Here is a 66,151-nt window from a genome sequence, read left to right as displayed (position 1 = left end):
TATTGTTCTGTCCCTGAGAAGAGTCACATTAAATTCTGCTTCTTGCAAAGCGCTGGGGATGGGGTGGTTGGTTGGCTAATCACAGCTCAGCCTCAGAGGGGTGTCACAGCTTCAGCCAGGACTTTCTAGTCCAGAGCCCGAATGTCTGATGCCAGAATTGACAGCAAATCTCCCAACTCCCTGCCTTTGCTGGGTGACCAGTGGTCTGCCACCTTTTCAAGTGGGATGACATGAAATATATTGCAACATGAAGAAAAAGTAGGTATTGTTAAATTTTACAGAGGCACAGAGAACACGCTGTCTGTGCCTTTCTTTTATCTCAGGTCAGAAGAAACAAACCCAGCAAGGAAAATCTAAAATAAATATTTTTTAATATTTAACTAAGCTTATCAAGAATAGTGGTTCTGGTAAGCAATAAGGTGCCCGTCTAATATTGCGTGTTGTTATTACATAATCCCTACTACTTTATCATATAAATGGAAAAGATAAATGGAAAATATGAAGCTATATGTAAATATAAAATATATTTTGATTACATAAAATAAAAATAAACACACTAAAATTGATATAAATGGAAAATACATTTTTACATAAATATAAGATAAAAATTAATATAAAGGTTAAGTAAAAATAAAAAAAAATTAATTGCAAGATACAAGTGTGACCATTTATGTGGAGAAAAGCTATTTATATTCTATTACTGAATACTTTCTGAAAATCTGATTATGTATGCATTTGCCATGTAAGGGGTGTGAATTCTGACTTATGTTCATCAAGAGCCAAAAAGAAAGAGAATTGTTTATTATTGTTGGTCAATAACTGCACAAGTGGCAGGGAATTCTGAGGTTTTTTTGACAGGCCACTCTAAAAAATGTGTTGCACTACTTTTGGTCAAAATCATGTATTTAGAAATACTTATGCATTTTTCATTGCTGATGTGAGTGATTATATAGAATATATATATAGAATTCAAATTTATATATATAATTAAAAGATATGTTTAGTAAACATTTGAAAAAAGTTTTTGCTATGGCAAAAATGAGCTCAAAATGCTGCCAGAAAAATTCAGGCTGAAAGCAGGACAAGATGAGCAGCCTGGAGCTCTTCACCAACTTGATAGCAAACTGGAGAGCTTTTAATTTTTTAGCATCAGCATTTTCCCAGTGTTCTGCTGCAGCAGAAAATTATCAGCTGCTCCAACAGGTCTTTTAAATTATTAATTCAGTGTACTGTTTTCTTTGCAAAGTAACACAATTAGAGTACACAAAGTTTTGATTTTAGATATCTTGTTTTCCATAGTGGAACGTAGCCAGAAAGATCCCTTTGCCTTGAGTAGGGCAGAGCTGATTATGTTCTGCTACATACACTGAAATAGTCTAAATCACAGTGAATTATTTGATATCAAATGTGTGAGGCTGAAGAACTCAATTCTTCAGTTCCCTGAGCATGATGAATTTCCTTCTGCCATTGGCAAAGGCTTTTGGCAGATCCAGAGACACCTCCATGAATTTTTCAGTGTCTGTGGTGGTCACTGCAGTGAGCACTGTTTGCAGGGAACTGTGGGGGATGTTCCATGAGTTTACTGCTGAGTCAGACGTTTTGAAATGTGTGATCCAGCAATTGCACAAGAAGCCTTTATTCTAAAATAAGTATTTTTTAAAGGAACACTGACTGAAATTCTCAACGAAATGGAGCTATGGCTATAATTTTAAAGAAAGCATGGTAAGTGACAGCAGTGGCCTTTAAAGCAGCAGGCTGGCTGTGAAGTACTTGGTGGAAACAGGTTTTACTAAGTCTCTAGCTGTGCTTCTGGGAGCAGCACAGAACTACTCCCAGTAGTGAACCAGTGACCAGCTGCATTTTGTAGTCCTGCTGAGAACAGCGTGTCAATATTTGTATAAACAGTTTGTCCTTGTTGTTTAACTGAGGGAAAAAAAAAAAATTGTGCAGTTTCCAACTGTGTCTAAATTTGAGCCTTCCTGCATCTTGAAGAGTAATCACATTTTTAAGTTAAGTAAGCAGGAAGTGGCTTCTAATCACAGAGCAATCAGGGGAAGGACCTGTGTTCTACTAATGTGCCTGGGGTTTGCTGAGCCCTAGCTGCAGGAAATGCAGGGATAGCAGGATAACTGCTCCTCTGAAGCGCTATATGTGAGACCATGTGACAGAAAGAATAAACTAAAAATAACCTAAACCCCCTTATATCCACCTTTAGTGTAATACATTTCTCAAATTCACTGTTCCATTTAGTTACAGAGAATGAGGGAGAAAACAGAAACAACCGAGTGCTCTGTGTCTCTGTTCATTACATATACATGAGCATGTTAAGGATAATTAAATAGCTTCTGCTGCTTTTGCAGCTCCATCCTGGAAGCAGCCCCACTGATATTCTTGTTCCTTAACTGTTAAGGGCACAAAAGGATATTCCACACCCATACAGAGAAGATTTGGAAGAAATTCCCTGGAGTGAGAGGAATGATATAGTGGAGCAGTAATTAAAAAGTCCAGACCAGGCTTCCATTTTTTCTACTTTAGAAAAGCACTGCTGTTTTCCTTCTGTATCTTTTCAGACTTTGCTTTCCTGGCTTGGATTTTTTTGTTTTCATTACAGATCACAGGAATTCTCCTTTTATTTTTTATTTTATTTTTATTTCTTTATTTTGTGTAAGACTGCTTTCAAAGGTTACAATGAAATGACAAAGCATAAGAACCACATAAGAAAGCATCTAAAAACCCCATAACAAAAATATATCCCTTCCCACAAGCTTTTTGTTCCCCTAAAAAAATCCATATTCCCCCCACTTCCAAAGAGAAAACCAAATCTTTCAATGTCTTTTTTGATCCATTTGGTCTGGGTCTTTAGTAGGGAAAGTTGTGCAAATGACAAAAACTCAGTGAGAAGAGAGAAGCTGCTGGTTGTGCTGGACAGAGGACTCTGGACAGCAAAAGGCTGAGTGGCTGCTGGTCAGAGGGAGTGTGACACACATCTTGGCACTTTGCAGAGAGCAGCAGCTCCACTAGGCACCATTCTGGAAACCAAGAGGTCAACGTCCCACACAGGTAACAGAAAACCAAATCTGGGAAGTCCACTTACAGCTGGAAATGGGATTGGGGGTTTGGTGTTTTGAAATGGGATTTTTGGGGGTTTGTTGTTTTTTTTTTTCACCAAATCATAGCATCATACAATTGCAGATACAGTGCAGAAGAAGAAAAATTCATAGGCATCTAATGAAGTAATTAAATTCAAATTGGTAACTAAAAGGGGTTAAAAAGTGTAATCTTTCACTCTCCAATATTTGTTACTTATAAAGAAGGTTTCAAAACTTCAGTCCAGTGAGAATTAAAAGACTAAATTCAGGAATTATTACCTGAAACATGAAAATTAAAATGTTCCTAAACAGTCAATTCAAAAGAAGACATTATAACAAGCTTACCTGTCAATAGTTACAATATCATCAAAGTTACAGAATTATTTTGAAAACAAACACAAATATACATTTTTCATTCAAAAAAAAGCAGACTGATAAGAAATTAAATTCTCACAGAAAGTATCTGAGTTTTCCAGGAACTCCTAATTGCTTCACTGGCTTTCTTGGTACAAATCTATGCAAATAAATCAGAAGTGAGCTGATATTAAGTATTAGCCTGTGTTAGTTTAAATCCAGTTTCTATACAACTAGAACATTAAAGCTTGCTAGAATTTGTACATATACATCATTTAAACACAGTTCATTGATTTATTTTATCATTTTTATGATGTTTGTAGTAACATAATGCAGCAGTTCCTCAAAATAAAAACATCAGGACAACTATGTAAAATCCATGTAGCTTCTCTCAAAAATACTTAAAGACTTAAACATGAAATTCTATTGCTAGCAGAAGTTATAGCCACTGCTTAGGTGAAGAAGTAGTATGAAAAATTAAGATGAGAACCATTTGAAATCATGACTTTCACAAAGCATCTCAAAAAGTACATAAAAATATTCACTATGTCAACTAGAAAATACTAATAAGAAGGAACAGCCAGAGATGTTTTTTAGTCCATTAAAGGAAATTCCCTCAATATATTTCTTTTTAGAGAGCAATCTCCAACAGTTGTGCATAACAGGCAAAAGAATTTTAGAAGCAGTATTCACTGATAAAGAGAATCACCAGCAAGGCTACAGATAATCATCTGTGGGAAGTGGAATTCCTTGACTTTGTTTACAGCCTCCAAGAATCAAGGTCAGTTTGTAAAATGTATTCAACATTTACAAAGGTTTTTAAGCATTTCTGAAAATGTGGATGGATGCCAGCCATGAATGAATGGCTATGGACACCAGCCATGTCCGTGACAGTGGCCATGACTACATTACTCAGACTTAATAAAACCCACTTAAGTTTTAAAAGAGTGAGATGGAAGTGTATTCTGACTGAAAAATGTGCAGTGGTGTTTTGTTTCAGTGACAGCAATGATCCATCAACACAGGACATAAATTTTGCTGTGAAAAAGGGGCCTTCTGACCATTCCTGGGTACCAACTTCTGCAGTCAGAAGCATGTGCTTGTGCTCAAGGGCAAACACCAATAAACTTTTTATTTTCTCTCTGCTAATCCTTACACCCCTTTCTTACAAAAAATAAAAATCAAACTCAGCTTTGGACCCAAAGGTTCAATAAGATAAAAAGAGTAAAAACTAAAAAAAAGTTGTTGAAAAATGGGGGGGGAAATGAAAGGAAAGATAATTTACACAGACAAGAAAGGAGGTGTCTTGACATTTTAGAAGCCAGCTACTCAAAACAGGTGTAGCAGGAACAAGTTCTAGGCAGGGATTCCACAGTACAAAATGTTCCAAAGGGAGCAACACAATGGTTTGTAGTTTTTATAGAAATACCTGATGAGTTTCCCAAAAGGAAACTCTCAACAGATTGGACTAATACCAGTAAACCTTGACATAAAGAAGGCTAAATCACCTCAAATGGAGACTTGTCTTACCAGAAATATGTTGTACTTGAGATAAACTGACGATAGCTTGAGAAGCTACCCACAGCCATTTCTGTAGATGTTGTTCTCAGAAACCAGATTACCTCGTTCTTCTCTCTAACAGGCAGAGCCAGAAATCACCCTTCAGTCGTACAGGGTATTAACTCACTCCTATTGATGATTGATTTGCCCATGGGCAATGGAGGCAGCTGCTTAGAAAAGCCAACAGAGAAAAAAAAACCCAAACATCTTCTCCCCTGCCATGGTTTATGGTGACTGCAGCTTTACAATGCTGTTTTGTTTCTCTCTGGTGAGTGGGCTGGTGTGTAGTGCTGGGGAGAGGGGCAGGAGGAGCTCCCTCGGACACCATCCTTTATTTCCCTGTCTCCTGGGAGTGAGCAGTAGCAGCAAGCCCAGCTTGACCCATTTTCCCACCACCTTCCTCTTCCTTCCTTCTAGGGGGAGCTGCTCAGCCCCAGACAACCTCTTGTGCCAGGTCTATTTCTTGGAGTAGCAAAATTCAGAATTAATTCCAAGGCTTGCTCTGTCTTATGTTCAAGGGGTGGGAATTTCTGTGCCAGGTAAAGCTAAAATCTAGGAAAACATTGAGAGACAACTTGAAGGAAAAATGTGACTCCAGAACAAATAAAGATTAATCCTATGGTTCCATTTTATTTCCTATGAAATGCTTTATAGAACATAGAAAAGGGAAGATGCAGCACAACATGATATGAGGACAGTGTAATCTTATTTTCTCTGAAATCTCCCCTAGAGGATTCCATTACACTTACCTGTCTAAGGGTAGCTTCAGATTTTTCATTTAATTTCAGGTTTCCATTAGAGGACATAACTAATCTTTTCTCTGGGAGACTACTTCTAAAACTCACCCTAACATAAAACTTTGTTTATAAATACATTTATTATTGATGTGCTTTTGTGTGTCTGTTTCAGTACTTTTCCAAACAAGTGAAAAAACGTGGCTTGAGGATTTCACTAGTTCCTTCCCAGTTTGCATACAGAATTTGCTTTCCCATCTCTTTCTATCTTTTTATGAACTGTGTGATTTTAATTTAACAGTATTTTTATTTTAGAGCCTCAGCCATACATGTTATAAATTCTGGTAAAATTCTGATTTCACCCTTAGAAAAACACTAACAAACACCCTTTTTGGTTTTGCTTCAAATCTCACATCTAAGGCAAAAAAACTCTAAGAGGCAAAATGGGGAATGAAAAAGGGTTTGTAGGAGAAAGAGAGAGAGACAAACTTTATCATCTTGGGGATGGGGGCTATATTGGTGGGCCGTGGCTTGAGGTGTGGTCATATATTTATGTCATAATAATAAACTCTGGAAGTCCTTAAGAGGACCTGCATGATGTATCCTGACAAGAATTTAGTCATGTATCACCTTTATCTTCATGATTATCCCTGACTGGGAGGGCCCCACACTGAGTTCCTCTGAACAAACCACCAGGGAGGATGTGGAGAACCCATAACCAGAACGATGAGAAAATCCCAAATTCTTCTGCTGCTGCTGCTGCTGCACTGGGGCTTTCTAGTGGAACACATGCTGCAGAGATTGCTTCTCCTGTTCTGGCTGCCTAACAAACTTTGATTTTTTATCTGGAATTTATTGTTTGTCTGAGGTCCTGTGGAATACAAAATAAGAACTTAATACATTTCTTAGTATTCTTTTTTCAATATCTAGTATGAGTTTACTCTAAACTCCTTGAATTCCTCAACAGCATCAGCTGGCAGAGGGATAATTCTTCTGTGACTGAAGATAGGGTTTCTAGACTGCCAGCACATCATGTAATTTGGCTTACATTTTTAGAATTTTCTCTGTCTGAACACAGATAAACACCAAAACCACAGGATGAGACTGAGCTTGAGTCTATGTTAACCACATATTTTTGCTGGTTACTTGAATGTTCAGATCATTTGAATGGGTATGAATAATGGTCCAGCAGAAGAGGGATGGGACTGCTGTGATTTGTGTAACTGAGATAAACAGGAGGTGGCCAGAACTCTGTTATCCATTCATGGGTACTGTAATCTAAAATTCTTATATTTCCTTGTGCTCCTTCTTCTTAAGGGAAACTCACATAAGTGGGGCAGCTGAGGGACTCACAGCCTGCAGAGGGTGGACTGATTAATTCTCTATCTTTTTTCCTTTAACACTGCTCTTCAGCTTCATAAGCACCAGGTCCCCCATTTCAGATCCAGTATCAGTACAGGGCTTCAGGAAGTCCCCTGTCCAGTCCTGCTTTATCTTTGGATCTCACCACTTCCTGGTGTAACACCATGAAATTAAGGGAGAGAAGATGAGGAAAATATGTAGAAAAAAGAAGCAATACGTACAAAATTAGAACAAAGTGATATGTGCATTACTGCTGCATCTAAGCATTCATGAAGAAACAATACAACAAAAGGTTCTGGTTTGAGGCAGAATGGAAAAGATGAACAGCAATATACTTTATAAACACTGCCTGTGGAATTATTGAAAGCTTTTGTAGAAGGAAGGCATGCATTAATGCTTGTAAATGTCCTGGTGATCAGTTAGTTGCCATCAATGTTAAGGAGTCAGTTCCTATGTTCCCTGAGTTACTAGGGTCCCTGACACACATCACTATCCATTCTTTTATTCCTGGTGTTACCATAGCACTTAAATGCATCAAGTGGGTATCAGGCCTTTTTCTGTGTCCAGCTGAGCAGAAATGCAGCACAAGCCTGGACTTCCAATAACTGGAAAATATAGTGCTCAACTATGAATATAATTTCCAACTGGATAACAAGACATAGGGCTTCCCTGAAATCTTGTTTGAACAGATCCACTCTTGCAAAACTCCCTCTGCAGGCTCTTTGTAATTATCAATCAGTGAAACAATAAAAGATGGAGGGGAAGGAAGATCAGGAACAATATAATGAGCACACCTCCCTAAATATGAGGAGGTTTCAGCCCAAGACCTTTGTTTTCTATCACCACCTAAGCAATGTTCTAGTTTTTATTAAATGCTCAACAAAAGAAGGAAACAGGTAGTAGTTAAAGTAGCTTAAAGTAGTTAAACAATTCTCTTAATAGCTGTTTTCAAGTCTTGAATACATCCTTAATAAACCAAAACATTTTAGGAATTTCTGAAGTAAAGATCCATTCATATCTCCTAAGGTAATAAGACTTCCACAGACTTATATGCTCCTATTGTGAAAAACACACAAGATAAGTTTCAGATCACCAATTTTGGTGCCAATGAGAAACCTGAAGAACAATTAAGAATTTGGGGAAGAATTAAGAGAATTTCAGTATTCACTGTCGAGCTTGATGTGACCCTGAATGTGGTCAGGTTCAGATTTATATTTTATGCCATAAGGTCCTTCAAATAATCTTCATCAGAGCAGCCACAGATATTTCCACTTATCTCTCATCCTCAATCAGACTTTAAAAGATGAGTTTAACTCTCCAAAAAGAGGGGAGAACATCCTTATTCTGGTTTAACCAGTTGTCAAGTACTAGATATAAAGAAAAAATATGTATTTTCTTGAGTGCCTATCCACTACAGAGAACTGAACCACTAGACTACAGAGACATCTTACTTTATGACCTCCTTCTTAGCATTTTCTCTTGTTGGTAGAAAAGTCTGAGCTAAATTTCACACTCAACACCTCTTTGGAGAGTTCAGGCAGTCTCCTGGAGGCTCCTACCACTGATTGCAGCAGGAACCTTGCTGACCAGCTTGAGCACTCTGACTCACCTCACAGGCCCAGGTCAGCCCTACCACATATTGGGGTGGTTAATCCATAATGTCAGAGTCATTTTGAATGGCCATTTTGAATCTGGGTGAAATCAGCAGCTGCAAACTGAGGTAACTAGGAATTCCTCAGTTAATCTGGACTAAATTCTGTGCAGCTTTTCCTTTCTTATCTTTTTTTTTTTTTTTTTTTTTTTTTTTAATACTGTTTTGTTTACTCAGGACTCCCCTTTGAGTCCTGGAATCCTGTGAAAAGCAAGGAATGACCATGTATTTGGAGGCTCTAGAAAAAAGCCCTCAGCCTAAACAAAGCTTCTCAAATCCTTGTAATTTTCTTTAAAGTAAATAAATAGGGGTGCTCTAATCTGGCCTACATTAAGGCATATGTTACAATATTTCAGTGTATCGTTCAGGAAGGAAAGAGAAACAATCACGAGGATCTTTGTAGATAGCCAAAAAGACTATTTGAGGAAGAAGTCACTGAGCTAGCTAAATTTTGTAAAGGCACACTAGGATTCATGTGAATTAAAAGAGAAATGAAATGTAATAGTACCTAGGACTTCAAAAACTTCAAAAGTTGCATTCTGTCTCTCTGCATTAAATATGCTGGATTTAGTTTGCCATGACACTGTCTGATACATGACTATTGTGGTTATGATTTCCATAAACTTCACATATAACATCTTACAGTGCTATACTTCCACTACAGTTAGAAAGTTTTCAGAAGATCTAATAGAAACATTTCTTGTCTTAAATTATGACCTTTTTTTTTTTCTAACCTGCGCATTTGATTTCCATTCTCTTGAAAATGCTTGTTTGGTATTTTTAGGCTATTTGAACACTTCTGCATTTCATTTCCTTGTTAGTTTATCTTCCAAACTTAAAAAAATCAGTGCTATTTTTTATTTTCACTGTGACCATTATTTTCATAAACTCATTATTTTCTAATGTCCAATGCAACTTGTCTTTGATTTGTTACCTAAACACCATAATCCCCTTGCATATTCTTTATCAATTAATAATGGAAAAACATATCTAAGCTGTCAAAACTATTACAAATAAAATAAATTTATGGTCATACATTCAGATTGCATATATTACACTAGATAAACACTTAAAAAAAAAAAAAATCAGTGTATTTCTTGCAAAAGTTAGATCATAAGAGGTCAGTTGCCCATTACATTCAGCTGGTGTTTATTTACAAAGTGGAAATGTGAATGTACATAAAATTTTTGTCTAGAATGTGCCTGTATTTTCAATCAGAAAATGTGCAACAAGGAGAAAGAAGACTTTTACCTCCATTATGAGCTTCTGCACTTAGCTCTAAGAGGCTTCTCTAAGGATATGATGAAACCAAGCACCTTCCCTTGTGTTATGAAACTCTGCTTATATTTCAGCCATGTACTGTTATTTCTGGGTAGAACTCTCCTTGACGATGTTAACTTGGATATTATCAGCTATAATTCCTTTCAGGTATGCCTGTTATGACAGATCTGTAACTCTAAGACAGGCATCATATTCAGAAGGTGTCTGTATATCCACTTTTTTCTTGCCCTTAGTATATTTGAAGAAATGAGGCTTTTTTGCTCCTCCTAAAGCCTTATCTCTTTTTTTTTTTTTCCCATAAGATTTCTATGTACACTCACACAGACTCAAAGCAATTCAGAACTCAGCCTGTAGTGAAACAGAGGTTTTTCTATAGTGGATCATAATTCAGTGTAGTCAGATACACAGTAACCAATTTTTTTATTGCTTGGGCAGTTCATTTATATTTATTTTTCTGCTAGAGAAAACAGTTTTGTTTTATTTCTGTTGGTCTGTCTTTTTGAGGTTGGGTATTTTTTGTTTTGTTTTGTTTTGTTTTCATTTTGAAACACATGAGTTCTGAACAAATGTTTTATTATTCAGACTGCAAGATAAGAACAGGTAGAATTTATCCCAGAGATGGATTCCATTCCTAGTTACCAACATCTGACATAAATCTGTCCTTGTAAAAATGACATTTAGATGAATGGTTAAACTATACAATTAATCTGGTAAAGGGAAATTAAATGTGTTATTTGACTTGAGGAATAGGGAAAAAATCCAACCACCCTACACACAAAAGATCTCTTGTCAACACAAAGATGAATGTAGCTGTCAACACAGGGACATTCCCTGTCCCCCATTGCCCTTAATCACCATTTCAGTTTGTATTCATAGATCAACCACTGGAGTATTTTAACAAAATATGTAATTTTATCAATAAAATTGCTGTATCATTTCATTTCTGTTACAACATGTTGGAAATTATCACTGGCTTTGGCCATTGTACAACTTTCTGTCTTTTTTCCAAACATTTTTTTTGGAGTACTCATGAATTTTTCCCAGCAGGTCCTGGAGTTTATCAGGATGTCTCTGGTGTGGCAGCCACCATCCACTGAGGGCAGCCTCCAGTAACCTCTGCAGGAAACTGCCACTAACAAGTCAGACGTGTCCAGGAACTGAAGTCTGAAAAAGCTTCTAACTTGGAAAACAGTGTTGTCCTAAACTGGGAAGCTGACCTTTGTCTCTTGGAGTCATTCTGGACATTGCTGACATTGTCAGCTGTCCAACAGCTTTGAGAAAATCAGTTCATCCATAGCTTCTGCACCAGCTACTTGCATGGGAGAAGGACACTATTAAAATTCTCCCTGGAGAGCTGCTGAATTTAGAACAGTGAAAAAAACCAGGATGATGCTGAGGAAAAGGATTTTCTTCTAGTGAGAAAAATGCTCAGAAGAACTTTTGTGACAGTGTAAGTGAGACAAAAAGGTTTTAGTCTTCTTGCTGAAGGCTTTTGGCAGCAAAAGATGAGACCTCTGCACTGCATACTTCAAACATGAGAGAAAACTGAACTGTCTATTATTTTTTATTGTCTATAAAAATGTCTGAAGGTGACTTCAAGTGTAAGCTTGTACACTATAGGAATCTGCAGACAGTTGCAACTCATGTCAAAATATACATTTCAAGATGGTAACAGCAGTGACAGAATAGTTTTATTAACCATTAATGATTTTAAATATTTATAAATAAAGAGTATGCATAACATAAAAGCAAGCAATAAAATAGTATATATACACAAAAACTGCAAAATCTCTCTTTTATCAGTAAGTTACACACTTGGCATGGAAATTGGTATGTTAGTCCCTGGCCTGCTTCAAGCATAAAACAGTATGTTTTGGATAAAGGGCTAGGGTGAAAAGGAAGAGAGAATGGAAGGATGAATTAAAGAAAGAAAGAGAGAAGGCAATTTACATTTTGTTATTGAATAATTTATGTTAATCTCATACATGTGTGTATTTTCCATGTAAGGGGTGTGAATTCTATTTAATGTTCATCAAAAACCAAAAAAGATAATTGGTTTATTATTGTCTGTCAATAAGTACACGTGTTAGGGAATTCTGAGATTTGCTTGACAGGATACTCTGTGTGCAGTATTTTTGTTCAAAATCATGTATTTAGAAATATTTACAACACATTTTTCATTATTGAAGTGAATAAGTAAACATATATAGAATTCAAATTTAGGTACACCTTTTCTGAGCTGAGGCGATTTACAGTTTATATGACACACATATAAACCTCCCACAGTGCAGACCAAGGCCAGTTTGCCTTGTTCTGACACTTTTTACCTGGGAGAAGAGACCAACCTCCACCTGTTTACAGCCTCCTTTCAGGCAGTTGTAGAGAGTGATAATGTCCCACTTGAGCCTCCTTTTCTCCAGAATAATCGTCCCCAGCTCCATCAGCTGCTCCTCAGTAGACTTGTGCCCCAGACCCTTCCCCAGCTCTGTTGCCCTTCTTTGGCAAGGCAATTTTACAGTTTACCCTTACTTACTGTGTCGGAGCGTATTTCCCAAGATGATGACACAGGGAGGATGCTGAGCACGTGGCTGATCAGAGCCTTGAGCAAAAAATGCTGCTTCTGGATACAGGCAGGCCAATAATTTCAACAGATTACCAGGGAGCACATCGCTGCCTGTTCTCTTTGAACATAGGACTTTCCAGGTGTTAACCTTGAGGACTCTCCACAAGCCAGAGAAGAATAATAAGCTGGTGGGAAATGCAGGAAGAGGCTGCTCTGCTCTTCGCTTGATAGTACTTAGGGTTTCAGCAGGAGTGGAAGGGAGCTGCCAGATGCCCACAGAACACTGAAGGACCACTTTGTTGAATAAGTTTTGTGTTCCTGAGTCACATGGGTATTGCCCACACACAGGGATTGGGATAGATGGTGCTGTAAAATAAGCAGGATGCTGCAGCCATCTAACAGAAGTGCCATGTCAGCTCCAGAACATGTGACTCACACCTATAGGAGCTGAGAACAATTATCACAGTCCAGCTCAGGTCTATTAATAAACTGTCACTCTTCAAACCAAGCGGGTTGTAAGCAATCTGCCTTTAGTTGTGCCAATATTGTCTGGCCAAGTGTATGAAATGTTCAGGGGATATCATAAGCACATCAAATTCTTTTTTGGGACTGTCCTGAGACATACAAGCACAGAGAATCCAGTTCCAGGAAAATTGCCAGGCACACTTGAGTTTACTAATACAGCTGATGCCCATAAATTCAACATATAACTGAGGGCGGGGGGAAAATACTGAGTAAGAAGGCATTTTTCTTTTTGTCACATGCCACAAGATATTCCATGAGAGCAGGTGATATGGAAAAGCAGTGTGCATGGCTGAACCATGTCTGTAAGGAGCAGTTTAACTGCAGAGTGGAAATCTGAACAGAGTATGGGATTGGATACATGCGTCTGTGTGTATGTTTGTTTGATCACAAACACAGGAGTCCAGCCCTGCAGCATCTGTGCTTCAGAGAGATTTAAGAAGTGAGCAGATACAAATGAAATATAAGACCCAAGCAGAGCACCACACTGAAGCACGAGCTGTGACTGCTTAGCCAGCAGGACCGTAGCAGGTTTGTGAGCTGGAATCACACAGGGCAGGGCCTGGCATCCGACCAGCAGCTCAGCCCACAGAGCTCAGCCCACTGAGCTGACTTTTCATCAGGGTGACTCTGGAGAGGCAGAGGGCACGCAGATAAATAGTCTGACAGAGCTGTGTGAAATATCAGTAACACAGCTTGCCAGCTGCACAGCACGTTAAAATAAGAGACAGGCACTGCAGTGACTTCTGAAGAAAATGTCACCCTGCATCCCATGAAAGTGCTACCACAACAGATTTAGTAATAAATACAAAAAGACAACATCAATTTCCAGAATAAACAAAACATTTCAGACATTGAACACTACAACATGGAGTAACTCAAGTTATCCTACAGAGTGTCTTAAACACCTGCAGCCTTATCTTGCAGAATCTGTAATGAGAAAATTACTCAAACAAGCAAATATGAAACAGATATTGTACAAAAAACTGGCAGATTCTGCTCTGCATTTCAGTTAGAGGAAGGCTTAAATAGAGCTAACTTTGAGACATGAAAGAAAGGGAAGAAATTAAAGAGACATTTTCACAAAACATCTGTAACTGCCAAGAAAACAAGATCTCAAAAGACTAGAACTAAGAGCATTTAGAGAATAAAACAGGAGAGATATTTAATTCTGGAAAAGATTGTCTGATTTTGAGAAGCAAAAAACATCATCCCTGAAGGCATAGACTAATATGCTGACTGAAGGTATGGTAGTGTTCCCCATCTCAACATGTCATTTTATAATTACCCAATTATATTTCTTTTTGACCCTTTGTTGAAGGCGTAGACCCACTCCTGTCTGTGATTTCTTAAGGAACAACACTTAGACACTACTGGCATTCACAAAATGTCTGACTAGTCTTGTAGGCCCTTCCCTTTCCTTTGCACTGAAGTCCTGACCTCAACTCTTATGAGACCTGAGTTTTCATTCTTCCCATCAATTTATTGAATGTGGGTGGAGTTCTTAACATATGTACTTAGGATCTTCCTTCCCAAATACCCAGGGGGCCTGATCTGTGCTCAATCCATTCAGGAGAGTAAGAAAAACATTTTGTTTTTGTTTTTCCTTCCCTATCTAAGAACGGAACATTTTGGGGTGGAGGCCAGCCTAGCTCAGGAAGAAATGTTCAGCTGTTTAAGATTTCTCTGAGGGCAGTGGGAGCTGAGAAGAATGAGATAATTTCCCTTTTCCCTTGAATTCTTCGCAGGACAATGCATATTTTTCTAGGGGAAGTGTCAGCTAGAGTTGTATTAATTAGAACACTGCTTCACAACTAGAATGGAAGAATACAAAAAACATCCCCAAAGAGTTAAAATTCCCAATATTACCTTCATATGCTGCATGGTTTGGGATGAGGTATACCATGTCACCATCTCACAGTACTGCAGGATACCTGCAAGAGAGAAAACACTTCAGGTATTCAGCTAAAGACCTTAAAAAGTTAGGGAGATCTGACCATGGAGGAAGGCAATGTATAGGACTAAATCAGAGGCTAAAATAGTTACAAACCACAACGATAGTAAGAGTCAACTTTTCTTCTCTGAAGAAATAACTTTTCTTTCAGAAGTTACACTGAGCAAGATAAAGAGTTGAAGAGTTTTCCCAGGATTATTTCAATATTATAGATATTACCTTACCACATTTAGGTGCCATGCTTTATCCTTTTAAATATTTAACATAGGGTTACAATTATATTAATCTTTAAAAAATATTAAAATAATTTAAATTTGTTTAAAAAATCCTCTCTAAAAACCTATCAAATTAAGGATCTTATTTAGTTATTATGTCCTGGAATGTGAATGAAAGAACAAATATAACACAGCAGATGTCAGTCAGCTTCCATAAGTATGTAATATAAGAATCCATGCTAAATAAAACAGATTGAAGTGCGTTAGCTCAGTAGCAGAATAAGCTCTTCTACAGTTGTTTCTACAGGTATTGTTGAAATATGACAACAGCTCTTATGAAAATCTGGTGGACACCTTCCACACAGAATAGTTGATATCCTGGAAATCACTCCAATCTCCGAAACTACACACTTGCATCCTTGTCAGCATTTAGAAATCATATCTTATCCAGCCACTACACAGCTGTGTCGGTACAGAGCTGCATGGATTCTGATGAGGGGATTGAAATCACAAGTTTTTTAGCTGGGAAAAGTCTGCCAAATAAAAGATAAGGAATGTAAATCTGCTGGGAAAATATGTCTTTATTTTTTTCCATAATTTGTATTGCATGTTTGTTTGACAATAAAAGCAAAGGTTAAAATATTTGTTATTTAAAAGATTCTACAAGTCAAATCAGAATTGTGTTTGCATTTACTCTTTATTAATTTCTGGCTATCAAGGAACAATGGGACTTGATGAGTCAATATATGGCTCTACAGGGAATTGGAATTGTTCAGAGTGGGATGTTGACAAAATATTTCCTCATTGTTTTAAGCTCTTTTTTTTTTTTTTAATGTACTTTTTGACTGTTCACCTTGTACTAGAAAATTAATTCTTTCATCAGAGACAGCAGGCATCACCCATTTTCCCATTAAGATTCCCTTTTTCTTTTTTTCCCTTTTTCTCCCCTTTCTGAACATACCAGGTGTATCTCTTACAGGAGTAAGCAGGAGAGAGTCTTGGACAATCCAGTGGGAAGTACATGAGTTCAAAGATCTGAAACCATTTTATAATGCACTAACTCCTGGCCTTTCTTTTCCATTTTCTTGTGTGAATCAGCAATAAACCACAAGAAAAATTAAACTTACCATAGCAGAGAGATCATTTGTTAATCTTTGTAGAAAGGTCAGGCCTGAAATATTTGCTGTTCTAATGTGAGAAGTCAGGGGAAGTTGCCAAGCTCAGTGCAGCTCTGTCAAACACTTCCCAAGCATCCTGTAAGCACAGACTGGAATATTGGTTCAAGAGACACTGAAGGGTTTGGGCTTTTATAGCTTTGCACTGGATGTTGTTTTTTTTCCCACAGGTCAGCCAAATATATATATCAAGTTTCAGACTTTTGGAATGACCAGTTCTTAATCTGCACACGGCAGCTCAGCCACACGTCTACTGTCAAAAATTGGTGTAGGACTCCTGATAACACAGGCAGTGTTTCAGCTGATGTACTGGCAAACTTGTCAGAGCTCAGTGGCTCTTACCTGGACCAACCTCAGCCAGTCAGTCCCCACTAGTGCTCAGTAACTTTTTTCTCACACAGTGTTGCATTCCGTTGAATCAGCATAAGCTGCAATTACAGAATGAAGGATAATGAGTGTACTGAAGCCACAGCAGCTCACCTATGTCATAGTGGGACTAAGATTTTCACAGAAAGGGAAAAGTATTTCTGCTTATATCAATACTTGAGGAAAAATGTTTGATAGGATTGAAAATGTAAGAACTCTTTATTGTTTTAAAAACATTTTCTTTAGACATCTGTAATGTTGTTTCTATCCTTTTTTTTTTTCACCTCTGTGAGCAGTAGAAATGAATGACCATTCCTTTTACCTTTCTCATAGAACTAAATGGCTTTGCAAATTTTGCAGTATCATCTCTGTACTAAGATAGAGCTAAGAGCCAAGATTTTCTTTTTTTTCTATTGCTATTTGGTAAGGTTTCCTAGAGAGAAGATGACAAATTGGGTGGTGAGGGGCTGAAATGACACAAAAATCTTAGATTTCACTTAGATTTTCATATTTATATCCTGTGCTGAAAAGGGAAACAGAAAGCTTAGGAAGAGGCAGAACAAATAAAAAAAAATATCAGGTCCTATGTTTTTGTTTATATTGAGGGTAAAAAAAAGAACTAAAACAAAGGCCTTGGTGGCCCAAATATATATTTTAAGCCCAATATATTTATAAAGCCCAAGCTTTATAAATTAAAGCTAAGGTAAAGCTAGTTGAAATTTCTCTAAGAAAACAAAAGAACTAGTTTTGTTAGGAGGGACTTCCTGTGGTCTCTAGTCTAACCCTCAGCTCTAAGTAGAAATAAATGCAAACCTAAAGTTTCCCAGGGCTTTTCATTGCTGAATTATGAGGCTTCCTCTGGGTCCATCTTACATTCCTGTGCAAAGCTGCCAGGAGGGTGTCAATGCAGCCTGAGCAGGGGACACAGCACAGCCCTGCCTGGGGACACCACCTCAGCTCCACAAACATTCTGACCCCGTGACTGGGGCCCAGTGCCAGAGATAAGGCTCAGAACAGGTCTCCAAAGCTAAAATATCTGTCACTGAGCAGGTATCGCTGCACATTGGAAATTACTAAAGTCTGGATGGGTTTGTCAATGTTTCAGTGGGTCTTTTTCCCACAGAAATGTTGCCAGTGGGAGGCACATTGCAAGAAATTCAGTAGCCAGACAAAAGAGATGAACAGTTTCCTCTGCTTGTAAAAGGCATTGTACTGTAGATTTTTCAAGCTTCCTTTATTTAGAAGCATACAGAAGGATTTGTATTAAAAGTTCCTAAATTTAGAGAAATCTATTCTTTCTAAAACTTCATCCTTTTTCATCCATGTCATTCCACTAAATTTTATCAGGGGAAAGGCAAAACATTCATTTTAGTGAAAAAGTGGAAAATATTAACAAATTCCAGTCTGAAAAATTATAAATTCAAAGTCCTAAAGTAAGAGACAAAATTTAAAAGGTATGACTTTCCTTAGCTATTCCTCTTTCTGTGGCTAGGACATATTTAGTACTTTCAGATGAAATTGAAAATGAAAGCCTAAGTTACTTGAGAATTCTGTTACCAGGAGAATCTATATAATTTGCCAAAAAAATCCCAGACCGGTAAAACTTCAATACAAAATAAAAATTTGCAACTGGAATCTGAAATGCCCTATCCAAGTATTTTGAAGAGATTTTGAAACAACCTTTCAGGCAGTCTGAGAGCTGGTACAGCTGCAGAATGCTTTAGTGAACGCTCTATATTTAATCAGCACCACCTAGAGTGAATCACCAGAAACAACTCCAGCCCCAAAACCTATATTCTTTACAAAGCATAACTTCATTTCAAAGGAGCATTTTCCAGACTTACCTTCAAAGATTTCCATACCAAATTAAGGTGGTTGAAACAATAGAAGAGAAGCAAGGTGAGACCATATTTTTATTATTGCTCCTAGAAGAGCTCAAGAAAAGATATTAAAAAACATTTTAGAATCAACTGAACCCTGTAAGGCATTCTCTATTGGTTCTGGCTTAATAATCATCGGCAGAAATTTTCTCAATCAAAACATTGTTAGTGATGATGAGGAGGAAGAGGATGTCTAAAGCAAAATCCTGTTTACTCTCTAAAGAAATAGAAATATTGTTGTGGGGCTTTTTTCAGTAAACTATTAAGAGTTTGAAGGTAGAGCTGAGTAAATAAAATGGATAATATAGACACTGCATGTTTATGGAATAATAGATTTTATCTTTATTTATGCACATTCTCTTTATCTGCTTGATTTAGACATCTACTTACTTAAAGCCAATTCCTGTACATAGCCATAATAACAGAGAATGTTAGGAAACTTATATTTTGGGATGGACATTGATTTTCTGTTATTTTCCATCTAGGAAAAATTATCTATATGAAGATTCATTTACACCTATCCAGTGAACTGAATTGTTTACCTTTACCCTCTTCCTGTTTGATACCACAAAAATTAAATGCAAAATTAATAGGGTTGTACTAGTAAATGTGTAGAACAACTCAGTAGTGAATTGGGCCTGTAATTTGGAGATGATGTTCATCTCCAGGATTTGTGATATCAGTTAATATTTAGTTCTGTTGGTTTTCAGAAATGCTTACTTCTCAACCCCCCTGAAATCCATAGGAACACTGTAGTTGCCTACAGTTCTGATAAACAGACACCTGGCCCTGATATCACACTTCCAAAGTTGCTTATTTTCATTTTTTAAACAAATCAGTTACTACTATGGCTGTGTAAATATCTTATGATGGCCTGTTTTAAACAATAAACAAAGTAGGAATATAAGCTTAACAAAACAGAGAATATCCTTGCATTGTGAATACATATGCAAAAATTGAGGCATTAACAAGCACTGATTGTTCATTTTGGTGCAAGGAGACCGAAAGCTGCATGGCTTAGTGTGCTGCTGGCTGAAGAACGTGCTGACAAGACACAGCTTTGTGTGTTCACTGCACTGGGGTCGAAAATCAGTCCTGAGAAGTCAGCCAGTGCTGAAGGGGATGAGCACAGCAAAGGACCTGTCTTTTGTCAGAAGACAGCTCTCTCCAGCACCAGTAGCTCAGAGCTCATGAGTGCACTGGTGACATTTGTTCTGGTGATATTTGTTCTGCTCACTCTCACCTTCCCCAGGCAGTAGCAGTTGCCTTCCTGTTGCATCTGGGCTCCACACTGCTGTGGGGAGGTTTCTTTCCACTGGGATGGGATGAGCTTGCCCCTGGCCCTCTTCCTCATCTCTCTTCTGACCTAAAAATACTTCTAACATTAATCAAAACAACCTGCATGCTTATTTTACCCTTAAACATTATTTTCATGCTGAACCTTATATATTTACATACTGTGAAGTTAGAGCTTTATTAACTAGTATTAGTGAATGATTGTAGAATTGTAATGTAATTTCATGTTGGTGCTTTTTACATAACCAGAAGAACTTCACCTTATGAAGTGAGCCAGTATAAGTCTAGAATGAATAATAGTCTTTCACACTGGTGAGATTTATTTAATTTAAATCCTTAATCTGAAGAGAAAGGGCAAAAAAAAGTATTTTTTATCTTTTAATTCTGGCAGTAATTGTATACTTTTTCCACTGCCACACTATTACAGTAGATATATTTTCTCAATATACTGCTGACACCACGTGCCAAGTGATATTTTCATCATATCACATAAAACATTTCTGTAATACTATGAAGAAACTGAAACTGAAAATTAAATGAAATGAAAATATTTCTGCACTATGAAGAAACTAATTGAAAATATAACATCCATGGGGAGAATCTGGCCTGTGCCCTTTTTTTAAGAAAAGGTGTGGTGCTTTCAGCCAAAACTGATAATTGCTAATAAAATAATTTTTAAAAATGGCTAAGATTATGATATTAATGAAGGAATGTCTGTGCAAAATTATTACAAATTACTGTAAGGTGTCCTTTACCATTCCAAGAAAATAAATATACTTGCCATAATATGAAAATGCAGCAAACATTCCACATGCTAGTTAATAAATCAAAAATAATAAATCAAAATAATTCAAATTCTGTCATTTGAAAATATAGGATACATATATTTAGAGCTATGAGCACTGAGAAAGATAAAAAATTAAAAATGGAAGTGCTGGGGTTTTTGCTTCAGGGCATGCATAATGCTACACAAGCTGAAAATTTTACTCTATAGTTATTTACAATCCTGTTTCAAGACGTTTTGCACATTTTTCTGGAGAGTGTGAAGCAAAACCTCCCTGAACCAGAAGAGGGATCTATGCATACCTTGGTTTGCTCTTGAATGGGTAACTCCAGTTGTATGACATCACAGCACTTCTTTTTTGTGTTCCTATGTAAATGCCTGCCTACAGCATCTCCAGGTCATGTGGCAGGTGAAAAAGGACCATTTGATTTGAAGGCTGACCAGAGAGGTCGAACAGAATTTTAAAATTTTCTTTAAGCACTGATGGTTGTCCTCCTGAATTAAAGCTGATAAGAAGTAAATCAGCTGCATAAAGAGAATTTTTACTGTCTCAAGATGGGCAGTGGAGCCAGTTCAGAGAGCAAGGAGTCGGCCAGGAGATCCAGAGAACTGGAAAAGAAACTCCAGGAAGATGCAGAGAGGGAAGCCAGGACAGTCAAACTGCTGCTGTTGGGTAAATAGAATAAAAATTGCTCATAATGCTTTTCCATTGAGGGATTGTTTTTCCTCTGGAATTACATTTCAGTACAGTGAATTTCTCAGCTCTCACTAATTTATTTGAAGAATATTCTGTAATATATGTTTAAAATATTTTCTGGTTGTGGCCACTCATGAAGACACAAGGAATAGGCTGGAAATGGCCATGTTGCTGCATGTATTAAATTTTAAATGTTATAAATCCTTGACTTCGAATATATTTGAGAAATGAGAACTTGCATTTAGAATAAATGTCATGTTACAAACTTACACAGAACATAGCAGACATCTCTTTTTTTCATGGATCTACATGCATTAATTTGCAGGCGGATTAAGTCAGATAAGTGGTAAAAAATCCACACGTGTCACAAGATATTGATATTGTTTGTCTTGCAAAGTGTTTCATTCCATTTTTTAAGGACACAGAAAGTGATTTAGAATGGCTTTTTTGATGTATAATGGAGAGTGGAATGAAAAGTACTCAGATGAATAGAGATAATATTCTCAAAAACTACTACTTCTAATCCCCACTGTGATCAATTTATTAGAAGACAGAGGCTATAATTACAAAAGAAAAGACATTCTTTTTCTTGACACAGCTTTATTCTTGTCTTTTTATTCCCATGGTGCTCTGTAGCTTACAAGGAATATCCAAGAGCACATTAACACCACCATTGTCTTAATATTTTTCTTCTAACAACCTCTTGTAAAAGTTAACAGCGTTTCTCCCAATGAATAGAAAAACAGTCTTTAATCATTAGAGTGTTTCTCTTTTTGCCTTGTAACTGCAGTTCTTGCAAATGCTTTTAAACTGATGTTTATTCAGACAACTAGATCCTTTATCTAAAGTAAATCAACTCTGGTTTTTTTGTGTCTTATGAAAAAGGTCTATTTATACCTGTTAAAAATCAAACAATTATCATTCAAAATAAATAAGGGAAGAACAAGCAGGTTTCTCAAATAATAATAGGAAAACAGCAGTTTTTGGTACTCTTTATGTACCATCAGTATTTGGATGGTACAAAGCTTTTCAGTCTGATTAAGAATACAGATTTTCTGTGCCACAGTAATATAAAATATTGCTCTTAATGAGGAAAGTTTAAGTTGGTCAAAAAACCCCAGAACAATCTTTTAATTTAAAATTCCATAAATTTAAAATAATTTATATATAGTTTTACAAAAAGAAATTGGGACACTGTGTTAGAACCAGGATCTATCTAATTCAGCATTCTGTCTTTGACCTTATCCAACCTTATCCATGAGGAAAAAGTAAGAAATCCTTTAAGAGGAATGTATAGGACAAAGAGGAATTTTCCAGATAAAGAAGAATTTATAGAAGTTAAGCTGTTTTATCTTCAAGGTTTTATGCCCTTACAGTATTACTGAAAGCTGGTTTACAGCAGGACACCAAGTAAATTGGTGAATTTACTGAACATATGTATGTATTTAGTATTAAGGAATTTAGTTTTAAATGTTTCCTATATAATCAGTCTTCTTCTGACACTATTAATATACCTGAGATACTTTTAGTAAAATACTTTGAAATTCAATGCAAGCTACATGAAAAAGACTTCTATTATGTTTCTTTCCAACCTTAACATATTTCAGTTTCATTAGCTATGGAAGCACTCTTTTCATGAGACAAGGTGGTCGTTTGGATCTGAAATACTTCTTTATAGATTTTTACAGTATCTTCCATTACTCACGTCACACATGATAAAAATTCAAATTTGTCAGTGGATAATGTTTCGGAAGGCTTTTTTTTTCTTCTGAACAGGTCAGAAACTCTTCCTAAAACACATAATGAAGAGACAAAAAAAAAAATTAAAAAAATATTAATAACCTAAATTTTCTTGTTCTTAAAAAAATGAGAAGTGAATAAACTGTGTATCTGGAGCCTTTTGCACCACAAGAGTGAAAGTGTCTCTCAAACATCTGGAACCAGAGATGCTGAAGCAATGTGCAGAGGGGGCACAATATCATGTCTTCCACAGGGGCTGTGTGAAAGGGCCAGATAGGAAAGGATTAAATCTACCATGTTCTGATTTGTACCTGTTATCTTTCCACACCTCTGAGATGATATCAGAAATTACACAAATTTTAGACTTCATAAATCAAGGGCAGCTCTACTCAAGCCAGCCTAGTGCTACATAGTCCTAGCTTTCTCTTCAGTCAGACTTTATGTTGCCTTTATACTTCAGACCAGATATCATCATTTCTTTTTGCAATGGGCAGGTTGGTAGAAAATACTAAGAAAAAAATTGAGATGTATATCATAAGCTTTTTAGTGTAATCACTTTTTTTTCCTTACACCTAAAATGTGAAAAAATGTATTCTGACTCTTTTCTGAGAGGAATATTTAAAATATAGTGTGTTGTCTTTACAGCCTCCACTAGATCCCTTTACAAAAAAATAGAAATTGTATTCAGAAGAAAAGACACCATGTTTGTTTGTGTCAAGTTCTGTGACCCAGGCAGACACACTATGATTTAAAGCTTGTATGGGTGAGGAGAGAAATTATGTCACTTTCTGACGTTCCTCACAAGCTGGCCAGCAGCCAAGAGCATAAAGTGCTCTGTGCTGGGTGTTCCCATGCTATCAAAGCTATCCCATCCCCCAACATGTCCAAGAATCTGGTCTCTGCATATTTATACTTGAAAAAGATCAGGTTGTTTTATGGGTCTGGAACAAATTCCAAGGTGATTGTGTTCCATTGCATCAGGGCTGTACCTGGCCTGCCATATCACATGTAGTTTGTATGCCTGGCAGGATGTCAGCTTTCAATTTATAGGTGTGCAAAGTGCAGTGCACATTCTAAATACAGCCAAAATAGCTGATGCTCACAGTGATGTTTCACAGAAATAAGAACTTAGGTTCAGTCTAAACAATCATTAACATTTTAACTTATTTATTTTCAAAGTATTACTCCATGTCTCATTATCTGCAATGGCCACAGAACTGGTCATCCTCATCTCACTTTACTCCTTTTTGGGGCAAAACTCACACAATTTAATTTAAACATCTGCTTCAGGGGAGCAGAAATTTGAGCTGTTTGATTTAGTCTTTGTAACAAATATTTCTCTCCACTGACTATGAAAGGTCTCTGGTACATAGTCTGAATGTGGAAATTTATAGTATAGATACATAACACCAGTTAAATTAATGAGTTACTGTAGTACAGGAGCTTAACTTCCTGTTCTGGAAACAGGCTTTGGGCACAAAGACAGCCCAATAATCCCATTGTTGGGAATATACTGATTTTCTTTTTTGGAGGGTGGGGCAATATTTAAAGACTTTGTTTTCTCAAGAGGGTTGTATCTTAGAATTTTTTTTCTCAAGTTTCTTTCTCTTATAGACTTAGTTTGTTGAGTCTCATAAGATGACCAGGAAGATATGATTTCCATTCCAGTTCACAACATCCAGAGCTCTGAATGGCACAGACAAACCTCAGGGAGGGGTGGGAAGCATTTTCTAATTTTATTTGAATATTTTCTTCTGCTTTTTGCTGATTTATGTCATTGTCAGTGGGTTTTCTGACAGGTTTTAAACAAAGTATTCAGCAGGGTTTTTTTATTTCCTTATGTTTAATTCTGGAAAATTTTCAAAACTAAACATTTCCTTCCACAGGAATAATAACTATAAAGCGATAATAATTCTTTATCTGAGACACAAAAGAACTTTAATATATAAGAATTTCTGAGCAGATGCTAATTTTGAAAGCTAATACTCTCCACAACTATTCAAAGAAATTCTGCTTAGAAAAACAAAAATGTCAAATCACAGCTGAGGGGTTGGGTTCTGTTTCCACTTGAATTTGTGAGATTCTCACTGGGTTTCAAGACACCTCTGGGTTTTTTCCTATTTCTTCTCTGTCTACATGACTCCTAGAGCTGGAGGGAGATCTGTGTCAAGCTTCTGGGGGACAGCTCCTTTGCAGCCTTGCTGTATGACCACTCCTCCTCAGCCTGCTCTTCAGTCCCAGGATGCCCAGAACCACAGTAGGCTTGGCACAGGGTGGGATGCAGTTCTGGAATACCCAAAGCAAGGAGAGATGCAGGTCACAGCCAGCCAGAGCTCAGCACCTCACTGAAGGTGAATGTGGCGTGCCCTGTGGCATGGTGGAGGTGATCTTTGGGAAGAAATGTCAATGTTTCTGGCAGTGGGGACATCTTTCACCTCCCAGGAACTGTGCCGGAGTTTCAGGCACTGACTGAGACTCTTGTGCCAGTGTTCTCTGTGCAGTTACCCATGTTAAGGAAATAAAGACAGAAATGAGAAGTAAATTTAAGTTAAGATTTAAGATCTTAAATATGTGAAATATAAAATATGGCAATGACTTATTATCACTAGTACCTGTCTGCTGGAGCTATAAATCATCACAGCTGACAGAGTTTTTTAAAACTCAGTTTAATTAAGTCCTTTCTGAGCTTCAGAACAAGACTGTTTCTCCTAAGATTTTGTCTATGATACAGAAAATCTGGGCTTAAGGAAGATGCCTTCAGCTCCCTGTGTAGTCGCACCAGGTCTTCTGTGATGCACTTTTGCCACTATTTCTGCAAGAAGAAATCCACTGCAGCAGGTGGAAATACATCCCTATCCCTGGTCTTCTGCACCAGGGACTGGCCAAAGGAGGAGGGTACATGGTGAAGGGAAGGAATAAAAAGTTAGGTGCAAAGAAAATTAATCCTGACACACTTCCTGGGGTAAAAATGCTGCTACAACTAAGATGATACTCCATGGTGAAGCAAAAGTCTGAAAGTTGTTATCTGTTGTTTAGATAAAAGCATTATTGGATTGAAAATTAAAGACAAACAGAGGCAGAAAAATGCATCCAAAATATATAAATTCTGCCTCTCACTCTATTTTAACACCATCTTTCAGATCTGGAAGAGAAGTTAATTTCTATATTATGTTTCCTGGCATCTTTCCATGAAGCGAATGTATGAATTCTCAGTACAGGCTTCCCTACAAAAAGTGTAGCAAACACTACTCTGCTGACAGGCCTTTACTAAGTTCTTCAGAAGGTCACTGAAAGGATAATAAATGATCTACAACAAATTTGCATTTTTTCCAAACTGTGACAGATGGCAGCATCAGCCCATTTTGCATGGGCTTGTTTTTCTCTCACACTTTCTACCATTCACATCATGGGTTTCCGAAAATGCTTTGAGTATGGTTTGCTGTCTTTTGTGATTCATTTGAGTAAATTAATCCCTTTCATTTGAATACTGTTACCTTTACAAAATCTGTTTTAAAAGGAATCAATTTGTTCCAATTACTGAGAAGAACTTGTTTAAAAAACTTAGGCCTTGGATTTTGGTTTTGTCAAAAGTATTTGACACCATACCATGAGGAAAACAGCAATCTACAAGGAGAAAAGCAGTGATTAATCTTTTTGTACTTCAGCAGAGCTTTTGATACTTTCTCTCACAAGATCCTTCTAGATAAAGTAACGCACAGCTGGAGTTACACAGTGGATGAGCAATGGGCTCACGGGTCAGGCACAAAGGTCACAGTGAATGGGGGGACACCAGGCTGGGGACCTGTCACTGCTGGGGTTCCACCGGCCTCCATCCTCAGCCTGGTTCAGGACTCAAAGGAAGTGCATGAAGTTGTGTCAGGGGAACTTTAGACTGGATATTGGGAAAAGTTTCTTCACCCAGAGGGTGGCTGGGCACCAGAACAAGCTCCCCAGAGAAGTGGTCACAGCACCAGCCTGACAGAGTTCAAGAAGTGTTCGGACAATGCTCTCAGGCACAGGGTATGAGTCTGGGGGTGTCTTGTGAGGACCAGCACATTCTCTGATGCTATGAATCTTGTCCCATGGATTCCCAAAGTTAAATCCTCTCTTCAGGTGCTTTCAAAATCCATCTCTTCTTTGGCAGCTCTTGCCAACCCTCATCACTCTCATTGACTGAAGATGATAGTCACTGGTGTTGGTTTGCAGTGGAGACACTTTGATTTATGATTACTCACTTTCCATGAGATAAAAGGCCTAATTAGTAGTACATAATCTGGCCAAACCTATGGCCTGGTTTCTTCAACTGGCTGTGTAAACAAATGTCTGCACCTCCTCAGCAGCCGTGGGGTTTTCCTGCATAATCATTCCCAGGGTGGAGCTGGCCCACTGCTCTGCAGGTTTCCCATTTTCAGCCACAATACTTCATGGCAGAAAACAGTGTGGCAGAAGAACTGATGCAAAAAAACAGTGTCAAGACTTTTGCTCATCTGCTGCCTTTGCATCATGAGCTAGATCACATGTAAGTCTTTACACTCTGGTTTTCCAGTTGGTCATGGAAGCTGGCTGAAGGGCATGGAGCTGGTTTACTTGGCTTACAGGTCATAATACACATTAAAGGAGCAGCTATAAATCAGGTAATAAATGGGACACTATCAGAGCCTGTACTTTGTTCATGTTTTCCTGCCCATCTGCCAGAGATGAAAGCAAAATATCCATATTTTATTTACTTGCTAATTAAAAATTCTGTAATTTTCTTTAATTGACTAAACATTCACTTCAAGTGTCCCTTTCCTTTTCAATATTAATACTTTTACCTAGACTTTGTTCTTTTTAAATCCAAATGGACATTTGAGAGCGTTTATACTTAGTACAATGAGAAACTAAGACATTCATACTTCTCTTCATAGATAGAAAATTCTGTGTTCCAGAGAGTTATTTTTAATACTTGCTTCTTATTCATCTATCAATCATATCTTCTCAACATTCCCCTTTCTGCAGGTGCTGGAGAGTCAGGAAAGAGCACTATTGTAAAGCAAATGAAGTAAGTATCTGAAAATGCATATCAACTGTTGAATTTGGTATTTGTAGTATAAGCTGTCTAGCTAAAGTCTTATTACAATGTTTATGCTTATTTGAATAAAATGCAAAGAAACATCATTCAAATCAAGTTTCCATTCAAACATAATATAAAGAAAATTACAAAATGTCTGAGGCACACAGGTGGATTGGTAGTCAAATCTGACTGACCAAATCATGCACTGGTCCCATGCACGGAGACGAGAATCTGCTTCCTTGGCTTTGGTGGGAATGCTGCAGTGGGAGTGAGCTGGTGTGAGACAAGCAGTGCTGGCTGATCCACCTGGCACACCCTGTCTCCAGCAGATGCCAATGGAGGATGTTTGCAGAAGACCATCAGAGCAGCCAAGCCAACACACTTGTGCTGGATACCCTGGCAGTATCTGATGATCTGTGGCTTGGGAACCATCCTGAAACCAAGACAGCACCACTCTGTGTCTATAGCAGCCCTCAGTTAATCCATGTCTATCCCTGGATCTTGAACCAATGCAAACAACATCCACAGCATTCTACAGCAAGTAGTTCCACAGTTAAATTACACTTGCTGTGAATCATCTCTCCTATTAATTTCATTTGACTTCACTGTATTTCAAGAGCAAGTATTAAAATATTCACATTTTACCATAGAACAGAGAAGGTTTTCTTCCTGTTTTTTTGGGGGGATGGGGTTATTTTGGTGGTGTTGGTTGTTTTCTTGGTTGGTTGGTTGTTTTTTTTCCCCAAATTGGCCTCTATAGATCATTCTTGGTCTCCAGAGCTCCTGCTGAGGTTAAAAAGGTATCCCACAGGCCAGGGGAGAATATGTTTAGCTGCCTGCAGAATGAGCAGCTGCTACCCATGATGCAATGGGTAGGGACTGATGTAAGAACTCCTGTTAGTAAGAACATTATCAACACAAAAAGTCTTTATACATTAATCAACCTGGAAAAAAAAAACAAACAAAAGAGGCTGTACAAGTTCATATGCAGAAATCTCTGTTCGAATTTGGACCGATTATCTGGTTATAGAGATACTGTGAGTGCATCATAAATCCACTGCAAGAATACTTGTGGTTGTTTGCTCAAAGTGTATAAGGTGTCTCACAGATTGAAGTCAGGAGCTTCACTTGCCTTGGAAGAGGAAGGTCAAATCTCTCTGCCTGTGTGTGCTGATTTACATTTTAGTTTGATAGTATTTTCATATCTAGTAAAGCAGGTTACAACTAAATTCATACATGTTTTTTTGTTTTAAAGGCTACCAAAATGCTAATTATGTATCTGGTTTAAATTAATAATCCACCAAAGTTCAAGGAACCATACTTATACTGATAGCAAAAGTCCTCCTTTACTGCACAACCTGATAAAATATTGTTGTTGTGTTTAGTCTTATTTTCATAAAGATGTCCAGGCCTGTTTCCTAAACATGTCCAAAACCAGAAAAAGTACACAGGGATTGCAGCTGTTTATATTTGATCACACTTTGTAAGCATCAATCTCTTCCGGTGTAAAAAATCAAGCAGCCTGCAATGGGTAATACTATTCTGAGCTTAAGTTCCCCTCCTATTTATTATCTTCACCAATGCATTTTAAAGAGTTAAGTAAAAAATATTATGTCATAAGAACAATTTCAACTATTTAAGCAACTCATAATACAGCAGATTCAGAACTATCCACCAAATACTTTTTTTTCCAGTTAAATAGTAGATAAATTTATTTCTGGTTTGAGTTCCATCCTGGAGACTCTCCCTACTCAGCAAACCAGTGAGGTGTATTGTGCTCGAAGCTTCCCCAAGCAGGAGCAGATTAAAGTTCTTCTTCTGAAATGAGAACTCTAAGAAGGCTGATAAGCTTTAACAGCATGGAGGAGGGAGAGAACACTGCAGAGATGAGAGTTATATTTAAAGACTTTTGCATTTATGAGCTGTCAAATTGATCACAAATATGAATTATTTTACAGGAAAATTGTTCACAAAAATTGTATTTTTTCGTATAAAATGTCATCTTTCTGTCACAAACAAGGACATTTCAAACGGATTTTTTTAGTTAAAACCCACAATATCAGTTAATTTTTTTCAATGAAGCACAACATTTTCTAAAGAATACTGATAAATGCTTACAAAAGAAATAATTTTGCTGAAAATACCATTTCCAGAAAAATCATAATAATTTTATGACTAATAACATATTTTTCTAATTAATAAATCACATTTTTTCAGTCTCAATCAAAGTTATATCCTTCCAATAAGCTTTAGAAAATATCTTCTGAAACTCACAATATAGATATGCTGCAAGGCCCTTGCAGCATAAAAAGATGAGGATGGTTATGAGAGTTACTAAAAAAAAAAAATCTCTGAAGCTCTGTGCTTCTAACTGCATAATTTCCAATGTGCAATCTAAGTTTTTTAAAACCAAGTTGTGTATCTCTGTGCTGTGCTCTTATTTAGCAGTATGAAGTTTCTACAAATACTTCAGTGAATGAAAAGCAGGAAGCAAAATATTTGGTAACTCATCGTGCCTGTTGAGATTGAATCAAAGGCACCTATCTGATGATAGCCCTGCTTTTGTGAATAAAAGCCTCAGAAGATTGCATCCATAAAATGGAGGGTCTCTGCTCCATGAGCTCCTCTTTTTTCTTTCTCCCAAGTTCAACAGGACTCCTTTGAATCTTGCAGAATTTGTTTGAATTCATGATGAAAACAGCATTCAGAAAAAAAACCAATGAAGCTTCAAAGGAGTGTTCATAGAGTTGTCTGATCTAGAAGTGATTGGGAAAACATTTTAGAGAGCCTTTTTTTTCCTACAGATGTTATTCCTACAGAATGCAACTTCTGAGTTTTCTGACATCCATAATTAAACAGATGTTAAGACACATCTGGGTTTTGTGTGAGTGTATGTGAGAGTATTATTTTTTTTACAGGGCTGACTTGGCCACTTAGGTAACTCTGTCCAGAGTGTATCTCAAGCAAGATTGGGTAAAACACCAAACCCCAAAGCCCAGAAATTCTGTATTTAATAGCCTTCATCTCTGACCAGATGAGGTGAGGAAGAATAGAGCCTTGGTTCCAGCAGCCAAAGCAGTTTGGTGTCTGTTCATTGAGAGCACACCAAGCCAAAGTCAGTGAAGATTTCATCAGATTTTCAGAACTCATGGAAAAAGATCCCTCCAAGCCGTGATATAATCTGTACACTGATTTGGAGAATTTTAACCACATGCCATTCTCCAGTCAAGGAGGATTATGAAATTCTAATTCCTCTGTCAGAATTAGATTACTGAAAGTGATTACTAAGGCTCTTTACCCTCTGGAGTAAAATGCATGTCTCCAAAGCCTGGAGATAATAAGACATTGCTATAACTGGAAGATGCACAAAGAAATACTAACATTTCTTTTTCTTGTTTTTTTGATAAGTGCCTCCCAGTGTTGAAACATTTTTTCCAATATTTTTTCTATCTAGGTAAGATTCTGGATAAAAATCAGAATGACTGAACAAACAATGACAGCCCATAACTAATATTGTTGTTAATAGTGAAACTACAGATCTAGGTATGGAAATGTATCTTGCCCTATATCTCCAGAGATAGGCCTGGTCCCTGCTCTAGACTAATACTTTGTTTTAGATTATTCCCCAAGGGGAAAAACCAGCATCTATCCACTCAGACTGGGTGCAGAGAGTTAACCTCACATAGACAAAAACTGCTCTTTTCCTGTTCTAGCAGAACAGGCAGATCAACCATTGAAAAACGCTTTTCCAAGGGCCATATGGATTCAGTTCTTTCTCACACTGACCACAAAAGCACCTGACCTAACTTTTCATTACTTTTTTTCTTTGTTTTTTCTTTTTTATTTTTAAAGTATCCCAAAAGCTTTGTGATGTTTATTTTTTCACCAGGATCATCCATAAAGATGGTTTCACCTACGAGGAACGCATGGAGTTCAGACCTATTGTTTACAGTAATGCAGTGCAGTCTATCCTGGCTATTGTGAAAGCAATGACTAAGTTAGGAATCAGTTACGAAAATCCTGCTAGAACTGTGAGTATTGACACCTTTTTTCTTGAAATAGGCATTAGAACACTTTTTTTTTTTGGTAATATAATAGTAGAGACTAGTAGAACAAAGAGGATCCGATATTTTCTTTATGACTGTTGAAACTGAGTACCATGTGAGTAACATGTGACAAAATGTCCTCCGTTATTTTCTCAAAACTGATGCCTGAGGTCTAACCTTTGCATATACTCACATTTTGATTGCTACAAAAGAAATGTTCAAGTTGAAAAGACATTTTAAAAAAGCAGAAAAAGGAAAAAAAACAAACAAAAAACAAGGAACATTTTCTTAGCTGCTTAGACACTTATTGCTATTGGGAAATGTAAAAAATATTTTCCTCTTATGACCAAACCTTGGGGTTCAGCCTTGTAAGAAAAGGTCATGTAGACATGTTGGGAGCATTTCAATGTGTCATTGCTCCAGGAGCAGAGACTTCCCTGCTGTGTGGACACAGTACTGGCACTCTGGCACCACAGGGGAGTGGAGCCCAACATTCCTGACACTGTCAATAATCCTCTGCACAAGCACGTGGAGGCAAAGCCACAGGAAGAAGACCTGTCATCTTCCAATCACACTGAATTTTCAAGGACAGAAATAAAGGAAAATCTTTTCTTCTCCATGCTTAATTCTCTTCTACATAAGAAAATCTATAGATTCTCTTAAATCTAATGACTTAGTCTGTTAGCCTGTAATTCAGATCTTGCTGAGAATTTCTCAAATGCCTGTCAGAATATCAGTTGATTCCAGTTTTGGCAAATTCTGCCTAATCCCTAGAGGTTTATCTTGGAGGGAATAACATCTGCTTATCTAAAAGAGCTTTACTTGTTCCAGAAGTCTACATTTCATTCCAACGACATGTGGTACTTTGACCTAAAATATGATAAACAAAATCTTCAGAGGTTACTAAAGCTCATACTGTCATTTGTCAAAATAGAAATTAAATATTTTCTATGAATGCAAGTCATTCAAACAATTGTAACAAGGCCCAAAAGCAGCACACACAAAACAGGACAATATTAATGTGCTGTACTGCATAAGGAGCCATCAACCACCCTGCATGGCCCAAGCCATGGCTACAGCTGGACCTTGCAGCCCTGGCCACAAATCCTGCCTGCCTCAGCCCATGATATCTACTACGTGGTGCAGACTCTGCCACCTGTTACTGAGATATGTCCTGTGGCCCAGTATTTCATCCTCTTTTCTCAACCCTGACAAATTTTCTGAGATATCTGTACAGGTTCACTCTATGCCAGATTCATAGGCACCCTTTTGAAGGGACTTCACAGCATGGAGAATGTGTTAAATAGCCCAGTCCATTTCTTAGCATTATCTGCAACCAAATGCATAAAATACAGCTTTTGTAAGTTTATCATTTATACCACAGTCAGCTCATTCTTGCTGTCTTTGCAGATTAGGTTCTAGGAACACAGTTGAATACAGCTGTACAGAACATTTGCAATGCCTGTCTTCTTTTCCCCCAGAATGACAGAAGAGCAACCTGGATGTGATTTTTGGAGAAAATAGAAATTTTGGTCACATTTATTTGAATTGCCAGTAAAAACTGTCTTTTCTTCCAAAACCCTCCAAAATCTTAGCTTACATAAAATCATAAACCTTTGGTAAGCTTGAGCTGTTTTTATATTAAGCTTTGATTTCAGCCGGACTTTGTTCTTGCTGTGTGTTCTGGTCCAGATTTAGATGTTCAAAGTCATCTAATTCAAGGACTGGGATTATCTTGGTCCCAAAAGCAATGTACTTATCCACGTTCCAGGTCTGCCTGCAAATACATCTCACTGGTACAGAAAAGGCCTTAGCACTTAATTTACAGAACATCTGTTCTGGGGAGCGAGGTAATTATTTCTTTCTAAAACATCATTCCAATCTATTTTTGAAAATCATCTGAAGTCTTTGTAAATGCCAGAGAGAAAAAAAAAAGCATTGTACAAATCAGGTTTATGATAAATCCAATCTGCTGCTATCTTCCTTTATTACGTAAGCACCCAAATCCACGCTTTCTCCCTTCTGCATAATAATCAATGAACATTTACCCTCTACACCTAGAGACTCTGAACTCAATGCTTCTCATTGTAGGCCATGCAACCTACAGCCTAGTAGGTGGATAGCTGTAATCATTCCGTGATATGTCATATCTTGAAGCAGAGAACATTCCAACTCTTATCTTGCAGCTGAGCAAGTGTGCACCCTGGAGACAAATGCGGGCACACACGAGAGCGTGACTCGCTTCTGCTGATCCCAGCACTGCAGGAGGGCATGGGGGTGGAAATGGAGCTGCTGCTGTTTGATGTAGAAGGGCAATTATCCTGCTGTCCTCCTCCCTTGTTCCACTGAAGGCAATTTTCTAGTGGTTATTTCCCCAGTTTTTGGGTTTTTTCTCCGTGCCTACTCAATTTCTCCTTTTTCTTTTTTTTTTTTCTCCATGCCTACTCAATTTCTCTTCCAGAAAAAAACTGAATGTTCAATTTTTGATCTGTCTCTGACTTTTATAAAGTTTCCATAAACTGCAGTTCCTCTTGAGACATAAAGATATAGAACATTCCTAAAATAAATTTGTTAAAAATTTTTGTGAACATGCTTCCTGGTTTTGAATAAAACATACTCCCTGCCAAAACAGAGTCTCTCAGAATCCATTTATACTTTTGCAACTATTGACTGTAAGTCACTTGAGTTGTCTACTTCTATGACTAGGAAGGAATTATGTTTTATAATTATCCCTTGCTGTGGCAGTGTAACAAATGACTATTTTAATCATGCTTTTTATTTACAGTAAGTGACTATATTAATAATGCTCTTAATTTACAGTAAATTCCTAAGCTGCTGTTAACTCCTGAAAATAAATATTTTTTTAATGAAATAGATTATTTAAAATATTTTTATTTGACTATGAAAGGAAGAAATTACAGAATAATATATTCAAAATATTTGGGATTTTATTCTGTACAGGTTTCTTCTTCCCCACATATGGGAAATGCATTCACTAATCATATTCACTTTGTCACATCTCTTATTGGGGTCTAAAGAATTTTTTTCTTACCAACACATTCAAAAACACTTTTAAATATAGATTTCTGCATTGATATAATTATAATGCATTTTAAATTTAAATGTAAAAAGTTTAAAAAACTTTTAAACTTAATTTTTGATACCCTATTACTCTCTCTTGATATAAAAGCCTTCTATCCAAGCTGGACTATTTGTGGATACTTATGGCAAGATGAAACTGAGCCAAAACAAAACAGTAAAAAGATGAAAACTGTGTATCACAATTTCAGCCTAACCTTGGCACTACCTAAAGGGAAGCGAGCTTGGAAAAGGATGTTTACATGTATAGGCCAGTACAGCAACCAGGAAAAAAAACCAGTGAAAATGAGAATTTTCGCCCTTGCAACTCATTATAAACCAAGCACATCTTCAAGGAGGTGAAGGGGCACAGCACGCTTGCACAATATTTACTGAAATTTCTCTTTAGGAAGACGAGAGGAAGCTGTGTTCCATGGCAACAACTCTGGAGGATGGCAGCATGTCTTCTGAACTGGTTGAGCTCATCAAACAACTGTGGCGTGACGGGGGGACGCAGGCCTGCTTCGCCAGGGCGGCCGAGTACCAGCTCAGCGACTCGGCAGCCTAGTAGGTGACACCAGCTGCTGCACAGCTGGCTGCTGCACAGCTGGCTCCTGAACAGCTGGATGCTGCACAGCTGGCTGCTGCACAGCTGGCTGCTGCTGCCACAATGACTGCCCCCACACAGAATGGCCTGCGAAAAACATTGCTCATTAACCTGAAAAAACAAGGGGATTGCTAAGGTTTATAATATAACAGAAATGGTTAATGGGAGGAAACAAGTGAAAACAAGGTTTCAGAAACAATTTGTTTCAGTAAGTTTTTGGTGAAAAACTTACAGAATGGTAAAACTTTACAAATAGTAAACAACAAAAAAAAAAGTATATTTTCCCTCTGTGTATTTCTAGGATTGACAAAATGAGGGAAAGGTGACTTGAAGCAGCTTAGGTTTTATCTAGGGTGATACTTTGTATATGTTGCAAGATGCTAAGTATAAATCCAGCAGAAACTATACAAACTTTCCTCTAAACTAACCCGGCTGTATGCACAGGTGTTCCCTGGACCATTCCCCCTCATCTGAACCAGTCTCCAGCCTGACAGCCCCAGCTCCCTCTCTGAGCCCTGGGGGCTGCCAGACACATAAGCAGGGGGCTGACTAGGGCTGCTCAACCCTACAAAGGATCACCATCCAGCTGGGGCACATCTCACCTCAGGTGTAGCCAGTGACTTTAGACTTTTCAGGAGTCCCTGGCCTGTTCCTGCAGCTGTTCCTGCAGGCTGCAGTCCAGCTGCCTTCTCACTCAGCTCATAGTCGGCCATGAAGGGAGGTGTCACTGGGTCAGAGTCTTCCAAGAGTGCTCCAGCCTGTCCAGACCAGGGGCAGAGGTTTGTTCCAGCCGAGATCCATCTTCTGAGACCTGGAGGTGGAGGTTTTCCCACTCCTGGAGCTCCTCCTACAGCCTGAGGACACCTGCAGGGTGCAGCTTTCCGAGGTGTTGGGTGTCCCCTTCTGCAGGCAGGAAAAGAAAGGCATGGCTGAATGCTGGGATTCAGGAGGCAACCTGAAGGCATCCGTAGTTCAGTAATTGTAGATATAGTGCAGGGAATATGCAGAAAAAATATTAAAAATTCTTCATCACTTTATATCTTCTAAACAAGAATGAAGACCTTTTGTAAGAGCCCTAAACAAAGAAAATGCTGCCTATGTTGATTTGTGCCTGATTTGACAGTATTTTATAGCAGCTTTGTATTTTTATAAGAATGGTACAGAGAAATTTTTTTCTAATGTACCCCTTCTGACAGGCTCCACTGCCTTACCCACTAAAAGCCCATAACAAGCTAGTCATAACAAGTAAAAGGAAAACTGCCTCTTAAATTAAAAAAAAAACCAAAACAAAACAAACAAAAAAACCAACTAAACACTGTTTATCAGTTAACATTCTTTTGTGTAGACTCTGCCTGGCAAATAAGGTTTTCTTGTCTACAAAGTAGATAGAAGAACCTGAATTAATTTCCTTTCAGTGTTACTGTTTGTGTCCTGTTGTAACTTGCAATATGTTTCAATATTTAAGGGAATTAATATAAATCGTATTTGTAGTTATTATTTCTTTCTAGACTTACATTAAAAACAACTACAGTGATGTTTTTCATCTGCTTGAACATTTCTGCTAATTTCTTGAAAATCCTGCTTCTCTGTCTTCATCTTTTGATACCTGATGCTTCTGAAATTTGGCTCTGAACCATTAAAATCAACTTAATATTTGCCCTTGCTGCTGAGTTTCTAATGATAAGTTCAAGGTCAACTACAGTCAATCAACCATCTAATGCTGCAGTTAAATTTCTTTTAAACCCACAACCCTGTTTCTCAGCAGCTGTGAATCAAATCCTACAAAGGCTATTGATTAATACTGTGTAAACTGGCTTTTTGAGGTTATCTTCTCTGGGATATTTCACTGTTAATTCATGCTAATGAAGTTTCATCACTGCTTTTCCTTTGTGTGCTTTAACTGAAAAAAAAATTGGCATGCATGAATAATAGAAAAATTTCCTCTTTGTCAAACTTGGCTGGAATTTCTCTCTTAAACTCACTTGTAACTAATTCTGTTTTAAAATGGAATGATGGCTGTGGAAGGGGCAAGGTTGGGATTATAAATTGTGACTTTATATGTCATTGTACAGCTACCAGTACTACATGGTGCATTTTGCTAGCTCAATCATTTTCCTCTTGGGACAGGAGTCCTGTCACCTCCTCCAAGCCAAGGAAAGACCAGCATTTACCGACCTACCAGTTTCCATTCTCTCCTTTCCCAGTGCTGGTCTGCAGTCTCTCCTTGGAGCTGCCTACGGCTCTAGGGAGAGACTGAAATTGCCTCCTACTCCTTTAACTAGATAACTGACTTGGTCTAATTTTTTCTGCAATTACAGCTCTCTGTGTTCAATTGAATTTAGGCATTTGTGGCTAAGAACTATCAGAATTTTATTTTATATTCAAGTGTTTATTTTAGTGCTTACATGCTTTACAGACAACAAAACGCCTTTTGTTTCTGCCTTCCACAAAGGTGAGCTGAGCTTGCCTCAGGCCCCCTATTCAGAGAAACAGAGATATATAGCTTCTTTTTTTCTTTTCCCAACAGATTGTTTCCTGGCCTCAAATAATGGGAAACATTGAATTACTCAGATCAGGTTCAACATCCCTTGCAGACTGGATGAAGTTTGTTTGACTTAAAATAAGAAATCCCACTTCCAGACATTACTTGGAAATATCCAAGTGAAAGATTCAAGCTTTTTTAATTTTTATTTTCTTTCCTTTTATTATTCTATTTTTTTATTTTTTTTAATTAACTCTGAAACTACCACACAGATCTATCAAATATTGCACACAAAGATGATGATCTTTGAGGTTTCTTTTGGAAGATTCTGGTTAAACTGAGCAGCAGAACTGAGCAGCGCAGACTTAGTGTAGAGAGGAAAAAAGAAGGCATGGAGCCTAACAGACATTAGAGACATAGTGTTTTGTTTGTCAGAGACATGAGACTACAAATAGGAAGGTGCCAACTGGACACTGAAAATGCTCCAGCTGTTGTGTGGTTTCTTGCTTTGGTCTTTGTTTAAATATTTGTGGCTAAAATGCAGGAAGTTACTCAGGCATCACCTTTTCTTCTCCTTTTGTCAGCTCAAAACCCCTCTACACAGATTCCCAGACCAGCCAGTAGGATTCAGAGGTTCTGCCCAGTCATTTAAAGAAAGTTGTCTGCCCCTAGAAGAGACAGAAGTGTTGGACAAAAACATGTTTCAAAGATCTGGTTTGGGTTCTCATATTATGCAGATTTTGTCTCTGTATACCAGAAGTAAAAGCAGATAATCCAGTTTTTCAAGGTCTCATCAGAACACTAACCCAGGGGATCCTCAGCTTTATTGAAGCTTTTGGTGTTTACTAAAAAATATATATTTTTTTAAAATCACCATGTACCTTGTTGTTGTAAATTGAGAGATCTACAGGGAAAACAGCATTCAAAGTGAATTCCTCCAAAATACTATTCCTTCCCTTTCACTTAGGAAGGAAAATACTGTTGCAACCAGTCTGACAGGCTGAGGTGATTCCTTATGCATCTGTTTCTGCAGGATGCTTCTGATTCTTCCCCTGAGGTAGCAATTCCCACTCGCTGAGAGAAAAATGGTCAAAACCACTTTGGTGACAAGGTGGTTTTCAAGCATCCCTAAGGAAAATAAGGATTTTCCTTTGCTGCAATTCTCAGAAAGATCTTTTATTATGTGCAATTGAATTACACTTCTATGTACCAGAAAAAAAAAAATAAAAGCTCTGAATTGTGGAACTCAGTTGAACAAAAACCAAAGTACTGTATTTAAATGTGTAATTTGCATAATGTATTTAAAAGTGCCTCAGTGTGGAGTGATTATGTAATGGACATTTCACTTTTTGAATTCACCAACCACCATTTCTTTCTTATTCTCCCTAGTTACCTCGATGATTTGGATAGGTTGGCAATGCCAGACTATGTCCCTACTGAGCAAGATGTCCTGCACTCCCGAGTACAGACCACTGGGATTATAGAGACTCAGTTTTCTTTCAAGGATTTAAACTTCAGGTATGAATGCCATATTTTGCAGTCTTCTTGGGGTTTATCTTTCTAAAGTATTTTCTTTCACAGGTATTGATTTATTATCACCTTATTGACACAGGTGATATCATTGTGATATCATTGAATCTAGTTTAATTTAACAGTTTTACACAACTGAAAAAAGAAAGAGGTTTTATCATCTCATCAGTACTCCAACTTTGAGCATATAATGGACCATTATAAACAGGTCACAGAATACTAGGTTCTAAAAGGACATTTTTACATATGTAAATGTCTAAAAAGCTTTAGCTATATCCTGCCATTTGAGTAATTGTGACATTTATGAAATTTGCTTACTTAAATATCCTTAAGAGCATGCAAAAAACATTTGATGTCTACCAATTTACATGCACTCTCAACCTTTCACTCTTCTTTTGAGAGTGGAAATAACTGCTTTTAGCACTGGAATGCACTACAGTTGGCTAAAAAAAAAAAAAAAAATCTGTCCCATGAGAAATTTCAGCATTATCAAGCATGTCTTCATGCTCATTTAAGATGATAACCAAAAGGTTGAGAAAAAAATTTTGAAAATAATGCCTCTGAGAAATTTGACTGAATGTTTTTCACTTCCAGATATTCAAGATCTAGTTATGCTTGGTGAACCAATTAAAAACATCTAATTGCACATGAAAACAGTTTGAATGAATTATTATCATTTCAGAGTTCTATAATGCTTTTCTCTGTGGACTGAAATCCATTTAATTCTTAATTTAAAGGCTGGGGCACATATTGAGGAATGCAGTCTAGACAAGAAACTGCCTGTAGAGACAGACAGATTTATAAAGCATGAGGATTATAACTTTTACATTTTTCATTTGGCTTCTTTCTTTCTCCTCATGTGCCAATTAAGCATTCCCCAAACCATCTATGCTACCACGCAGATGCTTTAACACAACAGAGACTACACATACAAAATGAGATTCTGAGGTAGATGTCTTACAAATAACTTATTATCATCTATCAATATTCTGGTCATTCATGAAAATTCATGAGTTTCCAGCAAATGATACAGTGCAATTTCATCTACATCATCTTATTTTTCTCTGATTAACATATTTCCAGACAGCTTTGAACACTGGAAACTTGAATGCCTTCACTTACAGTCATAGTTCATGAAAGAAATAAATTCAGGGTGAAGAAAGAAACCACCAGAGGGAAATCATCATTGACATGGATGCCATCAGTCCTGATATGAGAATATCAGCATTAGTGTTTGGGTCTAGCTGAAATGCAGCACAACTGGGAATTTAGTTACTTGAGTGTCTGCAAAAAAGAGGAACACTCTTAATGACATCACAAACACAAACCTGCTGTTTTCACCCTCTCTGCTGTGCATCACAGTAATGTTATGTGAGCAAATTCATTGGTGGCTTTAGGTAGTTGAGTAATATCAGGTAAAATCTCTACAAAGGAGTCTGAGGGGTTTGAGCTGCTGAAGTGGTACAGAATTATAAATCCATGTTAACCAGCCAGGTACTACTACTTTGCATTGCCATAGCAAAGCAAAACATCAGGAGGATCCTGATGTGTCTGCACCAAGTTTGGTAAATACCATAGAAACATCTCAAATGAGAGGAGCACTTACACATTTAGAGTGAGTTTTGGCTGATGCACTGATGGGGCATCAGGTCACAAGCCACGCATGGATACAAGAAGCCCATGAACAGATGCCTCATTTACTAAACACTTGTCCCTTTACTGAATTGAATGAGACAGAAAATATTTTGTATCTGTGCAGTAAAAGGCTAAATCCCAGTACCGCTCCAGGGAACTGAATTACAGTTGCACAGAAAACATCGATTTTTATTTGCTCCTTGTTTAGTGGTTACTTTGTTGGTTTAGTGCAATTTAGCTTCTATGTGCTTTTCAATTTATTTCAATAATGTTGACTTAGAACATATTTAAATGTTTTTTCAGGAAAGATCTGATCTATGATCTATGGTATGTCATCTTCTAGTGTCCTTTCTATTGGTGTGCTAGGAAGAGTTTGACTGAAATCAGTCAAGCTTTATTTCAATCTTCAGGCCTCTGTGTGTACCACTGAATGAGTTTATAGCTAACTCTGTATCTTCAGCTAAGCTTTTCAAGAGAAATTCTGGGAAAATATAGAGATTTCTAGACTAACTTTGACTATCTTAGTAAAATAAGATAATCTAATTTTCTATCATTTATGGAGGGACTTTGGTTTTACATGTGCAAGTGTTAAGTTCTGGGCTGAGAGGAGAGAAGCAAACTAAGGTTAGAAGAAGAAAATCTGCCCATTAACATTACCTCTGGCCTTGGTCTTGTCCTTTTTAACTGACTTCTCATGAACATTCAAAGAGCCATAAGCTAAAAGGTCAAAGGAAGTGAATACTCCTTCACATGATTATTTATACTGAAACAAAACTTTTCTGAAGATTAAATTTTGAAGTTTTAATTTTTTTTTTCCTGCCATAACCCTCATTTCAGTTATACACCACAAATCAAGAAAGGCATGTAATTATAGGAGACTTTTGAGTACTAATCAGAGACAAAAGTCAAGACACTTTATTTGTGTTGACCCCACTCCTCAGCAGACCTTCTGAGCTCAGTGAAGATATGCTTGAAAGAATGCCATTACTATTATCAAAATCTTTTTCCACAACAATTTCCCCATTTCCAAAATAATTCACTTTTATAGACACCCAATAAAAAAAGAGATGAAATGTACCAGAAAAAAAAAATACTACTCTTCAGATGAAGAAACACTATGAGCATTGGAAAGGGTTTCATTTTTTTCTTAGAAGGATGAAAAATTACAAAAAATTAACCTTTTTTAAACATCAACTGCACTGCTGATGGTGAAGGAAACAAAGGATTAAGATACTGCAAAAAACAATGTTTCAGTAACAAATTATTCTTATTCTGTTTACTACTGACATGATTTTTTCTTACTGAATCCCATTGTATTTGTTGCTATAAGAGTTGTTGAGTTGTGTTTAATTTTCAGATACTGCAGCATCCAGAGATCTAATGCATATTCTTGAAGGAAGGGGTAACCATTAGTTTTTACGGTACTAAGTTCAACAACCAGCAACAAAGGGAAAAGTCATCATGCACACTAGGAAACAGAAAAACTAAGGGCAGGATAAATTTGATTTTTGTTTTATTTTTTTCCCTGCTTTCTATTGCACTTAAAAAATCTTCAAGTTTAGCACCTTTTGTTTCAGAAGAACAGTGAAAAGGAAGCCCTAGCCCTTGTCACTGAAGAACTGCAAATCCAAGTGTGAGTTTTGGGAGCCAGGGCTAAGGGCCCTAACTAGTTCCCAGCTAGGTGTGCCCAGCTGGCTTTGGATCCCACAGAGAGTCCATAGAAAGTTCATGTGACACTACCCAAAGGCAGTAGCAATTCCTGGCAAAGATGGAAGGAAATTATTGCAGAGAAGGAGAGCCCTACAATTCCCACTGTACAAAGGAAGGGATTCCTGCTCTCCAGGAACTGCTGCTTAAGAGCAGCTGATGAGATGGACAGGGAAGAGACCCTCCAAAGGTGTGATGCAGGCTGTGTGGTGAGCTCAGTGATCACTCCAGGGCAGTGAGCAGATGGCAACATCTATTCATGAACAACCAGGGGTCAATGTGTGACTGGCCTTCAGCTGAATGTCTTATGGTCAATATGTCAGTTCACTGCAAGCAAAACCATGAATTGGTAAATGACACCGAGCTTGAGGGTCTGCTGTCAATGTCTCAGAACTCTGCCCTAAATAAATCCTAGCCTGCAAGTCTTAGTCCTTCACTGAGCCCCACTTCCTCAACACAAAGTGCCACATCAAAGTACTATCAATCCTAAATGCAGGTATTTAAGCCTTTTTATTTCATTTTATACCCACTAAAAAACCATGAGCAACAAAGCACTCCTTGACCTCTTGGGGTAGAAACAGACCAATATTTGGGAAAACTGGGTATTTTTCATCTCCATTTGAACTCTGTGCATTAAAAACGTGACTACATCCTTATTAGTGCTTTACACTGTACATATGTTACTTTTTCTGCAAAGGATGTTTGATGTGGGTGGACAACGATCAGAGAGGAAAAAGTGGATTCACTGCTTTGAAGGAGTTACTTGCATCATATTCTGTGCTGCACTCAGTGCCTATGACATGGTTCTGGTGGAAGATAAAGAAGTGGTGAGTCAGAACAGACAAAAAGCCCTTTTTGCTTCTAAGTTTTAATGTACTCTTTGATGGTACATTCCCATTCTCTGATAACCATTTAAAGGCTTTTACACTGTATTGGTTCTTTCCAGTAAAGAACATTGCAGTAAAATGACATATGGGGATGAGATTTGTCAGTCTTATGTTTATCTTTTGCACCTCAACAGAACAGAATGCATGAAAGCCTTCATCTGTTCAACAGCATCTGCAACCATAAGTGCTTTGCAGCCACTTCCATTGTGCTGTTCCTAAACAAAAAAGACCTCTTTCAAGAGAAAATAACAAAAGTTCACCTGAATATCTGCTTTCCTGAGTATAATGGTAAGTTTGGAGTGTCTGGGAGAAAGCACATTTAGATGTTTAGTGTAGTCCATGCATTAAAGACCGAGACTTTGACTCAGGTCATCAATATATAAGCTTTTAAATATTAAGCCTCTTATCCAAGCATCTTCTCATGAAAGAATGGTATGAGACAGACATGGCCAGAATTCAACTCATCTCATATGCAAGAGAATATGTGTCAGAAATTGCAAGAGAAAAACTAGTTTGGATAAAAAATTTTCACACCTAATGCATGAAGTTAATTAAAATAGAAAGAAAAAAAAAAAAAGGTAGAAAATATTTCTTGTCTCTTTGCAGTTGTGAGGACCTGCCAGTCAAAATGTGTCTTCTTTTGCTTTTACTTTTCTTTCCACCAGGACAAAACACGTTTGAAGATGCTGCAAATTACATCAAGAAACAATTTCTAGACTTGAACATAAGGAAACAAGATAAAGAGATATATTGTCACTTGACCTGTGCCACAGACACCCAGAATGTCAAATTTGTTTTTGATGCAGTCACAGACATAATAATCAAAGAAAATCTGAAAGACTGTGGGCTTTTCTAACCATTAATTCCCTTGCTAAGAGCTTCACTCCACTTTCCTCTCTTCATCTGATGTGCTGGCTGAAATAAAAAAGCCCCTCTAGGTAAGAATCAATATCAGTTAGACACCCATTAGCATCATTACCATTGGCTGTACCATTAATTGGGTACAGCTTAAGCATTGCAGAGCAACACAGACCTTCCAGATACAAGAAGATTAAAAAAATTGTTCCTGCTCTACAAAGATGACAGCTGCTGATAAATCCTATTGGAATCAAAGTTGCATTCCTACTTAAATCAATATCATAGACTCATAGAATTCTTTGGTTTGGAAGAGACCCTAAAGAACATCTAGTTCCATCCCTGATGCCATAGGCAGCAAAATCTTCCACTAGAGCAGGCAATCAGCACTTCTCAGGAAACTGGGGACACCTCAGTATCCTGAGTCTTCTAGTGATAGGATGAAAAAAGTTAATACATAACAGACAACTGACTTATTTGTAATTGAAGCCTAAAGAAAACTATACCTTTACACAGTATCAATACATAATTTACATTCTGTTTTGTATTTATGTTACACAAACAACTGAAAGTGACATGCCATTTATTCAACAAAAGCAAACCTCCCCATAGTTAGATGGTGGATGATGAAGAGCAGTGCAAATCTGAATGTTTAATTATACTGTTTTGCTAGGAGAGCTAAGGGACATATGCATAAAAACTGCACACATAAAAAATTGACAAAATTCCCAGTCTGAGAAAAATTAAACACAGTAAGATGGAGGCAAGTTTTGTAAATCCCTAAGGAGAAAAAAAATTAAAAATTATAATGACTGTTAGTTTCTGCCTAAGTCACAAAGGCAAGCTGAAACATTTTTGGTTTATAATTAAATATGACACTTTCTTAAAATGTGATTAATAATACTGCTACTCAGGAGGAATGGTAGCAGTAACTTCTACCACTGCAGAGCAGATGTAAACCCACAGTTCTCATGGCAAAAGCACATCCTTGGGACTCTGGCACAGAGCACCTTTCTCTACACAAAGATCTTGCTAATGCAGAGCTGCTCTCCCTTAACTCCTGTTGGTTCATTATGACTAACTACAGGAAATATTTGACTATTTTAAATAGAATGGGACTTTTTCCTGGTTTCAGCTGGGATAGAGTTAATTTTCTTCCGAGTAGCTGCCACAGTGTTGAGTGTTGCATTTAGTGCAAGAATAATGATAGCACATTGATGGTTTAGTTTTTGCTCAGTAGCACTGATCCTGCATCCAAGACTTTTCAGCATCTCATGCTCTGCCAGTGAGAGATGCCACAAGATGCATGCATGGACACGAGGACAGCTGACCTGAACTGGCCAGAGGGACATTCCATAGCACAGAACATCATGCCCAGGAAAGTGACTGGGGGTGATTGGCCAGGAGGGTTTGATGGTGCTCAGGGACAGACAGGGAATGGGTTAGCAGGTAGTGAGCAGCCACACTGAGCATCCCTTGGTTTTCTTAGATTTTATTCCTCTCTCTCTTTATCACTCTCCTTATTATTATTATTGTTACTATTATTGCTATTATTATTATTATTATATTTTACTTTCAGTTATTAAACTGTTCTAGTATCAACCCACAGACTTTACCTTTTCCTCATTCTCTTCTCCATCTCAATGCAGGTTTTGGTGTGTGTGTGAGCAAGCAGCTGTGTGGTACTTATTTGCCAGCTGAAGTTAGAGCATGACAGAGTTCTAAAAATATTCAACTGAAATTTGAAATTTGGCCTTGAAATAACACCTACTTTTAAAACAGAATCCTTGATAAAGGGTTTCTTTCTGCCTTTGTCTTTTTTATTTTTTAATATATTTCAACCTAATTTTCACCATAAACTCCCTGTGTTTTAGTTAATTTAATTAGAGCAGGGAACTTGGCCACTGAACAGCAGCATCCTGCAAGCTGTCTGCATGAGCAGGGCAATCAGGGTCTGTAGGTCTCCCAAAAGAAGTGGGATGTGAAGAGCCAAAATACATTTTGCATTGCTGGGATTTCTGCTGCAGCCTCATTTGTAGTGCTTCACTTGATTAATTCCTTGTTTGTAAGTAATGCATTTCCAGTGGTAAGGATTCTGGATTCATTTCCAGTAATAAATCTAATTTGAAATGAATAATTTGAACTATGGTGACATCAACATTAATTCCTGATCCCTTGATAGCATAATAAAAGCCAAGGTCTCTAAGAAAAAATCCATGAATAAATATATCTCAAACATATTCTTCATCAAAAGCCTGAGAAATCAAACAGTTTTTACACCACAGCCTCAAAGCTCATACAGGTAAGACTGCTCAGATTGGGTTTCCAGCTCATGTGGACGAGGTTTGGGAGGCCTAAGCGTGCCCCGTGACAGAAGTGAGCTTTCAGCTCGTGATCCTCCGAGAGAAGAGGCTGCAGGCAGTGTCACCAGGACCCCAGGGCACTGAGGAACACGCTGGGGGAGCAGCACAGGTCGGAGTGCTCGGGATCTCCTGCAGCCCAGCCAGCTCTGTGACCCCGTGACACCACAGTGAGCTGGGCTGGGATGGGTGCCTGCACCCAGTGCTGTGTGCAGCAGTGCTGCAGGCACCTCACCCTGTGCCTGTATCCCAAACAATGCCATTCCAGGGGCTGCTGCTGTCACCCACAGCCCCAGGCCAGGCAGGAGCAGCAGCCAAGACATTCCCAGGAGTGCAGGCTTGCGGTGCCTCTAATTCCTTCCTCCAGATACACAGAGGGAGGCAGGGCCCAAGGGTGGCAGCTCTTACTGCATGGGGTGAAACCCAGCTCACCTGCACCTGCTTGGGCTGAGCTGCCCCAGAGACCAAGTAGGATCACTTCCCTCTCAATCCTGGCTAATCCTTTAAGGTCATTAAGTATTTCTGAACGTACCTTGTGGAGTCACTGAGCTCCTGGATTCAGACACCCACCCGTGGTCAGCAGGGCCAAACCTGCACTGGCACCTGCACTGAAACCTGACCCTGCACAGCCCTGCAGCAACCTGAACTCGGCCTGAATTCCCTGGAAGGGCCAAAAAGTGAGGGGTGAGGAGGATCATGGTGAACAGGCTGTAGTGGAGGACAGGAAGAGTGAAGACTGTGATATCTGCCATGTGAGTTTAGTACATGGTGACTTTTTATCCTTTTTTTGCTATGTACACACTTTGTGGTTGAAAAGAATTTTTCACAAAGAAAACAAATTTTTGAGATTAGATGGAACATGAAACATGACTTCCAGAGAAAAGATAGCCAGAGGTTTCTGAAATTTTTCCCAGGAATTTGTCTGCCCTAGAAATAATAGAAGCCATTCCAATGCTAAACCTAACTGCAATTTTTGCCTTAGCTAGGAACTAAGTTGATCCCACAAGCTGAGAATGATGAAGAAAAGGTGTCTCCAACAGTGTGAAACCTGCTCTATGCACTACAGCTGTACTGGGGACCAAGTGGCCAGAAAGGCCACTCAAGAAACATCAAAGGTTTACTTTTCCTCACTGAGGATTACAAGATTCTCTACATTAGCCCTAAGAGAATACTGATGAGGAAAGGTCATGCTCATTCTCAACTCTGAGTCAGCCACTTATCCTAACAGATGGAGTTAAAATCTCTTCAGTCCATTCCTTCATCCACTGGGACATTTAAATCTGATTAATGTGAAAGAAAGTGGCAAGACACTCAGGTACCATACCCTTCTTACAATGTGTGCCTATGTGATGCATTACATGTTCTGAAACCACTTTCTGTAACATCACAGAAAACCTGCCATAAATACAGACCCTTTTCTGTAACATTTTAAAAACATAGGAATGGCGCATAAATCACAAGACAATGACACTCTGAGGATGAACATTGTGAAAGCTTCTTATCCTTGCTACAACCCATTAAAAACAAATCACAAATTCTGAAGTAGCACATATAAGGATCCTCTGAGGCCTAAGATCAAAGGGCACTTACATGCTGAACATGCATTTATCAAACCTGTTAGCTCTGTTTACCCTTGAGTGAAAATCCTGTCCACACAGGAGCAGGGAACTGTAAAATGAAAATATTCAGCTACAAGAGGCATTCACAAGAGATCTTACTCAAAAGCTACTAACCTACAACTTTCTACCTAGCAGGACTGTTCAGTGGGTGGTTTTGTGATAGCAAGATGTTTAGGGAGGAATGAGATAGACTGATACTCTATTTAGTTTATGAGGGCAAAGAACACAGTAAACCTGAGGATATTTTTGCAAATTTTACAAGTTGTGTATGTTGATTGAGGCTGTGGTAAAGAGCTGCAGCTTAAGGGGACATCATGTTCATTCCAGTTAGAAGTAGAAATTTGCTAAAAGGAAGCCTTAAGTGAGTTTTTTCCCCTGTAAAATGGGCAGTTATTTGGCTTGCAAGATACACCCACCATATAGATGTCACGATACTGAGTTTTGGTCAGAATTGAATGTTAGTGGATTGTTCTGCATAACATCAACAACATGGTGTACTATAGGTGATACAATTCCTCATGATTCCTTTGATTTTATAATTTTTTATATTCCTTATTGTGCTATTTTTGAAAAGCCAATATAACCTTGTTTAGGAGTTCTGCTTAAAATTGATGCTCATTGTACGTTATAATAGAACAGCAATTAGTAGTTAGTTTTTATGTTGGCTCTTTGAGAATTAAAATCAGAAAGAAAAACAAAGGCTGAAAATGTCAGAAGGGGAATGCCCACTCTTTGCACAGCTCTAGGCAGCAGCACTTGTTTACAGAGCTGGCTTGGTTCAGCAGTGTTTCCCTGTGTGACTCTGCACCAGCAGAGAGCAGTAGTAGCCCCATCATTAAGGGCTAGACCCTGCCAGATGTCTGGGTTTTGTTTGATTTAGAGACACAGTGGGCTCTGTGGGCACCAGCTGACAAGTGGCACCCAGAAAACTCTCAGAGTCTGGTCTGCTTGCCATGCCTCAGCTCTCCCAGCTCAGAGGCTGTACAGGTGCAGGTATTTTGATGTTCTCCTTTATATTTTTGTTCAGGTTGACAAGAACAGTGAAGAATTATGCCCAAAATATTTGCTTGCCATCTATAAGTTCACAAGTATGAAGGAGCTGCTGCTTTCTCCTTTCAATATTTAATATGCAGTTGCTTTTAACTTCTGCTTACTGAATTTAGGTTTCTTAAGTTTTATTCCATAAAACAATGTTTATATATATACACATTCGTGTTTATATTATAACAAGATTTCTATCTTTTATGAAGACTGTTCCAGCAAACACAGACTTTCTAGTTCCACGAGGCCTCAGTAAATGCCTGTTTACATTATTTCTGTGGTCTGTAACTGAGAACCCAGCTGAGCCCCTACAGATTTACAAGCCTAGTGAATCCTTGAGGTTAAGATATCAAACATCCACTTGCTAATTGTGACATTAATCTCACACTGTCTGCTGCTGAGATGTTATTGCTGTACTAGTGCCACATTGCCATTTAAAGTCATTTCATCCTGTAGTGCAAGTCATGTGGTTCTGTCTGCTGGTACAGATCCAGCAGATGGATTGAGAAGGAGTAAGAAGCAGAAAGCAAAATGCGAAGAGACTCATTGATTTTAAAATATGGCATATTCAGAGGTAGCCCTTGCTTTTTGATTTCTTGGTTTTTAAGAAAATAAAGTAAGGTGAGAGCTCTCATATCCAGGTAGTTCAGACAGACACCCAGACCTGGGTGCTGGGGAATGCTGTGGTTAACAGAAGGTGAAGGGATTTAGATACAGAGAAGCAGCTTTTGAAGTAAAATTCACTCCCCTGAGGAAAGTGGTGACGTTCCCTACAAAGAGGGAAAAGTTCAGCTCAGCAAGTGAGCATGAGCTACCAAGAGCCAGCATGCAGCAGAAGGAGCTCAGGACAGTCAATAGGAAATCCTGCAGCAAAGGTTTTGCTGCAGAGATTGACTTTCCTAAACATAAGTGAGAATCCAGACACCTCCTTCAAGGAGAATCTGATACCCAAAGAGACCTTGCTATTTGGTCCTCTGTGGAAGGACTCGAGCACTTTGCTGGGAGTATTTAGTACTTGATAGAACTGGAATCTGAAATGTTACTTTCTTCATAAATGGGTTCTGCAACAAGAATGGTAAATAATAGAATTTGTGAAAATAAGAAAAATTGCCGAGAGTCTGAATATACCTCATGATTTCCATTTCCATTAACTGAATGCTAAAATCAAATAACATACACTTAATGGAAGAGAATAACAACAGTAACTTGGAATTTATATATGCAATCAAAATAAGTAAAAAACTGCACCCTGGTGGTGGTAAAGACAATATTGAAAAAAGAGGGATTAGAGAGAACACATTTCTGAGGCAAAAAAACCGTGTGCTATCTTTAAAGATTATTGCAAGAATATTTCATAGCCAACCAAAACCAAAAAAGGTTTACATAAATGTTTTCAATGCAAGTTTTTATGGCTAATTCTGACAGACGTGAGGCCAAGAGAGGAAAGTTGGGAAAGCTGCAGCCCATTCTAGGGAAGCAGCTGCTTTCAACTGGAATTGAGTGAGAGTTGTCATGAGTGAAAATATGTTAGCCAGGAAAAAAACTTCCACTTGGCATCTTGTAGAAGGTTCAGCCTGTTCTCTCTCTCCTTCTCCCTCTCTCTGGATAGCTTATTAGTAAATGGATCTTTCCTGCTCAGGTGGATGCTGCCACAAGCCAGATATTTTTAGCTTATAGAGTAATGGATTCTTCTTGTTAGTCTCCCTGTTTAGCTTCTACCTCCTCAAGGTTTCACTGTTATATAGTATTGTACAATACAAAAGAATAATTTTAATGTAATCAGTACTATGAAATGGGATTAATAACGACTGTTCAATCTGGCAGGCTGAAACAGAGGGTTCCTCATAAATCGGAGAGATTCTGTATTGCTAACACTGAGTTTTCCTTTCCCAGGTTCATTAGCTTCACTTTCTTCCTCTGAGGAAAGTGATTTGCAGGGAAACCTTTTATACTTTGGCAATTTTGCTTGATGAGAGGAAAAAATGCCATGTACTGAGGGTCAAATTTGCTTACAGCATTTCCCAGAGAAGCTTGCAGCCTTCAGTGAGACTGATTCACATCTCCAGTTCATTTTCCCAGAGATCTGCATGAACATTTTCCAGTAACCCTTTTTGTTGTATTGTTTTGTTGTATTTTGTTGTATGAGGAGAAGGCCAGGTCACCAACACCAGCTGACCACCACAAAAAGAAGCTCAAGTACATCATTAGGATAATGTTTCCCCTCATACCTTGTGACAAGCAACCCAAAAGCTTTTGAACCATCTGGAGAGGATTTCTATTTTCCCATTTTTCATAGGGGCAAGATGACCTGGATAATTTTGTTGACTACAATCATCTTATTATAGCTGGCTATACCTAGTGTTGATTATACAGTCCCTGGAAATTCTGTAACCCTAACTTTGACCTCTCTGCAGGCTAGCTGGCTACAAGTGAGGTGAAGATGCTCAGCCAGGTCTCCCTGGAAAAGAAATGGCTGAAGCACTCTTGGCCTACATGATGAAGCTCTGTCACTGGACATAAGTCAGAACAGTGATGTGCCAAAATGTGCATGTGTGCATATATGCAAGCATATTTTTTATGAGCATATGAAAAGTTTAAGGGTTGCTTTTGATATATTCAATTTCACAGCGCTCTCCTGGGGGTAAGAATTCCCAATCTCTCCATCTGTATGCAATATATATTTTGTCCCAAACAATTCAAGTGCAACATGACATTTTCTGCAGCTACAAAAAATATAGCACAGTTAGGAGGCTGCTAATGCAGCAGCATATACAACATGAAGTTTTAAACTCATAATCATCTGAAATCTTTTCTTAGCTGCAGCACAATGTTTCTTGTGCTTGTAGTAGCCTATAATAAAGATTCAAACTTTATCTCCCAAAATTGTGAAGTAGGCATTTAAAGTGATAAAGCTATCATTTGCTGTAGAATTTTCTATTTAAAAGAAAAACACAGATTCATGTTTATCTTCCAGCTCGCTGAAGACTGGGATTTTGTAAGAACTTGTGCTTTTGGGAGAGGTATTGTTTATGAGTTTGTCTAGCTGCCACTGTAAACATAGGCCTGCCTTTGTGTGCATCAGGTCTTTATGTAACCACTGTGAGAGATGTGGGGCTCTCCTTCAGAAAGCAGCACAGGCCAGAGCTTTGTCTGGAAGGGTGGGGAACAGATATGGGTGATCTTTATTCCTGGAAACTGACAGGCTTTGGAGATGTCAGGATGACACAGTTGTCCCTTGCAGGCTCTTCAAAGGTTCCCTGCCATTACATCATCTGCCCACAGCAACATTCATCACAGTACAGACTTAGTGGCTGAACAGAGCATCTGATAAATTCAGCCTCCTTTTGGCTACAAAGAGACAGCTCACAGCACAGGAGCACAGGGGAATAGTAAAGGTGGTGACTGAAGAAATATCTCCCTTCAAAAGGAAACACAAAAACCTAGGAAAGACATTTCTCCCACCTCCTCATTTCTCCTGAGTGCACACAGGTGCTGTGGGAGGCAGTAAAAGCAGCTCAGCTCCTCAGGAGCGGTGTTACACTCCATCTCTTGAAAACTCCATCAGAGCAGGGAGGCTGGGGCTGGGAACTGAGCCATCTCAGGGGCCATGGGCCATCTCAGGACAGCCACTCTCAGGAAAGTCCAGGTTGCAGAGCAGTCCTGCAGCTGATCTTTGCAGCCCAACACAGCAGAAGGCTTCCACAGAATGACTCCTCCACCTTGGCCTCTGGCTGCTAATTTTAAAGGACTGATTCAGCTGTGTTTATTCTGAAACATGGAACAAGGGTAGACATCAAATACCTTCATCAGGGCTTCCTCCAGGTCTAGCACTGGATAAGGTCAGTCATGCTGGAAATTCCTTAGAAAAATAACTTTGACTTAGAGGAGTCTGCTCAAGGGAGGGAGGCATCTCCTGCTCGTTCTCCCCATTTCAGTGAAGCACAATAATTCTACCATTGCTACTTTTAAGTACAGGAGACTCTCTGTATGTTCACTAAGGTGTCTTTCCTTTAGGGATTGCTGGCATTATGCCTCATACTAACACAGGATTTTAATTTATACTTCAGGAACTACACAAGAGTTATGTCTTGGATACTCTCTGTTCCATTGGTGTGATCCCTTACCACAGAGCACTGGTCACCACCTGTTCTTATATTGCAATGCCCCTCACTGCTGAAACTAATCTTTTAAATCTAAGCAGAATCAACAATTCACAAGAGGTTTTAGAGGCAGTACAGCTCCTTTCATCTTCCCTGACAGTCTCTTCAAAAAAAATTTTTGAGTTTTTTTGTGAGTCCAGATGAACAAGAATGACAGCAGTACATCAATAGCACCAATCTGTAGCTCCATGGAGCTGAGAAAAAAGTATTTTTACTGCAAAAGACTGGCATATCATTTGTCTAAAGGCAAGATGAAGTAATTATGCACTTTTACTGTAGCCTGGGGTGTTTAGGATGCAGAGGAACAGATTTTCAAAGTGCACACCAATCCTGCCTGTTCATGGAAGGATGGTGATCAACAGCTTCTCCCAAAAATAGTTTATCTGAATCTACTTAGAATTGCCTTAACATCAGCCTCAGATGCAGGGAGACAATGAAAGTCCAGGCTGTTACACACTCTAGTGCCCCAAAACCCTGGTACAAATCTCAGCAGTTCTGGGATCACAGCATAAATCATAATGGTATGGAAGCTGGCTCTGAAGGATAGACAGACAGTCAGAGCTGGAAGTGCTTTTCCTGATACCAGTAATCAGTGCTATTCCTGTCAGTGATTATACCCAGTGCTGCCATTAGCAAAGGCAGCATCTATCAAAAATATTTTTATACTCCTGATTTAGACTATTGCAGCTGGAAACATTTTAAGCAATCAAAGCTTCTCCCTCTACAGATTAAATCTGAGAATGGAAGCTGTTTTTCAAAAGAATTTCAGGATTTCAATGTATGAGTTTATTCTGATAGGAATCAGTGTTACTGATTTTTTTCCTTGAAGATAAGTCTCAAAAGCACAGAAACAAAAAGCTGGAACCATTCTCAATGTTTACTTTTAGAAAAACTGAAATACTTTCATACTGACTTTTTAAGATATGTTATTTGGATAGTTAAAAGAAAATCTTAGGAACTAAACAGAAATCCAAATGTCTTTCTCTGAATCTTTCCAAATAAAATTACATTACTGGAATCTTTCCTATTGAAGGAACTCTGGATCAATCTGATTTTACAATGTGTTTTAGATCCAGTTGAAAGCATATTCAGATGCAAATTCAGTCCATCAAAATTGCTCTCAGCAGTTCTACTTGGGATACAAAAGTTCATCTAATTAGCATCCACCAGGATGCTTATTTGCTTGTTCAAGATGAGAGACCAATTTTCAAAGCAAAATTACATCCTCTGAGTAGAATAGGAACCCTGACATGACACTCAGCTTTTAATAACAATTTTCAATGCAAATAAGGTTTTAAAGGACTGTTCTGAGAAAAAACTCACAAAGTGAACAAGTTCCTTCCTGTCTCATTCTTAAAGTGTACAGTATGGCAGTTTGAATTACTAATATGAAACATAAGTGTAAAATATATTTCCTTACAATTATAAGGACCTTTACACTTTACCTCTCTATCTCTCTTTCTATTCAGTGAAGATGCAAACAAAACATTGTTTGTAGCTTCATTCACTTTGAAATGTGAATGGAGGTAAAAGGGCTCTACCCTGTTACTCTGGCCAGCAGCAGAGCAGGGGCTGACTGAGGTAAAACCTTAATCAAAGCACTGTCAAGGCAGCATAACTTATTGTGAACAGTTTTTAAATGAGTTTTGCATCGTATAAAATGTGACTAAAACATCTGTTACACAATGACTTGTGATTATTCCGTCACTTCTGGTCACCAGTCTTTCTGTGTATGACAGAACTAGTGCTGCAAGAGTACTGCTAAGAATCTTACATTTAAGTGGCATTTGCAATAAAAATAAAGCAGACAATGTTTTTCTGGAAGGGGGTACTCAGCTGTCAAAAGCACTTCTTGAGTTGCTACATCACACTTAACCTTGTTGCTATACTTAAAGAAACATTCCTTATATAAATACCCTATAAATACCACAGACATCAGCTCGTTCCCATCATCACAGAGACTCAAAGCAATGCATAAATAGAGCAGAAAGCAGACTGGGGAATGAGGTGTTGTATCCATGATAAATTTCCTGCTCCCCTTCTCGGCACACTGACATTTTTAGAAGACTTCAAGCTAGCTGAGATAAAGTCCATATTTTGTTGATGAGAGAAAAAAGTTACTATTTCTTCTTGCTCAGAAGACATTCAGACGCTGTGCTGACAGGCATAATAGAAATGCCCGCATAAATTAGAGTAAGAGAAAAAGGGAAAGACTGCAGAGCTTGAGCTCTGCAGATAATCATAACATAATAGGAATATTAGATCACTGCAAATTTTTTCTCTCTGTTACAATTTGCTGGGTTCTTTCTTGGGGCAGAAATTTTTAGGATGTGATCCTGTTTTTCCTCTCCTCAATCTCACCCTGTTATCTGAATCACTTGTCAGATAGACACCCATGATGCGTAGTCACCCATCACCTTGGGGATTTAGTTTGGGCTACATAAAACACTCTGCCTAGTAGGGGAATTCTGGGCATGGTGACAAATGAACAGCTATAAAGTCTGAGTTCAGTGCTGATGTCACTTTATAGCCAGACTGAAGAAAATATGTGAAGCCGATCTTGCATTAAAGTATTTCAAGTTTATTGATGGTTTTATTTTCATGCAGTTTAGCAGGGAAATTTGCTATTGCAGTATTTCCCTTAGGCAGAGGATGCTCTGAGCTCAGCCTGCTGCCTTTTCTCATCAGGAGCAGCCCCCAGGGTTGTGCTGGAGGCACAGACCCATCCCAGCACCCAGTTCCTAGCTGACTGCTCAATTCCATCCTGGATTTCCCCTGAGCTCTCTGCAGCCCTGCATGTGGGCTCCCCCTGCCAGGGGCATTGGCAAAGTGCTGCCATTTCCTGAAGACTGGTGTAAATCCCAGATGATTCCAGTGGATTCTGGGAGATTTATTTTGGACTTCCACTGAATTTGCTGGTAGGTTGTTCTTAGCCTTTAGTATAAAAAAGGGGTAAAGGAAATGTATTTCTGATAAAAGCTGAAAAAGGTGACAAACTTTGCATAATATTTACATATTTCCCACTGATTTTCATGGGATGGCCCACGTGTGTAAACACAGATAAACATGCATTTGCAGGCATAATCTCTGATGTGTTAGAAGCATAGTTAAAACGTTTAACTTCATATTTGCAAGACAAAAATTAGCTGACACTATCACTTCAAATCAACAAAAGAAGGGAAAATAATGAAAACCACTCTGTAAATTGAGAAAATATTTTATATAAAAATATCTGAAATATTTTAAAGTATTTTTAAAGTATATATTTATATATTTTTATATAAATTAAAGAAATAAGCAACCAAATGTTTTGCAATTTTCTGTAGAGATCAAGGTTTAACCTCTGTTTTTCCATTTCAGCTCTCAGAGTTTCAGTCATCCTGAAATTTCAGAGGTTTCTGTAAGCTTCAAGGACTTTCTATGAATTATTTCTTGTTTTCCTCAAGAACTTTGAAAGCTATTTTGTGACTAAAAGGATTTTTTGGTATTTTTTTTTAAGTGTATTTGAAGCTTGAGAAAATAACAATGGAAACAGAAAAAGTGAACCAGCCTTACTTCAGTTCAGGGCACTTAAAAAATAAATCCTCTGTTAGGTGACTATTGTTATCCTTAACACACAGAGATGTCAGAATTCTGTGTCAGAATTCTTTGAAAATATTGTTTCCAAAACAACTTTTGTATAGAGTGCAATACTAGCAACCAAAGGAAGAGAATGAATTTGAGAAAGTACATCATAATAGAATTTTTTCACATTTGTATTTTCCATGACCTCCAAACTACATAAGTAAACACATGCACACACAAGAGCACAGGTCACAGACAGCAACGGGAAAACTGCTGCTCTGCCTGCTTTTTAAGAAGGGAAAAAAGAATGCTTGAGTCCTCAGAGGAATTCTCAAAACTTGCAAAGCTTTACTTTAAAATAAACAGTGGACCATTTAGATGATGTAAAAATATAGGCACACGGGCCATTTCAGAGATCTAAAGTCACACAGACATCCCTGAGGTCGTGTGGGAGTGGTGCAAGGGAGAAGGAGAAGCTGTACTCTGAACTGTTATGATGAATACCATTCACCTACTACAATACCCCTCTAGCATGGCTAATTAGGTCACACTCTTCAGTAAATTATTTCTACTCATAGTTTCCAGATTTGAAATTGGTTTCTGCCTGTTTTATGGGTGGGGGAGCTCTGTGAACTGCAGCTGCATACAAGCAGTATTGTATATATTGTATACTATGTATTACAAGTCAAAATATTTCTGTGTTTTTCTGAATAGCAATATCCTTAAGTATGTTTTTTTTAATGATTTTTAAAAGATAACCTCAAACAATCATAGTCTGGGAGAGGATTCAAACTACTTTGTGATCTGCCTCATAGGGATGCCTCCAAATATGAAAGACTGGAAGAAAGCATGCCATGGGCTATGTTAGTCCTGCTGTTGTCCTTTATAGCTTCTTTTTGACCTTCTCTCAAGGTTAAAATTAGTACTGGAGTCAAGCTTCTAATTTAGAGAGAGGCTGGTCTGACCCAGAGCAGCCGTTCTGTTTCTCAGCGTGAAGCCTGGTCCAGTCAATGGAACCAACCTTGCTGAGCTCAGCCCTTCTCAGGGCAGATATCCCACAGGAATCACTGATTCTGCTGTCCTTCCTACAGGCCAAAACTCAGTGAATCAGACTTCAGCTGCTGATGTCAGGTTGTGAAAAGTTCCATGCCTGAGGCTCCTCTGCTGTGCTGGTGATACCTCTGCTGCTCCCTCGTGCCATTCCCCTGCTCACTGACACAAGACAAAATGTTTCTGGGCAAGGAATTGATCTAATGGAGAGTCAAGAAACCATTAGGGCAAAGTCTGATGCAAATTGATACCTGCCATATCTGTCTGATGGGTTATGGCTGTCATGTTTCTCATTAACCTGTGTGTGTATATATACATATATAGATATGAATTAAAACTTTCATTAGCATAAATGTGTATGCATCAAACACTGTATCTGTACACTCATACTGTGTCTGAGAAGATAGAAAATATATATTTCTATATGCAGGTCTCTGCTTGCTGCATGGTTTAATAAGAGAAACAATAGTTTTATGGACTTTGTTTTCTTTTGTGGTACATTTCCTAGAATTGTAGAGTACATATAAAGAATGTCTTCCTAATCTCATTATCTGTTATGTCTAAACAAAGGGGAAGGGGAAGGGCAAGGGCAAGGGCAAGGGCAAGGGCAAGGGCAAGGGCAAGGGCAAGGGCAAGGAACAGAAAGGAAAGGGAAAGGAAAGGGAAAGGAAAGGGAAAGGAAAGGGAAAGGAAAGGGAAAGGAAAGGAAAGGAAAGGAAAGGAAAAGGAAAGGAAAGGAAAGGAAAGGAAAAGGAAAGGAAAGGAAAAGAAAGGAAAGGAAAGGAAAGGAAAGGAAAGGGAAAGGAAAGGAAAGGAAAGGAAAGGAAAGGAAAGGAAAGGAAAGGAAAGGAAAGGAAAGGAAAGGAAAGGAAAGGAAAGGAAAGGAAAGGAAAGGAAAGGAAAGGAAAGGAAAGGAAAGGAAAGGAAAGGAAAGGGAAAGGAAAGGGAAAGGAAAGGGAAAGGAAAGGGAAAGGAAAGGAAAGGAAAGGAAAAGGAAAGGAAAAGGAAAGGAAAGGGAAAGGAAAGGGAAAGGAAAGGGAAAGGAAAGGGAAAGGAAAGGAAAGGAAAGGGAAAGGAAAGGGAAAGGAAAGGGAAAGGAAAGGAAAGGAAAGGGAAAGGAAAGGGAAAGGAAAGGGAAAGGAAAGGGAAAGGAAAGGGAAAGGAAAGGGAAAGGAAAGGGAAAGGAAAGGGAAAGGAAAGGGAAAGGAAAGGGAAAGGAAAGGGAAAGGAATGGGAAAGGAAAGGGAAAGGAAAGCGAAAGGAAAGGGAAAGGAAAGGGAAAGGAAAGGAAAGGAAAGGAAAGGAAAGGAAAGGAAAGGAAAGGAAAGGAAAGGAAAGGGAAAGGAAAGGGAAAGGAAAGGGAAAGGAAAGGAAAGGAAAGGAAAGGAAAGGAAAGGAAAGGAAAGGAAAGGAAAGGAAAGGAAAGGAAAGGAAAGGAAAGGAAAGGAAAGGAAAGGAAAGGAAAGGAAAGGAAAGGAAAGGAAAGGAAAGGAAAGGAAAGGAAAGGAAAGGAAAGGAAAGGAAAGGAAAGGAAAAGGAAAGGAAAGGAAAGGAAAGGAAAGGAAAGGAAAGGAAAGGAAAGGAAAGGACTCTAGTTGGGGTAATATAAATATTTAACTAAGTTCTAAACTGATTTCTGTTAAAAAAAGTGGAACAGCTTTCTCTCTTTTATGACCACTTTCATTTGGAAGGTTCTGTTTTCACTCTTCACAGAGTGATTAGTAGACTTCAATGGAAAAAAAGATATAACTGTTGCATATTAAATTCATAAGATATGACCTTAATTTGAATTTAAATTTGTTTTCTAAAGGTGAATTCACTTTGCAGTCTGATACATTTGGATCTCAGAGTACAAGGGCTTGCACACTTCATTTCTCATTACAGAAGTGAGGCCTTTAGTTGAGGTTTTTTCCCTTTGTAGACGAAAAGAAAGAAAAATGAAACAAAGCACACTTCAGTAGAATAACTACAATGATGTGAATGATGCCACAGGAGACAGAGATCAGAGATCATAATTTCACTTAGGTCTTACATCTTTATTATACTCTACTATTGAAAAAAAGCCTTTCATGACTGTGACTTCCTACCAGATGAGTTTTTACACAGTGTATTTAACATTTTCTCCTAACTATTGAAGAGCTACTGCCATTAAATAGTCCATGACATGTTTTTAGCTCTTTGAATATCAATAACAGGATCTGGGCGACAATTTTTATCAAAGGTTCATTAATGTGTAGTTTTCAGTCACTGCCAGAATTTCAAGCTGTGGTGCAGGCACTGTTAGGAGGAAAGTATACCAGTATGTAAAGGGCCATCTGAAGAGATGAATTCCTCTTTCAGGGCAGGAATAAAGCTGCTTTATCATTCTTCACCAGCTTCAGCTAGGGGAAAAGATGACATAAGATACTGATTATTTCAGCTTGCTGTAGTCCAGATACAAAGTGGATCAGCTGAGATAAAAAGAATCAGATTCTCACTCTTTTCAATTTCTGTTGGTAAGAGCAGGATTTAAACTGTTTCTTACTTCCCATCTCCCTATAAAAGTATGGAGATCTTTTTTTTATTCTTATCAGTAGGCTAAAATCAAAACACTAAGCAAGGTATCCTACAGAGGAAGGTCACAGTTTCTAAATGTTTTAATTGACTAAGCAAAATCGTCTAGAACAAAGCAAAATTAAGTCAATGGATGTCTTGTAACATTTCTTGTGTTGGAAAGATAATCCACTTCCGCACAATTTTCACGGGAAAAGGAAAGTCTATTCAGGCACAGTAGGGATTTTTGCTCTGGCAGGAGATACCAGTGTAGCAACGGCTGCAAGACAGTCATCCTGAAGAACCCTAAAGAAGACAAGGTAAAGAAGAGGAACAGTAACACTGTAATACTATACATCACAGTAGTTTCACTGTTTGTGCTAGTGGGAAATACTGCTCTGTCTGCAGACACCTCGTCATTTCATTTCTCATTTTCATTCCATTTCTCATTTTCATTGTATTTCTCAGCAATACCATGTACTCCTTGGACAGAGATGTTGACCTGAAGCTCCCTCTCAGAGATCCCTTACAAAGATACATCCCAAATTTCTGAAAATCGAAGGACTTACATTTTTGGGTGAGTTACACTCTATGCCTTCTTAGGTCTCAGGAAAGTGAGAAAGAGAGAGAGAAAGATGCATCTTAGATTTAAGATAATCAAGCTAACGAGTTCTCAGTCTCCATGTGCCCATCTCCCCCTGCTAACACTAGGAAAATGTACAGATCCCTTAGATTTCATCTGACAACATCCTGGCAGTAACTCTGAAAGATGGTCCCTGCTTAGTGCAAACCTAAGTGTGTTGTGCTTTTGGCAGCTGCAATGCCAACATATCAGTGAACTACACATGGCAATATCACTAAGTCTGTGGTTTCCAAATCAGAAGAGGGTAAAAAGAACAGTATTATCACGAGGATAAAACCAGGAGGTGAATGGAATATACTTCTTCTAACTTTTGCAACATGGAAGTTAAGAGCTTATCATAGAAACCAACAGTGATTTCAGACACTTTTAATTTACTACCAAGAAGGAAGCACAGTATAGGCTGAGAATGAATCTCAGCAAATCAGTCATCTTGCTGTGTAGGATTGCAATGAGGAGTTTAGAGGTCAGGGTAGATGCATTTAGTATACTCTAGTGGACTCTGACACTTTCACAGTCATCCAGGTTAGCTAGTCAAACACTCCTGAAGCTGCTGAAGGAATCTTGTTTACCTACTCTGAAATGCTTTTATTTTGAATTGGAAAGAATTGGGTCACAGTGTGCAGATTATTCATACATATTCCAGTTGTGCCTGTAGAGGAAGAAACAGTTTTACCAAAGGGATTATGTGTTATTGCATGCAGGGAGCAGGCAAGGAAATGGTTAAAGTTGACTGCAAAAACAAGGAGTCTGCAGCTGATGAGTTATTGCATGCAGAGAAAGTGAACATATAGTGTATAGCTCTTCCCTTGGAGCAGTTCACAGAGGTAAAGCTGTGTTGTTTTTATTGCCTGCATTATCTAAACAGTGTATCTTCAAAGCTGTACAGAAAGAGGTGAAACATAGATCTTACAAATTTTAAAATCTCCTTTGATTTTTACTCCATTTCTTAGTTCTATAGGAGAGTTTGCCAGTAGCACAGAGGCAAAACAGACTTTTAATGAGCCTTTGTTTACAGGCCTGCTAATCAGCAGGACTCATCTACAAATCCATTCCCCCAGCAGTGTGAGCCCTTGATGGTTGCCATGCTTACATTTCAGACCAGCATCCCCCTTTAAATGGGAAGGGGTGGTGCTTGATTGCATTTCCCAGTAATGTAATGGCAACAATGGTGAAAACAGACTTTCTAATCAGTCTCCTCTAGCATCACCCTGGACTGCTGCTAGCGCTTCCTCTTGGCATTCCAGGAGGAAGGTGCACACCTATAGGTCAACACAGGCGTTCACATTTTTAATTCACTGAGGACAGGATGTTTCACCTCACAGAGTTCCCATAATCACCTACCTTTCCTCTTTAGCCAATCAGTCATATGCAATTCTTTCTGCTAAATGACATTACATATCTGCAGGCATCTTCCACAAAACTTGATTAGTTTCGGTATATCAGAAAACTGGAGAGAAGTAATATATTTTCCATCAGTATCTTAAATAGATCTTCAATTCCACTACACACATACAGAATTTGGGAGGAATTTCAAATTCAGTTTAACAGAGTAGAAAGTATCTATTTAATTCAAATTTCTAATAGGTAGCATATGCACTACAAATAAAGCTTGTTCTCCTTTCACTGCTTTATATTCAATGTAGCAAATATAGTTAAAGTTTTATAAAAGAAAAAAACATGTCATGAAAGCATCTCTTTACAAGGCTGGGTTATAGTACTGTCTTAATTGTTTATATTACAAAACTCTTAATATATCTTAACTGATTAAATACACTATAAAAAAAAACTTAAATTCTTTTACCCTAAGGAGATTACAAATGAGCCACATAAAGATGACTTTTTCACTTCTGTGTATAATAGGTTAAGCTATTAAGCTTATATATAAGGTTATAAATGAGCTTTTGCCACTCCCTCTTATCTCCTCTAAAAGCAGGGTCACTGTTGGGTGCAAGGAGGGGAAGAGAGGAAATGTGGTTATAAAAATGTGCACTTAGCTAAGCCACAGCTCTGAATTTCCCAGAGGATACCCTGGCCAGCAGATGCACTTACGAGCAGTGTCAAGCTGCCCAGACCAGCTCACAAGCCAGTGCTGGGCAAAGGACCAGGAAGCCATAACTTTATGCTTATGGCTTTTGCTGATGAAGTAGAAATTTGGCCCATTATAATAAAAGATGAACTATGTACATTTTTGGTATCATTATTGATTAGAAATGTTACTGATGAAGCATGTTTGATTCAGTTGAAGGAGTCTTGAAGAGCATCCTCCATCTAATTTATCTGTGGGTTTCTTCTATGAAACATTCTTTTGATTGCTAAAAGGTTGGGTTTTTTTCCCCTGAATTAATACCAGTAACGTGCTCACATGCTTGTCCTGTCATTACATGCTCCAACTCTCTTGTAGCCCACTTTAGTCACTGGAAGCTTCTCTAAAGTCTCCCTGGAGCCTTCTCCTCTCCAGGCTGAACAACCCCAACCGTCTCAGCCTTTCTTCTTGAACAGGTGCTCCAGCCTGCTGGTCATCTTCATGACTTCCTCTGGACTCACTCCAGAGGTTCATGTCCACCTTAAATTTCATTAATAAAAGATCTCAAGGTCTTGGACTGGGCAGAATAATTCCTTTAACGTGTAGCATACATCTTTATACTGTTTTGAAAGCTTTTTCATTGTGACAGTGGCATCTCTAGAGACTATTTTTGGGCTTGCTGGAGATGCTAATGGTAGTGTTTGTTTTAGATAGCTGGCTTTCTTCCAATTAATTATAGCTCTTTATGAATCATTTTGTTTGGAAATCTCTGACAGAGATTACATGAGCATGACAGAAGGTATTCAGAAAGAACTTAGCAATTATAAATTGTCAAATGCTATTAGAAGGAATTGTCAACGTCCTTGCTACGGACAGATACAATCTTCTAAATGCACCCCAGCACAGCAACAGGCTGGTAATAGTCCACTTAGTGTGTGATTTTAGCCTTGGTGAGAAAGTATCAGGATTTTAAATTGCTGTAACATAAAATGCCATAACTGTAACCAGTATCTGATTCAGGCATCACTGAATGGGTTGTGACAGGTGATACAAGCAGCAGTTGCTGTAGGAACCATTCATTTGGATTTTGGTACTGTATTACAGCACATCTACAGGTGGTTTTGGGAATCCTTTCAAATTCATTGAGTAGCATATTCCATATTGATGGTTAGTTGAACAAGAAAATTGAAAGATGCTTGATGCTTGAATGTTACTTATATGTAAAAACAGAGAGGAAATAGGTCTTTCTTATCAGGAGTGTGGTACACATAAACTGCAAAGGAATTTAAATTGTGATAAATTTCATCTTCAGGCTCATGACAATCTTTATATATTAACCTTGTACATCACTTTATACAGTCAACAACATCTACTTTCCTACCCATTTTGAAATTCAGGGTCCAAAAATATTAGAATCTCAAAAATAATTATCATTACTAAATTTGGCTTCTTTTTCTGAGGAAAAGCAGACAAAAATTATAACAAAGGCCTTTTGACTATGTCTTTTGGCAGGCAGGGACTGTGAACAGCTTCTGCACATCAGCCTTGTCTTTAGGGCTCAAAAAGGGGGCAAGTGTAGGTCCAAGCCCTATACATGCTGCACTACAGAAATGACAGCAGGTGTTGACACAATTATTTTTGAAGCCAACTGTCCCCACTGCACATCAGCTTCCAAAGTTTGCTGTCTGGATATCACACCAAGCACTTCACATGTTCACTACACCCTCACTGAAATGTATAAATAACCAGATCTCCCTCTGGACATCTGCTGAGGAACAAAATTCACCCTGTGAGAACATGTGTAAATTAAATGCTTATACCAGGACTGAAGTCTCTGCTTGCTGCCCTCAGATGTGGCCATGGTTGTCAAGAGGTAAATTTAAGACCTAATGTTTTAAATTTGGTTCCTCTGCTCCACTCACTGAGTCCCTCCCACCCCTCAATTTCTTTACTTTCCAGGCTTCCAAGTCCATACACTGAGGAAAAGCTTGTAAAGGAACACTGAAATAATCTATCCTGTGGGATATTCACTTTTGAGAGTGAACCCCAGGGGATT

General features: G+C 38.2%; 1 protein-coding gene and 1 long non-coding RNA gene across 4 annotated transcripts; one reads left to right on the top strand and one right to left on the bottom strand.

The window, feature by feature from the left end:
- Positions 1-10,889: 10,889 nt before the first annotated feature.
- LOC106628334 (uncharacterized) lies at positions 10,890-16,547 on the bottom strand. Of its 2 annotated transcripts, none has more exons than XR_015772603.1 (3): positions 16,413-16,547; positions 14,986-15,050; positions 10,890-13,746 (listed from the first exon to the last, which is right to left on the bottom strand). It is a non-coding gene; the product is annotated as an uncharacterized LOC106628334 (long non-coding RNA). The 2 variants fall into 2 exon arrangements; XR_001331670.2 differs by having other exon boundaries at positions 10,890-12,960.
- A 2,335-nt stretch (positions 16,548-18,882) lies between these two features.
- Positions 18,883-45,442, top strand: GNAT3 (G protein subunit alpha transducin 3). 2 transcript variants are annotated; one of them, XM_088054953.1, is made up of 9 exons: positions 18,883-18,897; positions 21,342-21,459; positions 28,222-28,264; positions 32,166-32,307; positions 35,810-35,967; positions 39,879-40,007; positions 44,059-44,188; positions 44,383-44,536; positions 44,914-45,442. In XM_088054953.1, exons 2-9 carry the CDS (start codon positions 21,342-21,344, stop codon positions 45,102-45,104), a joined length of 1,065 nt encoding a protein of 354 aa, XP_087911079.1. In that variant the 5' UTR covers positions 18,883-18,897; the 3' UTR covers positions 45,105-45,442. The 2 variants fall into 2 exon arrangements, with proteins under 2 accessions (XP_087911079.1, XP_005526082.2); XM_005526025.2 differs by lacking the exon at positions 18,883-18,897.
- The last annotated feature ends 20,709 nt before the right edge of the window (positions 45,443-66,151 follow it).

Source organism: Pseudopodoces humilis, chromosome 5 (genome assembly GCF_049639895.1).
Source record: "Pseudopodoces humilis isolate 2021_Gansu_Grassland_sample_001 chromosome 5, ASM4963989v1, whole genome shotgun sequence".
NCBI classification, from domain to species: Eukaryota; Metazoa; Chordata; class Aves; order Passeriformes; family Paridae; genus Pseudopodoces; species Pseudopodoces humilis.
Note: the sequence above shows the minus strand (reverse complement) of the source record. Positions and strands in the feature narration are given on the sequence as shown.

Bases quoted from the DNA above. Each gene is read 5' to 3' on its own strand.
- GNAT3 (XM_088054953.1), top strand. From the start codon at position 21,342: ATGGGCAGTGGAGCCAGTTCAGAGAGCAAGGAGTCGGCCAGGAGATCC. The intron at 21,460-28,221 runs GTAAATAGAATA...CCCTTTCTGCAG, and splicing joins AGTCAAACTGCTGCTGTTGG to GTGCTGGAGAGTCAGGAAAG. The intron at 28,265-32,165 runs GTAAGTATCTGA...TTTTTTCACCAG, and splicing joins ACTATTGTAAAGCAAATGAA to GATCATCCATAAAGATGGTT.